This window comes from Chenopodium quinoa, unplaced genomic scaffold (genome assembly GCF_001683475.1).
Source record: "Chenopodium quinoa cultivar QQ74 unplaced genomic scaffold, ASM168347v1, whole genome shotgun sequence".
Classification (NCBI taxonomy): Eukaryota; Viridiplantae; Streptophyta; class Magnoliopsida; order Caryophyllales; family Amaranthaceae; genus Chenopodium; species Chenopodium quinoa.
This window is the reverse complement of record NW_018743206.1, coordinates 2,208,610-2,280,698: the sequence shown is the minus strand read 5'-3', so window position 1 is coordinate 2,280,698 and position 72,089 is coordinate 2,208,610. Positions and strand designations below refer to the sequence as shown.

General features: G+C 42.0%; 1 protein-coding gene across 2 annotated transcripts; it reads right to left on the bottom strand.

Moving 5' to 3' along the window:
- Nucleotides 1–36,062: 36,062 nt before the first annotated feature.
- LOC110734053 (uncharacterized protein C9orf78 homolog) lies at nt 36,063–45,468 on the bottom strand. Of its 2 annotated transcripts, none has more exons than XM_021914115.1 (7): nt 45,183–45,468; nt 44,845–45,033; nt 44,215–44,412; nt 43,705–43,828; nt 37,015–37,088; nt 36,768–36,925; nt 36,063–36,488 (listed from the first exon to the last, which is right to left on the bottom strand). In XM_021914115.1, the coding sequence occupies exons 2-7, from the start codon at nt 44,919–44,921 to the stop codon at nt 36,325–36,327; spliced, it is 795 nt and encodes a 264-aa protein (XP_021769807.1). In that variant the 5' UTR covers nt 44,922–45,033; nt 45,183–45,468; the 3' UTR covers nt 36,063–36,324. The 2 variants fall into 2 exon arrangements, with proteins under 2 accessions (XP_021769807.1, XP_021769806.1); XM_021914114.1 differs by having other exon boundaries at nt 36,066–36,488; nt 44,845–44,991.
- Between the last annotated feature and the right edge of the window lie 26,621 nt (nt 45,469–72,089).

Genomic DNA, 72,089 nt, shown 5'->3' with positions numbered 1-72,089 from the left:
TCGTCACAACATATGAAATCCTAGACATACATCTAACATTCATATATATAATAATAATATATATAAAGCATAAATTGATGCATTTGGCAACTAGCATGACCCCTTGAAATCTTCAAATCTTCAAGGGTCTTCTTCTTGGCTTGTCTTCATCGAAACGCCGTCTTGAGACATCTTGGCCAAAATAAAATAACTAGCTAGTACGACTAAGATTAATCTAAAGTACAAAAATACTTAACGGTTCGCAGACCGTATTTAGATTTACAAAAATACATAACGGAATGCAGTCTGTATTTTCTATCCTAGTCGGGCCCTACTAATTGCCTTTTTCAATAACCTGTTTTGAAAACAATTTTTCATTCACCCATTCACTATTTGTGAATGGCCCATGCATATTCCGAAATACATAATTAAACCCGCAAAACTAGTAACTACCTTAGGTGGTTAATCCGATTAACGCGCCTAATTAAAACTAGTCAAAGGTTTTTAATCCATTATTTGTAAAATGCAAATTGCTCAAGTAAACAACTAAGCTCCCACTAAACTCCGCATCCATACCTAACGATTAATTAAGTTGGCTTAACCCATAATTTGTCAAAATCAAAAATTTTGTAAAAGCCGGAAAAATCGAGATCTAACCTCCTTAAAATAATTATATAAATTATTTAAAACGGCAAAATTTTCACAAAATTACATAGCTCAAAGTTAAGCAACGTAGCCACAACCAAGCATGGTGCATTGCGCACCATGGCTGCTAGGCAGCAGTGGGCTGGCTGGCTGGGGCTTGCTGCCTCGCTTCCCAGCAGCAGCACAAGCATGCCAGCAGCCTACGCCATACACGCAGCAGCAGCATCAAAGGTCTGTGCTGGCGCTTGGTGCTAGCATGCTGCGCCCAGCACAACACACTACGCTGGCCAGCACCAGCTGCTTGCTGCGCATGCTGGCGCCTGCCAGCAAGTGGGGGGCTGGCTGGTGCTTGCTACCACGCTGCCCAGCAGCATCCCAAGCAACCAGCAGCCAATACCACTGCCCAAGCCCAGCCTTAGCACCCCTCGCCACACAGCCACGCACCATTGATGCTTAGCCCATGCGCGCACCATAGGCAACCTACATGTGGGCTGCTAGGCAGCCCGGCTAGCCTTGGTGACGCTTGCGGTTTTGCATCGATTTGCATGCATTTTACTCGGGATTTTGATCCCGATTTATGTGTGGCATAAACTAATTCTAAATTTTATTTTAGAATCAATTTGAGAAAAAATTAAAATAAAATAAGTCTAACTTAATTAAATTCAATTTTAATGGTGCATAAACCTAAAACATTCAAAAAATTATTTTGAAACAATTTTTAGGTCTTTCTTTATGCTTAAAATTGAATGAGCTATGTCCATAATTAATTTAGCCAATATGCAAATTAATAATGGATTTAACAAATGGGAGTTGGAAAAAATAAATTAACCATCTAATGATAAAAATTTTCCAACTTTGATACTTGTGTAAAATACGAAGATTACATCTTCCAATGTGAAGATTAATCAAAATTTTACTCACAAGTATTTGAACTTCATGGATTTTAATCAACCAAAAAGAAAAAACCAAACTTAGTTCAATTATGGAATATAGGGTTAAAGTTCCAATCATTTAAACTTTTAAAGATTAGATCTTTAACATACTTGGGAAATTAAAAATTACACATACACATCAAATATTCACACATTAATGCAATTTATTTGCATAATTGTGAAAAATCAAGTTTGTGTGACAAATAGCATATATATCAACTCAAGCACTAATTAAAACTCCATAATTATGCTTAAGGATATTTAAAATAGCAGTAGATTAGGGATGCAATAATGCATTTAATCTAACCTTTTAATGCTTGCATTAATCAAGGCTTAAAAAGATTTAAATTTTTCGTTGAAAAACGAAAAAACCCCAAAAACTTGGGTTTCTGGTTCGAATTTGGCTTCTGGACAGCTCTCAAAGAGGGTTGAATCTGTTTTAGAATGTCGATTCCACCCAAAATACACTATTTTTGAGCCAAAATCTGGGTTCGACAGCCAAATCGAGAAAAATACGAGTTTTAAAATTAATTAAAACGAGCATCTAATCTAATTAGAACAGCAAAACCAGAATTTAAATCTTACTTTAAAACACCTTAATTAATAAATAATTGCAAAAATTAAAAGGAGCGTCGCTCTGATACCGCTGTAGGGTTTCGTAATGACCCACACTACGCGGAATGAAACCCGCCAAGACCTGCCCCCACAATAAATGCAATGAACAAGCAAAACATAATTAAAAACACAAGAAAGGATAAAAGAATATACCTTTGACGCGTTCTTCCCTCAACAATGAGCTCTTACTTGAACCCCGAAAATACGAGGCCTCCTACGGGAATCGTACCCTCGAACCCGACCCGAACGTCCTAAGCCTCGAAGGTTAGTCAAGGCCCCGACAAAATACACTAAGAGTTTTACGAATTCAAGGTTTACTCAAATCAAGGGTTGCCTTTTCAATTCTACTCAAGTGTGTCCTTTCCCAAATACCCATGGCTTGGTATTTATAGGGAAATGGACCCTTAATTTCCAATCTCCCACCAATGTGGGAGAGTTGGTGAAATGATAACTATTTAATTCCAAAATAAAATGATTAATCAATTCAATCACAAATCGACACATGGCACAATAATAGAGAGAGTCAAGTGAGGACCAAAGGCTTGGAGGGGACCATTGCCTTGATCCCCAAGCCATTGCTTCAAGCAATGGTCCCCTCATCCAAAACGGCTCATGTGCAAGGCAGTTGTGCTGCTCGCCAGCTAGCACGCCAGCTGGCCCCCTTACTAGCACGCACAGCACGCTCAGCGCTGCTGCTTGCTAGCTAGGCGCTGGTGCTGGCCCCTAGCACGCACTAGCACTCCCAGGCACTCGCACGCCCAGGCCAATGTGCACAGGCACGCATAGCGCACGCATTGGCCCAGCATGCGTGCTTGGCGATGGTTCTAGGCACACACACACGCACACGCACAAGTGTGCTGTGCTTGGTGCGTGGCCTGCGAGGGCGCCTACGCACACGCACATACGCAAGGATGTTGTGTTTGGTGCGTGCCCTGCGATAGTGCCTACGCACACGCACACACGCGAGGATGTTGTGCTTAGTGTGTGGCCTGCGATGGTGCCTACGCACCCATGCACACATGTTGCGGTGCTGTTGTGCCCTGCGAAGGTATGCACACACGCACATGGTGCTGCGACGGGCTGCCTAGTGCCCCTAGTACGCATGGTGCGTCTAGGCTCGCGTTGAGCTAGCCTAGCCTAGCAATCCACATGGCTAGGCTAGTGTGATGCTACGGCTACGCTCATATTTGTCGATTGTGATTTTGCAACGCTCGGTCTCGACGCCCTAGGCTCGATATCAGACGTCTGTGTTCGTAAAACTCCGAAGACTCGTTAAATTCTTTGGATTAATTCGTCGTCTCGGATCGGTTGTTTGATTGGGTTCGACCCAAAGGGTTCAATTAAGATTAAGCTGTAATATTAATTATACTTTATTATTACTGATCGGAAGCGGCCTCCACCTAGGCATTCCGATCACTTGACCTTACTGAAGAATTAGCTCTGTAATAATTCTGAACCCTCTATCAGAATAATACACTTGTTGGAAGGACACTATTCCTTTCAATCTATGGCATACACCCTAAGCGTCTCCTGGCTCATCATCGAAGGAGGCGGATCCTCAGGAACCAAAGGAACGTCAGAGGAGTGCTGACGAGCCACCCTGTCGCCTAGGTACCACACCGCTTGGAAGGTACCCTAGAAGACCCGTCTCTTAGCAGTCATCTGAGAAGCCCATCGAAAATCGCTCAAGCCGAGCCATGGACGGTAGAGGACGTCAGGGCGCTGAAATAAAAGAGAGAGATATGTCAAAAATCATGACGAAACCTAGAGAAATAAGAAGAAAGAAATATCTTCACCTTAAGAATAGCAGCTCTAACAACAGCTGTAGAGAAAACTGGACTATCAAGGCGGTTCTGCCAGCTGGTAGTGTAACACCATAGAAATTCCTTTCCTTTAAATACCAAAATTTGCCCTTTTAAAATACGAAATAGGAAAATTTAAGACATTACTGCCACCGTGAAAACGGCTAAGGAAAATATCAAAGACACACACACCGGAAGACTATCTTTAAAAACCATTTAAAACAAGTCAACTTAAAAGTCAAACTAAACGAAAGTAAAGTCAAACTAAGTCAAACAAAGTCAACCTACAACTTGGAACCATTGTAGGTCCTGAAAACCAAACAATATCAAAAACCTTTGCGTTAGTCTCATGAGCATAATGAAATAAATAATATTCAAAGCAAATGAAACACATCATATTCCTATGGAAATTAAGCATGATTCGCTCTTCACTCATGCCCATCATGAAAAATGTTTCATCACCTGAAAAGCTTATCTCTACCTGTCCCCACTACTCGCCATTAGTAATGGGTCGTCGTAGGGCCAAGGTAAAACTAAGGCCCAACAAACATACAAACACACAATCAGCAACGCTGAGTACTGTACATAAGCGTAATAAAACACACTAACATGCTTTTATCCTATCATCACACAACTTACCGTGTTCCAGCTGTTCACAAGCATACAAAACATTTAACACCTAACTAGACAAATACCAATGTTCATTTAGTTTTTTTATTACACATCGAACGGGTTTCCAACCAAATCCCTTCCCCAAATAAATTGAGGTAAACTACACCGGGAGCTAACTGGGTAGGCAAATGTCACATGAAGTGACTGGACGTCCTGTGCATAAAATAAATAAAGAGGAAAATACAACGTCATGTACTCCCAGTAGAAGTTATGGTTAAATATAAAGCCCCATAACTCCCCCCACATGTTCATACTCAAGGTTTATACGTTAGAAATACCTTAAGTGCACATAGGCACCGCAATATAATTTATTCCTATGTACTAAGACACTTAAATAGCTCAATTCCCATGCTTAAAGTATCAATAAAAATTATATGAACCATAATAAAATTCCCTTTTCATATTCCCAACCGAATTAAACATTTAATTTAATCAAACATGCTCTCTATCATGCCAATAATAAAAGTGTGGTTCATAATCAACATGCCAACATAATTAATTCCAATCACCAATTCCTCACAAATAATTCATACATCACAAATCATTTACCAACATCAATCCAATCAACAAATTCCAACCAACACTTATCATGATACTACTTGGAATTAATTAAACAAAGCCTAGCATGCTTCTACATATTCAAATAACTACCAAGTATGCGAACATACCTTGAATATGATCTCAAAATCGCCACGACTAAATTAAATCACTTACTTGGAAGTCTCCTACAAACTAAAATTACAAAGAAGTATTAATACCTCTTCCACACAAATTTCCTGCAATATATACCCTCTTTAAATCACTCATACACCCTCTAAAATAAGCTGAAATTTAATTTTAGAACCCTTACTTTTATTCCTAATTAATGGGTAATATAAAATCCTTTCAAGAAACATAATTATAGCTTATATATAAAAATTCTGGCAATATTAAAACTTATAAACTTGCTGTAATTTAGTTTAAAACATTAATTTCAATAGTTTTAATCAACCATAATCAAATTCCATCAATAAAAATTAATTTAGAAACCTAGGGTTTTCAATTCGGGGCTTTTTAATTCAAAAACTAGATCTGAAAATTTATATACAAAATACTTATCATTAAACATCATAAAATCATCACAAAACCTTAAAAAACAATAATTAGATTTAGGCTGGATTGAATTAAAAATCAAAAAGGAAAACTAATTTTTTTATTTTTTATTTTTTTTGTTTTTTGTTGTTCGGACACCACAACACCGACACCAACCGGCTGTTGTCGCGCCTGATGGTGGTGTCGCTGCTGTCGCCGGCGCCTGCTGGTGGCTGCAACGGTGGTCCGGCGGCGTGTGGTGGTCCGGCGTGTGTGAGGTGGTGTGTGTGGGTGGTGATTGAAACTAAAAAAAATAAAGTAAGGGGAAGGGGAAAAATTAAGGGGAAAAGAAAATAAGAGGGGAGAGAGAGAGTTTACTTTTGGGTGCACTCCACCTTAGGCATATGATTAGTATGTATACCCCCTCTCAATAACCCTCCTACTTAAAATTTCTTTACTACCCTTAATGATCCCTTTCCTAGTCAAACTAGTATTTTGACTTTCCTTTTATACCATTGACTTTAAAATTATCATTTTATAAAATAATATGCCCCAATATTTCCAAATCATGAAATAAAATATTTTCAAGATTATTAAATAATTAAAAATAAACTTTTAAATAAAATAATTCTTTTTAAATTAATAAAAACACCATAACTAATTCATTTTGAATTATTTAAATACTTTAAGAAATACTTATTTAAATTAAAATACGTATAAAAATACGGGGTATTACATGTAGCCATCAGGAGTCCTTTGGCTCTAGGTCTCCTCGGAGCCAGTGAGGGAAAGTACTCGTAGAGCCAGACCTACGAAGATTCCAAGAACTATGAGAAATGATAAACATCGAGACATGAGTTGAAATCATAAGTTTGAAAGAAGTTGTACCTCTACGACCTTCCAAAGATCATAGACAGAGATCTCCACTCCGCCATGCTGCTGACGGCATCCCTGCCGTAGACTCAAAAGAAGGTCAGCATAGCCGAGATTTGCCCAGTCAAAAGTACCGACCCGTGCGAGATCGCGCAAGGCGGGCAAATATCTCAGCAAAGCACGACTTCCCCTGTCAGGAGAGATGGTCCCCGACAGGAGGATGAGAACAAAAATGCGAACCCGCTGCTTCAGCGTAGTCGCATCGTCGTCGAAAGCATGAGCTAGCAGTCGAGTACGAACAGACCTCATACTCGAGTTCTTCTCCTTCGCGTCAGCAGCGGCCCTATGTACGATAGGACCCAGAAGAACTGTCGTCTCTGGAGACATCAGTGCTACTGACTCGGTCAAAGGAACCAAAGTCGGGCGGAACTCGAGTCCGTTGATAATAGAAAAGTCGAGTGGGGTAATAGTCATCTCACCCCACGGAAAATGAAAAGAGTCTGTGGTATCCCAGAAGAACTCAAGGGCACCACAAACAATGAAACGGCTCTCTTGGAAAGTCTAGAAGGCCTCAACAACGCGTAGTAAGGAAGTCAGTCCACACGACTCCCAGAGAGCTCTCACCACATTATTCCTGACAATGTGGTTATTGTACAAAGACAAGATAGTATCGCTGCCCGAGCCGTGCCAACGTATATTTTCCTTAGTCAAACCCAGCAAAATTCGTTGGGAAATGTGGTGCGCAAGCTAAAAAGCCAAAGTGTTCTCGTCCTAAGCTGGAAGGGACCACGTCCGGCTAGTAGAGGAATGTCCCTCATCACCTTCCCCCTCTCGAATAGGCTCGACCTCTCGGTGAGAAGAGCGGGAACGTGAACCAGAACCACGACGTCAAGGCATGCTATTTTTGGCAAAAACAATAAATTAATTGTTTTGAAGTATCTAAGTTTTCCTAGCCGCATGATACTGTGTTCGTCAAAAACAGACTACAAAAATGCAAAACTGAGCATGATTTTAATTCTCACAACATTAAAGATTTGAGTACCAAAACAATTTCTTACAAGTCTATGTCAAGATATTGCAACAAATTAAACACAAAGAGCAAGAAAAATCGTGGAGAACAAGCTACATTGTACTTGGGAACTTAGAGTGTTCAACAATGGCAAATTGTTCGTTTCTTCACCAAATCAAGCAATTATAGTCTCAAATTGCTCACAAACTAACATACAAGCATATACAAGAAAATTCATGACAAGAGTATCAACAAAAATTGAGCAAACAAAGGAAACCCATTTCGGATTTTCGAAAAAACCGCGAAGAACATGCTTGAAATCCGCCCAAACTAAGATATGATTGAGGAAAACTTACATAGATCGGTGTACGTGAGTGAAAATGCAACGATATGTGACGAACTTGAGTTGATTTGGTTGCAAAACAAAGGAGAACGAGAAATTTGAAGTTTCGAAATTGCGAGCGAACGAAAGAGCAGCAGCGAAATAAGGAAGAAGAAAGGGTTTAAAACCGGAAAAACGCGATTCCATCGCGGCGCAAAAGAGTCATTGCGGCGCGATACTTCTGTCGTCATGCGATGGACCTAACTTTCCGCAGGTATCGACTAAAAAGGATGATTTAGGATCGCAGAACGTTCTGAGTCATTCTCCGTCCCTTTCAATCTACTTTGACTAGCATTTTCAAAACTTACGTTTCTCCAAACTCAGTTAAAGTGGGGGCCTCTGTAGACACCTGATTGTGTCTCCCCAAAAACCAAATCAAGTGATGAGTACCTTTCACGTCTTTGATTAACGAGTCCTGGTTCAATTATTACTTAGTTAGATGGGGTTTGAAAATAAGATTATTTTGGTCCAGAGTCCTGGTTCAATTATTACTTAGTTATATGGGGTTTGAAAAGAGCTTTCCAATGATACATTATAAGCCCAAATCCGACTTAAAACGAACAAGTTATGGCAATAATACTAAACGAGCCCAAACCGGACTTAGGTCCGTCTTACCTACGACCTAATGACCATGTGGAGGGTCCAAATACCTTAATCCCAATCCTGAAACGATTAGGATTTATTAAGAGCTTCTAGAATCCTCTAGAAGGTTATAATTTATCCTTTCCCCAAAAGATAAAGATTAAAGAATTTGATATTTAATAAAACATCTCTTTTATGACAATCCTAATCCCGGTCAAAATAGAATACATACGGATATTTGATAAACCCTATCCAATTGGAAATCAAACTTCGTACGGATTCTAATATTTAGAAAACCATTGTCAAACGACAGGACCATCGCGTCGCGATGGACCCCATTGCGCCGCAATACTCCTATCGCGCCGCGATGGAACCTGTTTTATTCCGTTCCAAATTATGATTCTTTTCTAATGCTTCGACTCACTTTCTTCCCTATAAATAGAGGTCATATCACCCTGTTTTCAATCACCAACAATCATCATCAATACCTGTTTCGGGGTTTTTGGAGTCCCTCGGGAGAGTTACAATTCCAAGAATGGATGCTGACCGTCTGTACCTGCAAAACCACGGAAACTCCGGTTGGGTGGAGTTCCGCCTCCGACGATCAAGTTAGTATGTGTACGGACGGAATTAAAAGTGCTGAATGTAAAGATTTTCTCTAGGATTTCGAGAGAGAATATCTACAATTAATATTGCTCTGATTTGTGTGGATATTTCTAAATGCCCTCATAAATGAGGATATCTCCCTATTTATAGGGTCTGGGAATCAGCTCCCCTTCTTGGGTTATGAAACCCAAAAAGCTGGTGGGTTGATTCATGGATTGGGCCAAGAAGGCCATATTTTTCCTTTGGACTGGGGGTGCCACGTGTCAACAGAGGATTGGTTCATTTTAAACCCCTTTGAGGGTAACACGTGTCACCACCTAATAGGGCCACGTGGGCCTGTGTATTTTTACCCTAAACATTTTCCCCTCTCAGGTGTGACGTGGCAAGCCACGTGGCACCTGTGACAGGTGTCACGATATGAGAAGGCGACGGTTCGTCTCTTTTTTTTTTTTGAGGCGACGGTTCGCCTTCTTGGGGGAGACTCGTCTATAAGTAAGACCTTCCCCCCTTTCCTTCTCCTCATTTACATCATTGAAAAAATTTCAGAGAGAGAGAGAAAAGTGAGCTCTAAGACCGGCTGCTATTATTTACGTAACCGTTTGCTTCTTCTTGACTCAACCGGTTACCGCCTAGGTACTCATCACTCAAGGCTCATCAGGACCATCTAAGCATACTTCATCTGATTTCACTGCATTCAACCCACCTACAGCCGGTCAACCGTCTGGGGTATCTTCAAACAAAGCTTCAGAGAGACGTCTGGGCTCTTTAACCTTTCTTGCTTTCCAAGAGGGTACATCCGGGCAACCGTCTGGGTATCTAACAAGCAACTGATAGATTTCCGACTGCTGATTCAGCTAGTCAACCTTCTCCACTTTTTAAGCATCTTCAAGGTACCATATCTACCCTTTGCAACTCTTTTGAGCTTTTTCGGTTGTATACTTTGTAAAGAATAATGGACACACCCAACACACACAGGCACGACCTAGGACAGTTTTCAGCCGGTCTCCTGAAACGGCTGAGTCTAGGACTGGGGATGTCGTATGAGGGTGTTTGGACCACCCTTTATGTTCCACAAATCCGACCATCTCTGTACATGTGTAAGACAGGATGGCTCAGACGAAGCGGACGGCTGTTGACCCCGACTACAGATCAGACGGCTCAGCTGAAGCGCCAGCTGACATAGAACATTATGATCCTCTGGGTGCACCCAGCACACCTGATGAGTGGCATATATGCCACCATTTCACCCTTTTTCACTAGAGGATTTCCCCGATTTGTCACTTGTTTGCACCTCTTCTTACCGTTTTTACTCCTATTTTAGTTACTTTAGCTCCCTCTCGTGTTTTCCCCTTTCCTTTTATCTTTTCTCTACTTTTTACCTTCTATTTGTGTGTTTTGATAGCTCCTAGCACTCGTGGGCGAATTTTGGATTGCTAGACGGAGTGGATTTGCTAAGGAAGCTTGTCAAAGGAAGAGGAGATGCTGCCCTAGAGAGGACACGGCAACTCTAGCCGCGGGCACGGCATCCACAACCGCGGGCGCGGACAGTCAAAACCCACGGGCGCGGCACTACAACCCGCAGGCGCGGCCTGTTGCTCTTCAGGAAGTTTCAGAAACTGGAGATGTCAGGGAAAGGGCGCGGCCTCCTTACCCGCGGGCGCGACCCTTAGACCCACGTGCGCGGACAGAAAAACCCGCGGGCGCAGCCCTTTGACCCGTGGGCACGTCCTTGTAGGTCTGCGAACTTTAAGCTATTTTCCTCAGCATTTCCGAAACACTTTCTTACCCCAAAACTGATTTTCGCCCCTTCTCACTCTCTAAACCTCCACTCTTCTTCAAATCCTAACTCCTTCTACCTTAAATTCTCATCATAAATCATCAAAATCCATCAAATTTCTTCATATTCCTTCAAGTTTTCTCACAAAAATCTGAAATTTCACCATTCAAGCCCCCAAATTTCGGTGTTCTTCTTCGAACGAACCTTGTATTCACCATTGAAGGGATTTTGAAAGTGGCTTGGATTTCTTCTTCAAAGGGCTAGTTGGAGTAGTTTTTGGGTATGTTGGGTTTCGTAGAGACCCACTCTACGCGGAAGGAAACCCACCAAGACCCGCCCCCATAACTAAAGCAATTAAAGCATGCAAAACTTAATTAATACATAATTAAGAGAAAAGGGAGAAAGAATTATACCCTAGACGCGTGCTTCGCTCACCAAAAGAGCTCTTACTTGAACCCCGCAATTGCAAGGTCTCCGACGCCTCGTACCCACGAACCCCAACCCAAGCGATCCAAGTCCCGAAGGTTAGTCGGGACCCGATCAAATAAAAAGGGAGTTTTACGAACATAAGGCTTTCTCAACTATTGGAGATACCTTTTGAGTTCTACTCAAGTTGTATATTCTCAAAATCCCAACCAAGGGGTATTTATAGAGAATGGGGACTTGAATCCCATTTCATGATCAATGTGGGATCATGTGCAATTGCATTAATTTATTTAATTCCAAAATAAATTATAAAGCAAATGCAATCACAAAGCAACAACTGTCAATAGGAGAGAATAGGTTAGGTGAGGACCATATCCCATGGGGGAGACCATTGCAATTCTCCCCAAGGGAAGCCTTGAGGCCTTGGTCCCCACGTCTCCTAAACCGCCACTCACAAGGACTGTTGGGCTGGCAGCCAGCTAGAACGCCAGCACACGCCAGTCAGCACAGCTAGCATGCACTGCACTCACCAGCCAGCACATGTGTGCTGCTAGCGAGCCACGCATGCTGCTAGGTGCTGGGCGCTAAGCTATGCCTCGCAAGCTGCTGGCCCTGGCACTTGCATATGTGCAAAGCACATATACTTGATGGCTGGTGCGTGGCGATAGGCCTAGGCATACACACACGCAAGCGCCTAGCAATGCGATGGTGTTGTGCTGTGCGAAGGCACACACGCACGCACACACGCTAGTGCCTAGCACTGCGATAGTGTTGTGCTGTGCGAAGGCATACACGCACGCACACACGCTAGTGCCTAGCAATGCGATGGTGCTGCCATGTGCGTCTAGCACGCAAGGTGTGCCTAGCAATGCGATGGTTCGTCTAGGCTTGCGCCTAGCCATGCATTGTGCATACTAGCTCGAGCTAGCCTACTGTCCACATGGTTAGGCCACAATGATGCTACGGCTACGCTCGAACTTGTTGCTTGTGATTTCGCGACGCCCGGTTTCGACGCCCTAGGCTCGATATCCGACGTCTGTGTTCGTAAAACTCCGACGACTCATCGAATCCTTCGGATTGATTCGTCGTCTCGGATCGGCTGTTCGATTAGGTTCGAACCGAAGGGTTCAATTAAGATTAAGCTGTAATATTAATTGTACCTTAAAATTACTGATCGGAAGCGGCCTCCACCTAGGCATTCCGATCACTTGACCTTACTGAAGAATTAGCTCTGCAATAATTCTGAACCCTCTATCAGAATAATACACTTGTTGGAAGGACACCATTCCTTTCAGGGTACTCATTGTTGGTATATTTCTTTTCCATTCTAGTTTTCCTTTGAATTTAATGTATTTCCTTTGTTGAGAAAATTTGTTATCTTGTGAACTTCATGTGGGAATTTTTGATGTTTACATGCCTACTTTGTGTTAGTTCATCTTATTGAGCATGGTTAATTGTTAAGTTCTTGTTGTCTTTGTTAGTTGATTGTTGAATTATATTGCTTGGTTTGGGTTGTGCTTGGTGATTCCAAAAGTGTTGGATACTTGAAGTAGGGGAATTGTTGTTGTAATTTATTGTGGTGATTTAATGAGGTGTTTGATTGCAATTTGGTGTTAGTGAAAAATTGTTTTTGGTACAAAGAAGAGAAAGAGTGGGAAGGAACCTCAAGGTTCAACATCCACAAACCCCCAACAAAATGAACAACCCACTCCACCACCTTTACCACCCCTCAAATTCCACAATAAAAACCACAGACCCATCTATGACAATCTCCAAAACCGGAAACTAAGACCCTCAAAACACTACCACCAACCCTCTACGACAAACTCGGCATTGACGACGATTTTCAGTTCCTATTAACAATCTTCGGTTAGGCTCATTTGTAACAAGTGTCTACCGAACCTATAAGGAGCCCACTCTTAAGTTCCTTGCCTCTTTTGAATGTCATGCCGCGGGGGATAAGGACCTCGCCATTTCCTTCCAACGTTTCAACAAAAAAGAAACCTTCACCCTTCGCCAATTTAACCAACTATTGGACCTTAACCCGGAGGTCGATATGTTCTTCCCCAAGCATGAGGTCCCTCATGATTATAATCCCTTTTCATGGTGGAAGGTCATCTCAAGAATGGACGTCTTCAATTCCAAGTATTCCTTGGCCAGCCAAATCATGCACCCAACCATCAGACTTCTACATCAAATTCTCAGGTACATGGTCTTTAATAAACAAGACTTGGGAAAGATCACAGCAGAGGAAATCCGAATTTTGTGGCTAGATACACAGCCAGAGTTGTGGCATAGAGTGAATTTTGGTTTCCTATTCACCAAGTGCATCAAAGGGGTCCTCTCGGGTACAAGGAAAGGGGAAATACATTTTCGGTGGGATGATCACTCGGTTGGCCGAGAAATTGGGTCATATGGACAAGTAAGGTTCTTGCACTCCCGTTGGGAGAAGTGACGAAAGTGAAATCTGGCTCGATCTTGAGCAATTGAAAACAATGAAATTCATTGCAGATACGGGGGATAGAGGGAGGACTTGGAGTTTGTTAGTCTCCCACGAGCATCATTGTTTCCTCCCAAATCCAGAGTTCACTTCTTTCACGAGGGAGGGGGTTAATCACCCTTGGTGGGTAAAGAAGGATTCAGGTGTCCTCCCAAGCGCAAGGATGGAGATGGGTGAAGGATCCGGCAAAGATCTTGGTCATGAGGAAGATGAGAACGAGGTGAGGGTAGTCCCTCTAAGTCAACAACAACAGCAGCACCAATTTCAACAAAGGCAAGGAAGACATCATCAACAACAACAACAACAACAACAACAACAAAATCAACAACAATTTGACTACCAACAAGAAATGGCGGCGATGCGAGCTCAAATGGAAAGCATGCAACTTGGCATGTGACAAGCGCACATTAGGGCGCGCTTTAAGGCATATAAATGGGTGATTTTGGATGTATTTAATCCCGTTTTGGTCGTTTATTGCCTTGTTACACTCGTTTCCTTCATATTACGTGCTTCACGGGTTTCGGTCTGTTTTTGGTGTGTTAACAGGTATAGTTGACCAAGTTATGTCGAGTCCCGAACCATTGGTGCATAATCAGGCTATTATCGATCCTAGTCCACCAAGCTAAGGCTTTGCTGCGGTTCTCAAGGCCTTGAAAGGCAAGTTAAGTAGCAGGCAAGGCACAACAGTTCACAAATATGACACCTGTTCACTATTTTGCTCACAACTTTCGGTATACAAATGATAATGGAGTGATTCTAATTGCATTAGAAAGTAGACTTGAAGATCTTTCCAACGATATATTGCACGCCTCAAACGGAGCTCTGGATAAGAAGTTGTGACTGTTCTAAGAAGACCAAAGTGCCTGCAACCTTCCTGCCTATGCTGCACGGCCGTGCAAGATTCAGCACGGCCGTGCCAGATTCAGCACGGCCGTGCCAGGCATTAGCACGGCCGTGCCAGATTCAGCACGGCCGTGCCAGGCATTAGCACGGCCGTGCCAAGCCAATTTCCATGCCCGTGCCAGTGCCAGATTCGGCACGGCCGTGCCAGATTCAGCACGGCCGTGCCAGGCATTAGCACGGCCGTGCCAGGCATTAGCACGGCCGTGCCAAATTCAGCACGGCCGTGCCATAATTGAAGATATTGCGGATCAGCTACTGCCATGCTTGCACGGCCGTGCCACTTCCAGCACGGCCGTGCCGATTCACGAAGGGCAGCCTGCGATTTACTTTCCGATTTAAAACATATATATATAGCCCGATTGTAAGGGTTAAGAGAGAGTTTTTAGAGATAGTTTTGAGAGCCTTTGTAGAGAGTTATTGGAGAACGTTCTTAGTATTAGAGATTCATTAGTTTTCTTAGAGAATTTCCTAGAGATTTTAGTTTTCTTGGATTGATTTGAAGCAAGATTTGCGAAGGTTCTTTGTATTATTCATTGACGACGGATATCAAAGTTCTGAATTTTTCCATTGGTTCGCATCAATACAATTGGTATTATTCATTCTTGTTTATTAATCAAGCTTTATTATTCCTTAATCAGAATTCATGTTTATATCTATTATGCTTTTGGAATTCATTATTGCTTTGATTATGAATATGTGTGAGTAGTCTCCTAGCTAGGGTTTCGGGATGAAACCCGGCCTAGGTAATCTATGTAATTGAGGATTGATTTTGATAAACGGATTGTGATTAAATTGATTATATGCGATTGCATGTTAATTCATTATAATAGGAGTAGCTAACCTAGAATCTTGAATTTGATTGCATGATATTCTTGATTTGAACAAGAGATTGTGAATTGAGTATTTCATTATTGAATGTGGTTTGATTATGTATCGAGTAATGTTAAGTGCATGAGAAATCCAAGCTTAGTATTGCCCGTTGTCTTCCTATCACATGATATTGATCAGACTTATAGTCTTTGCATATCCCGTTTGTCTCTGTGATTCCTTGTTGCTTAGTTACCAATGGTTAGGCGGATTCCCGTTCTCCCTAGTGTCTTAGTTTATTGATTTATTCCATCTTATTAGTAGTATTTTAGAACACCATTTTCCATTGATTTCGAACTAGCTTAGGTTTAAGATTGATTTGCAATTACTCTCGTTCCTCGTGGACCGAACCTTTATTTGCCATTGTACTTGGTTATAGGGTGTTCGTATAAGTATTGTTTGATTGAGAGTTAGATTGTAGCGACCGATTTAACCCTTGTCAAAATGGCGCCGTTGCCGGGGAACGGTGTTTGTTAATTGCTTTTTGATTTCTTGAGTCTAGTTCATCGTAAAAATCACAAAAAGATTTTTCCCTTTTGGCTACACTTGTAGCCCTGCTATTTAATTGGTTTTGTTAGTGTGTATGCGCAGGTCTAAACAGAGAGAATTAATACCCTTCGATCCAGAAATCGAAAGAACCTTGTAGAGCAATCGTAAATCTCGATTGACGTCATCAAACTCTCAAGGAAAGGAACACAACACACAACAGGTTCCAATGGCAGACATACCGCGCCAACCCAATCGGCCAGCACCACGACCCCTTAAGGAGTTGGGAACTCCTGGGGCGTATAGAGCTTCAAGTGGGATTGCTCCACCCACTACTGAGGCCAATGATTTCGAGATCCGGTCGGCTATGATCACCCTCATCGAGAGAAGGCAGTTTAGTGGTGCCAAGCATGAGAGCCCTTTGGCTCATTTGAACGAATTTGAGAAGTACTGCAATACCATCAAGGTTAATGGGGTGAATCAAGAGTTCGTGAGATTGAAGCTTTTCCCCTTTTCACTTATTGGGAGAGCTCTCGAATGGTTAGAGAAGGAGGTGAAGCCGAACTCTCTACACACTTGGGATGATGTCACGACAGCATTCTTGGGAAGATTTTATTCCCAAAAGAAGACGGCCGATGCTAGAGCTTTGATCCAGGGATTTCGGCAAAGGAGTGGGGAGTCAATATACGAAGCATGGGAAAGGTACAAGGAGTATCAAAGAGAGTGCCCACACCACGGAATCCCAACATATCAAGTTTTACAGATTTTCTATGGAGGATTGAGTCCTCAAGGGAAGACCAGTTTGGATGCGGGAGCAGGTGGCCCCATTATGAATAGAACCGAAGAAGAAGTCATTGATATCATAGAAGATGTGGTACGACACCACATGGATTGGCAAGATGGAGAGCGAGAGGCCATGAGCAAGAGTGGAGGAGCGGTCTATTCGGTAGACCATCTTAATGCAATCGGGAATTTGACATCGCAAATTGTAAATCTAGGTAAGGAAATGTCAATTATCAAAGAGAAGCTCAACGCTCCACCGCATCAAAATCTTCCATCCTATTCTAAGGGAGCAGGTATGCACTCTAACTCTAATAATATGCCTGCTGGATGTATATTCTGTGAAAACTATGGGTCTTATGACCATGATACCTCTGCCTGTAACGTAGATTCCCAATTTCAATCCAACTATAATGATGGTAATGAGTATGATAATGAACAAGTCAATGCCTTGTCTTATGATAATAGACCTAGGAATGACAATAACAGATATTTACCACCTAATCAAAGAGGGAACAATTATAATCAACAGGGTAATAATTCTGACTACCAACAGCAAAACCAGTGGGGAAACAGGAACCAAAGGGACCAAAATCCCCAAGGGTCTTATAATCAACATGGTAATTTTGGTAATCAGAATAATTACCAACAAAATGCAGGTAATCAAGGGCAATACAATCAGAGCATGAATGTCAATAACAGGGGAAATTGGAATAACAATGGTAACAGGAACAACTTCCAAAATCAAAATCCCCAACAGTCTAATGCGCGTGGCTCCCAAGCCTCTAATGACAACTACAATGCTCAAGGACCATCGCAAAGGACTAGTTTGGAGGAGATGATGGAAGCACAGACCAAAATTTTCAACACTTTCATGGCCACCAGTGACAAAAAGTTTAATGAAGTGATGACACATAATAAAATGCTTGAAACCCAGATTACTCAGTTGGCTAGTGCTATAAAGGATGGGGTTGGAGTGTCAAAACTCCCACCTCAAGGTATTGACCCTAAAAACTCTGTAAATGCTATCACCACTAGGAGTGGAAAGACATTGAGGGGGAGCGATGAAGTAGTACCCCCTAGGAGTCAATCTGTGACTACACCTACCACTGATACTGTTATAGAGAGTGAGGAGGAGAGGACCGGAGAGAATGATAAAACTGTAGAGGTCTTAAATGAAAAGGAAGTAAAACAAGTCAAAGAACCCAATCTATTGCAAAAGCTTCCTTACCCCCATAAGTTTGTGAGACATAAGTTGGATGTTCAATTCGGTAAGTTTTTAGATACTTTGAAGCAAGTCCACCTTTCTATACCATTCACTGATGCTATCAAGCAAATGCCTAACTATGCTAGGTTTTTAAAAGATATATTGAGTGGTAGAAGAAACTGTGAAGGGGTAGAAACTGTTAACCTCACTGAACACTGTAGTGCTATAATAATGAACAAAATGCCTCCTAAGTTAGGAGATCCGGGTAGCTTTTCAATCCCTTGTGCTATAAACAAAATGAATATTGATAATGCTTTGTGTGATCTTGGAGCTAGTGTTAGTCTCATGCCATATTCTGTTTATCAACGATTAAATATAGGAGAACTTCTTCCCACTAACATATCCCTTCAATTAGCCGATCGATCGATCAAATTTCCAAAGGGTAAAGTGGAAGATGTTCCCCTAAGGGTGGGGAAGTTTGTCATACCTGTTGACTTTGTGGTCCTAGATATGGATGAGGATGTTCATATACCTATAATTCTAGGACGTCCTTTCCTAGCTACTTCGGGGGCCCTTATTGATGTAAAGGGTGCCAAGATTTCATTGAAAGTAGGAAATGAGGTTTTAGATTTTGATTTAAATAAAACTATGAATTATCCTTGTTCTAATTCTGATAATTGCATGATGGTTGACACTGTTGATTCCATTGTCTCTGATATGCGTAACGAATTATTCTATACTAATCATGATTTTGAGTTGAATGAGAACAAGGAAAACAGGGACATGGAGGAGCAATTTCTAGATGCATTAGATGTGGCCATTGCAAAGGAGGCTAATGAAGCACCAAAGGTAAAGCTTAAACCCCTTCCAACACATCAAGGAAGGGCTTCCCCTGTGTTTGTAGTACCTAAGAAAGGGGCGGTGACTATTGTCAAGAATAAGAATGGTGAGCTTATCTCCACTGCAATGGCAAGTATTGATTATGGGTAACCTGTAATCCATGTGTTGCGTCAAGCTAATGACGTTAAAGAAGCGCTTCCGGGAGGCAACCCGAGACCCAGTCAATGCGGTACTTTTCTCTTCCCCTTTTTGCCTTCTAGGTAGTCTCTCGATGCCTGACATTGAGGACAATGTCTATACTAGCTTGGGGGGGTGAATGGTTTCCTTGTTGATTTTCCCTTGTTTTTCTTCATATTCCTATAAAAAAAAACGAGTTTCTTTTTGTTTCGTTTTGGTTTGTTCCTATCTAACCTGTGCAGATATGAAGACTCATGGAGGTAGCATTAGGAGCTTCGCCGCATCTCATGTTGTCTTAGTGTGTTTTCAAGAAGCATCTGGTGAAATCTTTCCCTTTTTCCTTTAGTTTTTTTTTGTTTTTGTGTGCAATATAGGAAAAGCTTCTGTTATGAGAATGTGTAGTCTAGTTTATATGATTTGCCTCATAGTCTTTTCCTATATTTTTGGATCATGATAAACTTGTCTAATTGCATAAACTTTTGGAATAATGCTCATATTTGGATTCGAAACGTGAATGAATGTGTGTGGAATATCTATTTCTACTTAAGCCAGTGATGAATACACAGTTTGAGTCTATTGTTGATCAATGTAGACGAGTCTAGGCGAAGGTAGTTGGTTAGAACACTTTTGTCATGTGAAACTCTATGCCTTTGGGTTGTGGTAAGATGGAGTCGCTTCCCATTTGTGGATTTGATCCCCTTAATTGGTAGTTGCTTTGTTTTTGAATCCCGTGAGGTTTTATTGTTCTAGCCTTCATCATTCTTCTCCAGTGACATATTTGGATCCTTGATTACGCATGTTTCGATCTTTGTGTTGACTTGTAGCTCCCAAGACCGACTTGACACTTTTAAGGGAGGAAGAGGGCACCTTTTTCATTTTTCTTATTCTTGTTCCTTTTGTTTTGTTACAAATTAATTTTCTTTTTACATCATCTTACTTGCTAACCATGTTGAGCCTTTAATTCCATTCTTGGTTACCCATGTTACAAACCCGATGGCCGATGTTTTACCAACCCTTAGTTGTGAAGCGTTTACCTCGCAAGGTTTGTTTGAGCTTATTGTGTATAAATCAAGAATAATGATCGATAGTTGGTTTGAGCAAGTTTGAAAGTGAGCTTAATTGTAAAGATGTAATATGAAAATTTGTTTTTGAAAAAAAAAAGAAGAAAAAAAAAAGAAAAGAAAATCAAAATAAAAAAAAGGGAGAAAAGCCGTCCGAATTGTGAAAAAGGCGAGGACATATGAATAAAAGCTTTGAAGTTTGAAAAAGGTGATTTGAGTGTGTATAACATAGAGAGTTTGGGATGTGTAAAAGTGTGATCAATGTTTATTGTGGAATGTGAATTGCATCTTTTGAACTATTGTTTTTGAGAATTGTGATTCTTGCGCTTCATTTAGGAATTAACCCCATTTTTTAAATTGTTTTCACCTACCTTACCCATTGCCAATACATTACAACCCTTTAAGACCCTTAGACTTTAGAGGTGTTCGGTTCTCAAACGGTGGAGGGAGATACCTTTCAACCCTATGGAAAGATTATGCGTAATCGAGATGTCGGGATACCTTTGTTATTTCCTCAAAATATCACTTTTTCCGGTTCCTTCGAGGAATCACGAGGGGCCAATTAGGGTGGTGATTTGAAGCAAAAGGGGAGGACGTGGCCGGTTTGGTTGGGTTTAGAGGGAAGCATGACTTCTTTGTTCTCTATGCTTGATTTAGGTTTTGTTTGCATTTTGATCAACGATACCTTGGATTGTGTGTCTCGTTGCTTGTTTGAGTGAGTTTTCATTCCGTGCATGGTTGTTCTAAGTAGGATCCATTGACTTCATTCCGTGCTAAATTGGATTTATATGTAATGGCAATAGTTTATTTGATCATGTGTGTGTGTGTGTATCCCTTAGTTTTGCTCGAGGACTAGCAAAAGTGTAGCTTGGGGGATTTTGACAAGCGCACATTAGGGCGCGCTTTAAGGCATATAAATGGGTGATTTTGGATGTATTTAAGCCCGTTTTGGTCGTTTATTGCCTTGTTACACTCGTTTCCTTCATATTACGTGCTTCACGGGTTTCGGTCTGTTTTTGGTGTGTTAACAGGTATAGTTGACCAAGTTATGTCGAGTCCCGAACCATTGGTGCGTAATCAGGCTATTATCGATCCTAGTCCACCAAGCTAAGGCTTTGCTGCGGTTCTCAAGGCCTTGAAAGGCAAGTTAATTAGCAGGCAAGGCACAACAGTTCACAAATATGACACCTGTTAACTATTTTGCTCACAACTTTCGGTATACAAATGATAATGGAGTGATTCTAATTGCATTAGAAAGTAGACTTGAAGATCTTTCCAACGATATATTGCACGCCTCAAACGGAGCTCTGGATAAGAAGTTGTGACTGTTTTAATAAGACCAAAGTGCCTGCAACCTTCCTGCCTATGCTGCACGGCCGTGCCAGATTCAGCACGGCCGTGCCAGGCATTAGCACGGCCGTGCCAAGCCAATTTCCATGCCCGTGCCAGTGCAAAATTCAGCACGGCCGTGCCAGGCATTAGCACGGCCGTGCCAGATTCAGCACGGCCGTGCCAGGCATTAGCACGGTCGTGCCATAATTGAAGATATTGCGGATCAGCTACTGCCATGCTTGCACGGCCGTCCCACTTCCAGCACGGCCGTGCCGATTCACGAAGGGCAGCCTGCGATTTACTTTCCGATTTAAAACATATATATATAGCCCGATTGTAAGGGTTAAGAGAGAGTTTTTAGAGATAGTTTTGAGAGCCTTTGTAGAGAGTTATTGGAGAACGTTCTTAGTATTAGAGATTCATTAGTTTTCTTAGAGAATTTCCTAGAGATTTTAGTTTTCTTGGATTGATTTGAAGCAAGATTTGCGAAGGTTCTTTGTATTATTCATTGACGACGGATATCAAAGTTCTGAATTTTTCCATTGATTCGCATCAATACAATTGGTATTATTCATTCTTGTTTATTAATCAAGCTTTATTATTCCTTAATCAGAATTCATGTTTATATCTATTATGCTTTTGGAATTCATTATTGCTTTGATTATGAATATGTGTGAGTAGTCTCCTAGCTAGGGTTTCGGGATGAAACCCGGCCTAGGTAATCTATGTAATTGAGGATTAATTTTGATAAACGACTTGTGATTAAATTGATTATATGCGATTGCATGTTAATTCATTATAATAGGAGTAGCTAACCTAGAATCTTGAATTTGATTGCATGATATTCTTGATTTGAACAAGAGATTGTGAATTGAGTATTTCATTATTGAATGTGGTTTGATTATGTATCGAGTAATGTTAAGTGCATGAGAAATCCAAGCTTAGTATTGCCCGTTGTCTTCCTATCACATGATATTGATCGGACTTATAGTCTTTGCATATCCCGTTTGTCTCTGTGATTCCTTGTTGCTTAGTTACCAATGGTTAGGCGGATTCCCGTTCACCCTAGTGTCTTAGTTTATTGATTTATTCCATCTTATTAGTAGTATTTTAGAACACCATTTTCCATTGATTTCGAACTAGCTTAGGTTTAAGATTGATTTGCAATTACTCTCGTTCCTCGTGGACCGAACCTTTATTTGCCATTGTACTTGGTTATAGGGTGTTCGTATAAGTATTGTTTGATTGAGAGTTAGATTGTAGCGACCGATTTAACCCTTGTCAGCATGCAAGGTATGTTCGCCTCCCAACAACACCATTCTTTCCAAACTAATGCTTTATACGATGCTAGTGTAGGTAGAGGGGATATCACTCCCCCAGTTAACTACCCTTATGTGCCGGCCCAACAAGGGCCCATGCCATCTTGGGGGGGTGACAACCAACCTACGTACCCCTATTGGCTGGATCCCTCGGACCCTAATGTGCCAAGACTTGATTTCCCCGACGAGTTCGGTCATTACGACTACCGGGTTTCGGGTGGGAGTGATTATCGAGGTGACCCTAATTACCCCTACATTGATCCCTCTCACCCTTCACCTCTAGTCCAACCCAAGCCATATGACCAGTCCTTACCCCAACTAGACCTTTTCAAGGGTCACTATGGGTGGCCTCCCGGTTACACCGGAGGCTGGGATCCCCATGGCCCCCCCTCGGGTTTCTCCTATGATAGTTGGAATGCGGATGACTGTGGTGCCGGCTCTAGTGGCCAATAGTCCCCCCTCGGTCTGTTTGTTCCCTCCCTATGTGGTCCATCCCTTTCATTGTATGTGCATGTGCAGCATCGGGGACGATGCTTTAATCTAGTGTGGGGGGGTGTTTGAGTCAAAAGGGTGTGTTTTTGGGTAAGTGTGGGGGAAGGCACCTAGGACTCATAAGAATGTTTAGGGGATTTGGGTTTGGGTGTTGTTGGTAAGCTCTTGGTAGCATTGTGTTGTTGGTTGCTGATGATGTCTATTTTTTGATGATGATGATGATGATGTGTTTGGATAGTTGGTTATGCCCAAATATTTGAGTTTATAGATTTTCTCTCTCTTTCTTTTTAACATTTTTCTCTCTATAGTTCTTGTTTTGTTTTTCTCTCTCTTTTTTAGCTTAGAAGAAATTTGGAAGCAACATATGGAGACATGGTAAATTGTAAGGTTGATTTATTTTTCTTCAAGAGACATATGGGTGAGATCTTTCCTCTACTCTCTCTTTTCTTTCTTGTGGTGTATTTAGTTTAGGATTTAGTTCAGGAAGAAGTTGAATGGTTCAAGGGTGTTTGCATATGGTTCCAAGGAAGCTGGGATCGTTGGTGTTGATACCGAACGATCATTTGTATGTCGATTGGGATTTATTTGGATTTATATGCCTCATGTGTGAACCTCTTTGATTTCTTCCTTCTTTCATTCTATTTTCATTTTCTTTTGTGTGACAAACTTGATTATGGTAAGATGATATGGTTGTGTTTTAGAATTTGCTTGTACATTTGGACTCTATCTCCTTGATGATGCGCCTTAGAATGCTTGTCTTTTCTTAACTTTATGATGAGATGCACGTTTTGAGAATGCCTTTGGTTGAATTAGACAAACCTTAGCTAAGGTAGCAAGGGTAAGAACTTGTGAGGGCGTTTGAACCCTTAGTTCATAGGATGTGGTAAGATGGAGTTGCTCCCTGTAGTGGATTTGAAGCCCTCTAGTTGGCATTTGCTTACCTTTCTCATCCCTTGAGAGGTTCATTTTGTTCAAGCCTTCATCAATATGTCGTGCGGCATTTTAGGATCCTCACCTATACGTGTCTTAATCCTTGTGTTGATTGCTAGCTCCCGAGATCATGACCTAGCGCTTTTAGGGGAAGAAAAGGGCACCATTTCTCATTTTAGTTTATGTTCTCTTTTATTTAGTTACAAATTTGATTTTCCATTTTGCATCAACCTGCTTGCCAACCAACTTGAGCCTAATGTTTCCCATTCTTGTCTTAACCGCATTACAAGCCTAACGACCTATGTTTACCAACCCTCTTAACTATTGAATCATTTGGCTTGTGAGGGTAATGTAATGAGCGTTTTGAATATGAGCATAAATTATGTGGAGAGTTGGTTTGGAACAATGATGTGAAATTTAAGCTTGTATATGAACATGCAAGAAAAGCTTGAGAAAGGTGATGCAATCTAAGAGGATCAAATGAAAAAAGAAATAAAAAATGTATATATATATAAATAAGGTTGGTAATGTGTTGAAATCGAAATGATGGATGTTCGTTTGAGTTGTGGTCGTTTCTCGAGTTTTGTCTATGAGAGTTGGCCATTCTCTTGCTTCACTTAGGACTTTCCACCACTATTTCAAATGTTCTCCCTACCTCTACCTTGAGCTGAGTCATTACAGCCCTAGTGAAGACCCTTAGACTTTAGGGGTGCGTGGTCAATAACTGGTGGACGTAGATGGCTTTCAACCCTATGGAGAGAGCATGCATAGTTGAGATGTCGGGATGATCTTTTACCTCCTCAAAATGAATTTTTTTCCTGGTTCCTTCGTGGAATCATGAGGAGCCATCTAGGGGGATGATTTGAAGCTAGTGGGGAGAACGCGGACCGTTCTAGAGGGGACTAGGGCGGAGAATGACTCACTAGTTCTCTATGCTTAGCTTAGGCTTGACTCTTGCAACCATTGGCATCTTGAAGCGTGCTTGCATCATGTAATTGAGAAGGGCTAGTATTCTTTGACGTTTGTTTATCATGGTTGAGTCCGAATAAAGCATTTGTCAACCCTAAAATTTGATATTGCTTTTCTAAGCCTTGCCATGTTGTGTTTGTCTTTGTAGTGTTTGTTTTGTCTTTCTTTTCTTTACTTTGCTTGAGGAAAAGCAAGAGGCAAGTGTTGGGGATTTTGATGAGTGGCATTTATGCCACCATTTCACCCTTTTTCACTAGAGAATTTCCTCGATTTGTCACTTGTTTGCACCTCTTCCTACCGTTTTTACTCCTGTTTTAGTTACTTTAGCTCCCTCTCGTGTTTTCCCCTTTCCTTTTATCTTTTCTTCTACTTTTTACCTTCTATTTGTGTGTTTTGATAGCTCCTAGCACTAGTGGATTTGCTAAGGAAGCTTGTCAAAGGAAGAGGAGATGTTGTAAAGGAGAGGGCGCTCTGCTACATAGAGCCGCGGGCGCGGATAGGGGGGATCCTGAGTCAATGGGCAGTTTCTGGAGATGGCCAGCCGCGGGCGCCGCAGCGAAGACCCGCGGGCGCGGCAATCAGGGCCGCGGGCGCGGCGACCTGGGTCTGGCGAACTTCTTTCCCATGTTGGAGAGGGCGCGGCTGCCTACTTGGAGAGCCCTCTCCCTTGCCCATTTTCCTCATTTTAAGAGGAGACTATAAATAGTCTTAAGCTTGAATCTTCAATCATCTACTATTCCATTGACATAAAAACAACTTGTAGAGGGAGAAAAGGAACATCTTTTAGAGAGAGAAAATATCTAGTGTTCAAGTTTCAATCTTTGTAATCAAATATTCAAGCTTCCTTCTAGATTGTTGCAACTACTTTCACGATTGCGTAATCCTTCAACATATATAATAGTAATCTCTTTTCCCTATTCTTTAATCTTTAGTTTTATTGTTCTTATTTATGTTTTCTTCTATAAATTTTGTTGCTTTATTTGTTTCATTGCTTTCCCTTTGATTTAGAATCATGCTAAGTTGTGTTGGGATTGAATACATGTTTAGTTTAGTTGTTATGGCTATTTCCTTTTCTCTAGCTTAGATTCTTAGCTAGGGAAGGGGATGAAAATCATGTTTACTTGAATTTCTATTGATTATTGATTGGATTTTTCCTTGAGTTGATGATTTGTGCTTAAATATGCTTGGAGTTATTGTGTGCACCTCTAATCCCAATGTTTTAGTCCTAGATTAGATGCATGAGAATGATCTAGTTTAGGTTTAATTGATTTCATCATCAACTTGCTTTGAGTAGTTGCATGAGAATGAATTGCTTCGAGTAGAGTTTGTAATCCTTGGTATAATTCCTTATTGATTTTCATTAGTGTCTTTTTGTTCATGATTGGAATCCCCTCTCCCTAGCGCTTTTTGCCCTTGTTATCTCTATAGTTTTGCCTTTCATCTTCACTTTAGAGTGTCTAGTTTAATCATTCTTATTTTTGGCTTGATTTGGTCTCTTTTGATAGATAGTTCAATCATAAAACTTCTCAAAACAACCCATAATATTCCCTTTGTCACTAGCAATAGATTCTAAATTTCACAGTAATAGTGCATGACCCCCGTTTCTTTGAGATTCGACCCTAACTTGCCACAAACTCACCTAAATTTGATAGAGTTAGGTTAGGAGTAAAAATTGTAGATTTCATCTAGGGTAGTAGTAACGACCTATTATCCCCCAATCAACACCCAGTGCCGACATTTTAGAAGAGTCTGAGGATGTAGACAGCGATGAGACCGTCCAACAATCAGACTCAGAGGAGTCATCTTCATTACAACCGGATGCCCTCCAGGAGGATGAGGAGGCGTACAAATGGCCATCAATCACCAATCCTACTGAGGCGCACATGTCCGCAAGGGACATCGTTACCCAGAATGCCACCTTCCCCGCCTTTATAAAGAAATGCCTGGTTAGGGATAGGTGGGAGGTTCTAGTACCGCCTGCAGAGGCAACTGTCGGCTGGGATGACGACAATGATCACGCCGACAACTATTTATGCTGTTATGAGGCGGCATTTAAAGCCGGCCTCCGGTTCCCTCTCCACAACGCCATCAGAGCAATATTAAGAGGCTATGATTTGGGCGTCTGGCAGTTAACACCCAATTCTTGGGTGAACATATTAGGATATATTGCCGCCTGCGAGATGTAGGACATAGCGCCTAGCTGGGAGGCATTTGCACATATGCATTACCTCAGCCGTGCCCCAAGCGGCTGGAAGGCATGGTATACATTAACCACGCACCCAGAATATATGATTACGCTTGAAAAGCCGTTAAAGTGGAGCAATTGGAAGAGAAAATTTTACTTAGTCTCCTCTCTTTCCCTTCGCCTGAACCGTCAGTTCCGTCATTATAATAAACAGCCAGCTCTCTTAGGGATAAAGTGCGCCCTTCCCCGCGTCCCGGAGGAGGCCTGGACGCAAATAATGGAGGTCGGGTTCTTCAAAAGAACCACCATGCCCTTGGATGATGGGTCCAAAATAATTGAACCCAAGAATTGGGTACCCCATCCGGACTGGCTCAAGGATGAGGCTTTCCTCTCCGCTTGTGGCCTTAGCACCCTTTTTAGCAGAAGGCTTTGGCTAGGCTCCAACCTAGATTACTCGATTAACCGGTTGTGAATTAGCCCTTGGGGTAATCAATCTTTGCTGGTTGCAAAGATAGCAAGCGGCCATTGGCCGGGTGTAGGTGCCATAACCAAGTTATGTTTTAGCTACTAAGGTTTTGACTTAGCTTTATTTTTCAATTGTAACCGTTTGTATTGCTTTTGAACAATGACCGGTTATATCCAACCAAGATATCAATCAACGTTTATGTTGCTTTGGAACAACGAGTGGTTGTATCTAAGTCTCAATTGATTATTCAAACGGTTGTGAGTTATCTTTAATCTACACAGTCGGTTAAAGCCGTTTGAGTTATGATTTATAGAACAATTTACCACCCAAATGGGAGATGCTCTCTTCGACGAATGCCTGCTCATGTTGGAGCAGACGTACAATTTTACATGCCCGTTTGTGCCTTGCACAGACAGTATTTGTACAAAAATAAATATATGAAAATAAAGCATGTTTTCACTGATAAACTATATCTATAAAAAATTTACAAGTCTTAGAAGTAGTACTTTTTCAAGTTATCTACATTCCAGGTTCTGGCTAGCTGCCTGCCGTCTGGAGTTTTCAGACGATAGGTGCCGCCTCTCACTTCTTCATAAATCCGGTAGGGGCCTTCCCAATTTGGAGTTAACTTTCCTTGCTCATTGGCCCTACCGGTTGTCTCCATTTTTCGTAACACAAAGTCCCCCACTTTCAAGGGTCGTTTGTGTACTCTTTTGTTGTAGGCTCTCGTCATTCTCAGATGGTAAATCTCATGACGCAAGGCAGCATTGCCCCTACGCTGTGGGAGTGAATCCAACGCTAGCCGCATGGCCTCCCAATTAGCCTATTCGTCATAGAGCATGATTCGAAGTGTTGGCTCATAGTGCTCAATAGGTAGGACGACTTCTGCACCATATGTCATGTGAAACGGGGTTTCACCGGTTTCCCTTTTTTCAGTTGATTTGATGGCCCATAGGACATGAGGCAACTCATCTGCCCATAGACCACCAGCCCTTTCAATTTTCTTCTTTATGCCGTCTGAGATGAGCTTGTTGAAGGCTTCAACTTGGCTGTTTGCTTGGGGATGGCCGACTGAGGCAAAGCAATGTGAGATCCCTTGATCCCCCAACCAGCTCTTGAGGGTGGGCGTTTCAAACTGAGGGCCATTGTCAAAGACCATGGTCATAGGTATCCCAAACCGGGTGATAATGTTCCTCCAAATGAAGAAGATGACATCCTTTGTCTTTATGCCCTTAACCACCTCTGCCTCTACCCATTTGGTGAAATAATCAACGGCAACTAGAATGTACCTCCGTCCGCCTTTAGCAGGCGTATATGGACCCAAAATGTCCATGCCCCATTTGGCGAATGGCACTTGGCTGTAGATAGTCGTTAAATCAGTAGCCGGACAGTGTATGAGTTTGCCAAATTTTTGACATTTAGCACACTTCCTCACCATTTCCATGGTATCTGCCTTGATAGTGGGCCAAAAGTAGTCTTGCCGCCTGGCCCTTTTTGCTAGAGTCCTGCCGCCTATATGGGATGCACAAAAGCCCGAATGCAGATCCTCTAGAACCTCTTTCCCCCTTTCTGGGGTAACACATTTCAACAGTGGCTGGAGGTAACCCTTCTTAAAGAGTTCTCCATTATGGATCTCAAAACTTGTGGCCTCTTCAATGCAATCGCTTCTGAAAAGGCATTCGGCAAAGTGTCGTCTGCAAGATAAGCCCGGATGCCATCCATCCAGGTCGAACTTCGGTCAAGAACTCCAATGGGATCATGTGCAATCTCTTCCCAAAAGACTGACCTAGGCGTATCACAAGAGGCGGATGACGCCAGTTTAGAGAGTGCATCCACCTGATTGTTTTCTGACCTAGGCACTAGACTTAGGTGAAATTCGTCAAGTATCCTGACCTCGTCTTTGACTGCCTGAAGATATTTGATCATAGCCAGATGGGTGGCCTCGTAGTCACCATGGTATTGGCTAATGATCAATTGTGAATCAGAGCAGGCGTCAACCTTTCTTGCTCCTTCCACCTTACACATGTGGATACCGGCAAGCAGGCTTCATATTTCGCCTCATTATTTGAGGCCTAGAACTTGAACCGTAGTGCATATTCATATTTGTCCCCTTCCGGAGACTGGCATATTATCCTTGCACCACAGCCGTTCATGGTAGAGCTCCCTTCTACATACACTTTCCAAACCTGGTCAAGATTTTCCGGCTCAGCCGGCCTTGTCATTTCGACAATGAAGTCGGCGAACGCCTGACCCATCAATGTCTTCCTAGGTTCGAAAGTGATTTCAAGGCTTTGCATTTCAATAGCCCATTTGAGCATCCTTCCGGATGACTCTAAAGTTGTCATTGGCCGCTTGAGGGATTGATCTGTGTAGACCACCACCGGATGTGCCAAAAAGTAGGGTTTTAACTTTTTGATGGCCATGAAAAGACAAGGCCAAATTTTTCAACCAAGGGGTACCGCGGTTCAGCATTTAGAAGAACATGGCTAATGAAATAGACCGGGAGCTAAATGTCGTCTCTTTCAGCTAGGAGAACGGCACTAAGAGCATGGTATGAGACGGCCAAATACATGTAAAGAACCTCCCCTGCTAGGGGGCTAACCAGCCTTGGCAATGAGTGCAGGTGCTCTTTTAATTTTCGAAATGCCACCTCAGCATTTTCCCCCCATTCGAATCTAGTCTTCTTTTTTATTGCTTGGAAGAAATAGAGGAACTTATCCCCTAACCGGCTGAGGAATCTCCCCAATGCCGCCAGACAACCGGTTAATTTTTGAACTTCTTTGACAGTGCTGGGTGACTTCATGTCAATTACCGCCTGTACCTTTTGCGAATTGGCCTCTATCCCCCTTTGATCAATCAAAAATCCGAGAAACTTCCCAGACTCAACACCAAAGACACACTTCTTGGGATTAAGCATGACCTTGTGCCGCCTGAGGGTGGTGAATGTTTCTCGGAGATCAGCAAGGTGATCCGTCTGTAGCTTAGATTTGACTATCATGTCATCAGAAGACTGTATTAATCATTTATTGGAAAGTAGCAGGCGCATTCTTCAGCCCAAACGGCATCACCGTATAACAGAATAACCCTTGATCAGTGACGAATGTCGTCTTCTCTTGATCTTTTTTCCACAAGGGTATTTGATGAAAGCCTGATTAGGCGTCCATGAAGCTCATCAAGGCATGACCGGATGTAGAGTCGACTAGACGGTCGATCTTTGGAAGTGGATAGCTATCCTTCGGACAGGCCTTGTTCATATCTGTGTAATCAACACACATGCGCCAGGTACCATTTGGCTTTTTCACTAGAACAACATTTGCTACCCAATCCAGGTAGTAACATTACCGAACGAACCCGGCATCCATCAGCTTCTTGACCTCGGCGGCAACCGCCTGAGATCTCTCCTCATCGTGGTTTCTTTTCTTTTGCCTAATAGGCTTCTTTTTTGGATCCACGGCGAGTTTGTGGACAGCGAGATCCGGGCTGACGCCTGGCATCTCATCCACTTCAAAGGCAAAAATGTCTTTGAATTCTTTCAACAGTTGGTGCAAGTCTGCACCAACCTTGCAAAAGCAGTCGTCCCAACCTTAACAGTTCGCTCCGGATGTGCATCGTCTAGAAGGTTGTCAATATGTTCACCAGCCGGCTGGGGACGGAGATCATCTGACCGTTCCCCGATCAGTGATTGCTATTGCTTTTCCTTTTTGACGGCCACCAACTGGTCCGCCTTCCTCTTTTTATCGTCTGCCTTTGGAGCAGGCGCGACTTCCTTGAAGTCCTCAAAGGTCAATGAGCTCTTCACCTTGGCCGGATGCGGCCACTGTAGGCTTGACGTCTGAGAGATAACACTCCCTTGACGTCTTCTGATCCCCATTTAGGGAACCCACTGACCCATCATCCCTCTCAAATTTCAGCAGCATGAGGGATGGGATGATGACTTCCTTGGACTCGTTGAGGGTTGGACGGCCCAAAATCAGATTGTAGGTTGTCAGTTCCTCAACTACTAAGAATTTGAAAACCATATGGCGTCATTCCCCCTTCTCTCCTAGCCGGATGGGTAGGTCAATCCTCCCCACCGGATGCACTACTCCACCCCCAAAACCGACCAAGGGGTGAGAGACTTTGTGCATGTTGCTAGGCTTGTACTTGAGCTTTGCCAAGCACCTGTAGCTGATCAGGTCAAACGAACTCCCAGTATCTATGAGGATCCGGCCCACTCTTTGGTTAGCCACCTTACATTCAATTATTGTGGGGTCATCATGCGGACGCCTGACCTTGCCCTAGTCTTTCTCACTGATGATGACCTCAGGAAAGGTGTCTTTCGACGCCTGACCCTCATCAACTAAGTTGACCTCCAGCCTTTTGATGGTAGGACCCCCTCCAGCAAAACCGCCTGCTATAGTATATATCTGCTCTTCATCAGTATCAGAGCTAATAGCAAGCTGGTCTGATTTTTTGGACGGTTGCCCACTGTTTGTTTTGAGGGTCACCCGGGACTTTAAAATGTAGGACTTCAGTACCCCTTTGTCAGCCAGACGGTCCAACGACCGCTTGAGGCTATAGCAGTTATTGGTGTCATGGCTTATATCCTCATGGAAGTGACAGTATTTTTCTTTGTCCCGACTTTTGATGGAACTTTTCATTGCAGCCGGTTTCTCAATAGTCACCCGGTCTTTAATCTCTATGAGGATGGAGTAACAGTCCTTGTTGAACTCGTACTTAGGAACGTACGGTTTCAACTCTTTCTTCTTCTTCTGGGATGGCTTACCAGAATTGTCCTCCACCCAGACTTCTTTTCTTTTCTTGCTCTCTTCTTTTTTTAGCCGGCTGAGCAGACCGGCTCTCTTTTATGTTGGACTTTTTAGGGTCCGACGACTTCGCAAAGCTCAGTTGCCTGTATATAGGCTTCTGCTTCCATCAACACCTCTTGGAGGGTAGCAACCCTCTTTCTGACGAGGTCAAACTTAAAGGTCGATCCGTCCTTCAGACCCTTAAAGAAGTTTGTGTATGCAACTTCGTCAGACAGCCCTTGAATCTGATTTCTCAAGATTGAACCGCCTGACGTAGGACCTTAGCCCTTCTCTATTTCCCTGGTGTATAGCTCCCAAGTCGAGACTTGTCTTCTAGGCAGGAATGTTCATAGAGAAGTTGGAAGCAAACAAGTACGCAAGCGTCTTGAAGCTATTGATACAACCGGCTGGCAGGTCGCCAAACCATCGTTGGGCTATACCCGTCAATGTTGCCGGGAAGCATCGGCACCAAGTGGCATCATCCAACCCCTGTAAATACATGAGGGTTGTATACGCCATTAGGTGGTCTTCTGGGTTGGTGGTACCATCATAGGTACCTACCAATACATTCTTAACCTTGGCCGGATGTGCCGCCTCGGTTATCTCCTTGGAGAACGCTGATGGCTGTTCCCCAAGTTTTAGCAGTCGGAGCTGCAAGTTCATTGGCTGGACATTCTGCGCCGCCTAACCCCCAAAGATGTCCGGCTGCATGTATGGAGATCCATAGGGCATGTATAGTTTTTGGGGCACATACAGTGCCGGCTGGATAATCTGAGGGCCAGTACGTGCGGACAAGCCGCGTGATTGACTCTCTCGGTTTGTTTGCGAATACCTCATCGAGGTATTTTGGAAACTGTCTTGATAAGTCGACGTTGAAGCCAACGCAGACAATTGTTGACTTTTCTTCTGCTGGATTAACATCAGAAGTGTTAGCTCATAGTGCTCAATAGGCAGGACGGCTTCTGCACCATATGTCATGAGAAACGGGGTTTCACCGGTTGCCCCTTTTTCAATTGTTTTGATGGCCCATAAGACATGAGGCAACTCATCTCCCCACAGACGACGCCAAATGTTTTGGGGTTTTTGAAGACTCTCTAGAGAGTTACAATTCCAAGAATGGATGCTGACCGTCTGTACCTGCAAAACCATGGAAACTCCGGTTGGGTGGAGTTCCGCCTCCGACGATCAAGTTAGTATGTGTACGGACGAAGTTAAAAGTGAGAAATGTAAAGAGTTTCTCTCGGATTCCGAGAGAGAATATCTGCAATTAATATTGCTCTGATTTGTGTGGATATTTCTGAATGCCTTCATAAATGAGGATATCTCCCTATTTATAAGGTCTAGGAATCAGCTCCCCTTCTTGGGTTATGAAACCCAAAAGGCTGGTGGGCTGATTCATGGATTGGGCCAAGAAGGCCATATTTTTCCTTTAGACTGGGGGTGCCACGTGTCAACAGAGGATTGGTTCATTTTGAACCCCTCTAAGGGTGACACGTGTCACCACCTGGTAGGGCCACGTGGACTTGGGTATTTTTACCCTAAACAATACCCTTTCTAATACTCTCTCTCTCTCATGATTTCTCATATTCTTAGCTTAGCCTAAACACATCCTTAATACTCTCCCCAAACAAACACCATACCTCCTTTGCGAGATTCAAATACTCCTAGCCCTCCTCGACGTTGTCTTCGACCTCAACGGGAAAGGTTGATAGTTTTAAGGGTTTTGGTCCCAAATCTATATTTCAATTATTATTTGATTTATTTACTTTGTTGATTTAATCTTTCTTAAAGTTACTAACGTGTTTATTATTTTAATAGCAAGAAGGGAGGAACATCAACGTAAGTAATTCAATTACTTCATCCTTAATTTTGGAGTATAATTCATGCTTACAATATTATTTTAATTCTAGTATCATGTTAGGATGCTCTTTATGATTCCTAGTATCATATTTAGGATGCTTTTTATGATTTCTAGTATCATGTTTAGGATAATGCTTTGATTATAGTGACATGCTAGGATTTGTTATTAATCCGTTTAGTATTATGCCTAGGATCTTACTAATGTTGTTTTGATGATTTTGATTATGATGATGATTGTTGTGTCAACTAATCATATGTTGCTTGATTATTCATGATTGATTGTTATTGTTTGATCACGCCCCTTTTTGCAGGTTTAAAGGAAATTTGTATTTGAAATCACGCTTATTAAGATAATTAATAATTTGAATTTAGGCTAATATGATTTTAATTCAAGTGATCACCAATATTAGATTTGATTGTGCATTAATAATCAACCAACGTAGATTAAACAGGTTTAGGGCTAACTTGATGTATGTATGTTCATAAAAAAGCGCACATGAATATCATAAGAATTAAGTAGAGGCCGATTTAGGGCGGGTTCAATCTCTTTTAGGTTGGATTCGTTCCATCATCCCCGAACATCCAGTCATGGTTCCGGACCACAATGGAGTTAGCGATCTCCGTGATTGTGAATGGGGTGTAACCTTCACACCCGTGGACGGTTTACAAGTTCCTAAAACTTGTTGGCGACTCTTCTAGCTCTAGCTTCCTTCCCTTGGAGCGCCGCCATGCCTAAAAGCATGAACACAGTGGGGCTCAAAAGGTTGAGTTTGAAAAATTCCCTACAATTACTTAATTGTTGCTCCCTCCGTTTTTTTTAAATGCATCAATGGGTGACGCGCGGAGTTTTAGGAGAATAATATATGAGTGGGTGAATAATTTATTATAGTAAAAGTAAGATAGGAATCATAAAAGAGAAAGTATCTGAAAAAGTATTTTTTTATTATTTAAGTGGGGACTATGGGAGAGAGAGAAATGATAAAATAATTTAAGTGGAGTTTAAAATAAGATAGAGAAATGATAAAATATAGTATAAAATTACCAAATATAGAAGTGATACATCTAAAAAAAAACATACCCATAAAATGGAAGTGATGCATTTTAAAAAAAATAAAATAAAATAAAATAAAGGGAGAATATTTTAATTGTATGTAATAAGCTTTTATAAGGATTCATTTGATTGCAATGGGAATTAATTACAATTCATGAGAAATCATTTCCCTCCTCAAATTCCTAGGAAATTGATTTAGTTTGTTTGGTTGGCATTAGGGAAATTACTTTCTAAGAAATTTGAATTACCTAGGGAGAGGTGGGTAAATAAATTCCCACATTGAAATTCTTAGAAATTTCTATTTCCTACATTTTGCAATATTTTGGTTAACCAAACAGCACCATATTTAGTGTATTTCCAAGAATTTTTGAGTGCCTACATAAAATTGGTGCAACTAAACGAGGCGAGTTAAGTGGGATCAATTGACTTCAATGCTTTAAACTTTACCTCAGGAAGATAATTAATAGTTATATATTTATAATTTTAATTAAAAGTTATTAAAGTTCAAAACTTTGCCCCCCACCCCCACCCCCAACCATTTAGTGTGATTTCTTATGGTCTATCATGCTTTTTCATAAAGCTGAAATGGCCATAAAATTACAAACTAGCAAAAAGGTCATATGTTACAAATAATTGGCCAAAAAAGAATGATCAAAGAAAACATGAGATAATTATTACACTACAAGTTACACGACACTCGCCGATCTACTAAATCAACCACTTTGGCCATGCTAGCTAATCTCATCTCCTCATTCCACGTTGTCGTTCTCGTTTCCTGAAGCGTTCAAGCATAAGCTCATCTGTTGCTGCGAGCCTTCTCCCAGTTGGTTCTGCACCATTGTCACTGGGCCTTGAACCCGCTCCACTATCCTCTGTTCCTCTATCCTTGTGCAGCTCCGGATGATCTGCAAAAACTCCAGCCAGTTTAGCTTAGAAAAGGAAGTTCTTTCAAACTAAATAATGACAGCAGTTGTACAAGAACATTTTAAAGGGGTTTTGACTCCTGTCTCAACCAAGGTGGAAAAAAAAAAATTGTTTTTACAAAAGCTCTATTGCTCTTCAACAGAGTTACAGGAAAAAAATAAAACCACTGAATTAATTCTACAGTCTAAAAACCTTACGTCTGAGAAACAGGAAAATAAACCACTGACAGATCATCAATAACAGAAGTGGTGGTGACAAACCTCTCCTAAGTTTTTCAGCATAATCTTTCCCACACTGGAAATAATCAGCATTGTGATTCCAAGAATTGGTTGATTCTTTCTTGGTCTGACCTGTATATCTCTTTTCATGCAGAAGCTTTTTGGCTGCTTCAGTTTCCTCGATATTTTTCAACTTAAATCTGCAATTAGAAGATGAATCACACATAAGATGATGCTGGATTGCTGTTTTCAAGGTGGACAAAGTATTTGGAGAATAGTGTTAACATACTCAATAGGAAGCTGAATTTCTGCAATACCAGTGGTCCACTGAGTAGAGCTTTCTTCCGAATTTCTCTTTTTCACCTAACCAGGCAAAATTGAGATAAATGAAATTGTTACAGATTTCTCATTAATTTTCTCTGTTAAATGACAATGGTTGTCAAAACATATAGAAATCACAATTCCATTCAATCAAACATTTGCAGGAGAACGCATAATACATCTTCTGTTTTCTAAAATGTAACACTTCCCTAGAAGTAAAAGTGTGGAAGCAGATGCAAGTCACGCAATACTTCTAAAATTACCTAATTTAATAGCTGTAGATAACCAAGATTATTCTGCTATAAATACCCTGATGTAGCCATCTAACTAAACATTAAGTTAACGCTTCAATCATAAATATAACCACACGCATTGAATTACCCAACTTATCAAACAATCCTACTGACTTATCAATCCACAACCACTGATTTCTACATCTTCAACCTCCAACCATTTTAATTACCAAAACACCACCACCCATTGCTTCATCATTAACCCATCAGGCCAACACCTGTTTTATTCTCTCTCCCCCCATGGGACTTTCACCAAAAAACCCTAAACACCACCAAAACTGAACATCAAACCACCACCATCATCATCTATATGTTTTCTCCACCGCCACAAGAAACTAACAACACCAACATCAATTTCCAATTGGCCCTTAATTTTCTCTCTCGCTTTCTCACTCCTCTCTTTCTCTCATTCACACACAAAGAAGTGAATCAAGACCTATTCTTATACTTCCTCCGTTCTAAATTAGATGACACGCTTTGACTTTTGACACTATTCACAAACTCTACTTTGACTAACTTTCATGATTTATAGATAAAAAAAAGTATAGTCATGTAAGATCTTGTTGGAATCCTTTTAATGTGTATTTTCATAATATTAACTTTTTATAATTTTTACTTATTGATAATTAGAGATATTTACGATTGAATTTATGCACAGGCAAACATGATAAAAGAAATGAGTCATCTAATTTGGAACGGAGGAGGTATCTATCTTTACTATTTTATTTATGTATTCTCTTGGTTTTGCCTTACTCTTAAAGTGGGGCCAGGGTTTAGGATCATTGCTCCTAAGATCAAACTTAAAAGGCATTGCCTTTGTAGGACTATCCTTCAAATTTCCACCATTAAAACCACTTAAATCCTTCCATCCATTAAAGGGTCATAAAAATTTCATACGTTGAAAATCCAAGCAACCCACAACACTGGTGAACCACCTTAGGTATCCATCGTACACTAGAAGTTTGCTATTATTGTAAATTTCATATTTATGTTTGCTATCATTGTATATTTATGCTAAGTTTGTTTATGTATATTTGTTGTTACTTGTTAAATTACTTGTATCCTATTAGTTGGTTTTTAAATGCAGATGGTGATGTTTACGAGTAAGTGTCTAAGTGAGCCTGATGATAGTGGGAATGGCAGAGGGGGGGGGGGGGGTTGGGGGTAATGCAGGCTAATGAAAGTGGTGTGGCTGTGACCGTAGGGTGGGGTGGTGCTTTTGTGGCAAGGGCAATGGTTAGTTTGGGAAGGGTGTTGGTGGTAGGAGGCCAAGCGGCAGTGGGGTTTTGGTCGTCAAATACTTGATTAAGTAGAGGCCTATTTTAGTGCGGGTTTGACCTCTTTCAAGGTTGAGTTCGTACCATCATCCCCGAACATCCAGTCATGATTCCAAACCACTATGGAGTTAGCAATAATCAATATGTTCCAAAATCAATATTTTAGAACTCTTAGTCAATATGAAATCATATTTCTTTGGCTAAGTTTTAGATATGCTAGTCATCATTGTGGGTCTTTATGCTACAATTGAAACTTATACAACAACTTTGGTTATTTGTCCTCCTTTCCCTTTAATTACATGGGCAATAGAGTAATAAAATTCTCTTTTTTTTTGCATAAATCCCGGCATAATTCCTATATATTTACATGGTGTGGCTGTAACCGTAGGGTGGGGTGGTGCTTTTGTGGCAAGGGCAATGGTTAGTTTGGGAAGGGTGTTGGTGGTAGGAGGCCAAGCGGCAGTGGGGTTTTGGTCGTCAAATACTTGATTAAGTAGAGGCCTATTTTAGTGCGGGTTTGACCTCTTTCAAGGTTGAGTTCGTACCATCATCCCCGAACATCCAGTCATGATTCCAAACCACTATGGAGTTAGCAATAATCAATATGTTCCAAAATCAATATTTTAGAACTCTTAGTCAATATGAAATCATATTTCTTTGGCTAAGTTTTAGATATGCTAGTCATCATTGTGGGTCTTTATGCTACAATTGAAACTTATACAACAACTTAGGTTATCTGTCCTCCTTTCCCTTTAATTACATGGGCAATAGAGTAATAAAATTCTCTTTTTTTTTTTTTGCATAAATCCCGGCATAATTCCTATATATTTCATCTGAAAAAGTGGAGATCTTGATTTTTGACAACGAAAAAAGATAGGCTAACCTTCTAGCAGAATGCAATATTATACTTGAAGATAAAATGAGGTAATCACAGAGAAATAACATAGGGGTACAAGCTACAAGCCTACGATCACCTGTAAATTTTATCAACATTAGCTCCAACTACAACAACCTAAGGAAAGATAAAATAGGTGCTTCTACAATCTCAAATATGTAAGATGGATTAAGTATTCATCAAATTGGAAATTGGATAAACAACAAATTATCATCATTCCATGACTTCCATCATCAGTTAACGTAAGAGACAAACATTAAGAGTCCTTTTGGTTTAACAAAGGGAATCAGAACGAGCATAAGTAAAGGGAACAAGGAGAATGGAAACAAAAACACTTAGATTAACGAAGTTGTTTGTTAAAAACAACCATTTCCTTTCCTTTTAACAACAACACCACTCTAAATCAGAAACCTACCATACAACCACCACTGCCCCATTAATTATTCCGGCGCCTCTCCCTCCTAAAGTCACCGCCTTTTCCGCCACCCCCCACCCCGCTCTCTTGCTGCCGCGGTGTCGCCGACGCCCCACCTTACTTTCCTCACTCTCTCTCTCTCTTTTTCTTTTCTTTTTTTTAAAAAAAAAAAAAAATTCTTCTAGATCTAAGCTAGTTTTAGGTTTGGTGTTGTGGGTTTCAGGTGTTTGGGGTGTGGCTTTCTAGTTGGTTACTGGGTGTAATCGCTGATCGGTAGTGGGGGTGGATTTTTAGGTGGGTCGAGTTAGGTTTATGAGGGCAGGGTTGTGTTTTCGTGGGTGGAATGGGTTTTTGGGTGGTGGGGTTATGTTTTCGGGGGTGGGGTGGGTTTTCCGGTGGTGGGGGTTGTATTTTCGGGTGGTAAGGGTGGGTAAGTGGTGGTTTCGGTGGGTGAGGTGGATATTCTAGGATGGTGGTGGGTTTTGCGGTGGATGGACGGCAAGGCAACGGCGGTGGTTAGGGCACCAAAGGTGGCGAGTGAGGTGGTGGCAATGAGGTATATGCAGTAGGCAGTGGTGCATTGGTGAGGGTGGCAGTAGTTAGGGTGATGTGGTGGCAGCTAAAGAAAGGGAATCCAAATACCTTGGGGGGGTGGGGGGGTCAACTTGGAAGACTAAAAAGTAACTGAGAGGGGAAAAGGAATGACATAAAGAAAGTACAAACATCAGCAAAAGGAATCAACCATTTTGATTCCCTTACCCTTTCCTACATACCCAATACTAAACAGAGTAAACACCCCCTAAGGATTTGATTTTTTTCTGTCCTGAATTTGACTAATATGAGCTTATTGCTGTGGTAAATTTATTTGGAATAGTCCTAAGTGGAGCTTATCTGAACAAACTTATCCCTAAATAGATTTTTTTTTTTTTTTAGTTATGGAAATAAAGCCAAGTAACATGAAAACATCAACTCAAACAGATTTCATCTTAGAGAAACATTACTCATGATATTAGGTTATACGAGGATGAACTTGAAAGTAAAGGTGACAACTACCCAAACTTTAGGATATATATGTTTTGCTGGTAAACAAAAACTAGTTGGTCTAGCCCTACCTTCCTCCCTCCACCAATCATCACTAGACCAGTAGACCTATCTAATTGTCAAAATCATAATCTTTACATAAGACTGAGGATTAATTACTAACCAGAATTTGCCACTTTGAATGCTTATTAAAACCAATGAAATGACGGTCTTCCAAACAAAAAAAAAAAAAAAAACAAAAAAAAAATAAAAAAAAAACCAATGACATGAACACTAAGAAAAAGTGCAATTGAAAGATGATTGATTCATCATACACTATAAAATTGATTAATTCAGCAGGCACTAGGCATGAAATAGTGAAATATTGTGCTATTGGTTGTGTGAGACTTTATTAATTGGTCGCTGATTTAAGGAAGGAGGGAAGGAGGATGATTGGATGAGGGAGCCATGAACAAGTGGTTAATGGGTAGGGTAAAGCTTCTACTTTAACCCCTCCTCCTCCTCCTCCCCCCAAATGGAGCAAGAAAGAGTAATGTATAGTTCGGAGCAGTGTTTGAAAAAGCGCGCCTAGGCGCAAGGCGATCAGGGGTGAGCGCTTAATTAGGTCTGGGCGAGGCGCTCTGGGTTAGGCGCACTTGAGGCAAACTTCAGCCATAATTTTTTAACTGCCCATATACTGCGCCTCACTTCAAAGAGGCATATTGAGGCGCGCCTTAGGCGCACCTAGGCGCAACAGAACCCCTCCCGCTTCAGTGCGCCTTGAGCTTTTTTATACAATGGTTCGGAGTAGCAACCAAAAGGAAAATGAAGAAAACGTAAAATGTAGTTCAAAGGGCAATTGTTGTTAATTATTTTATTCCTTCCTACTCCGCATATTCTTTCCTCTCTTTCTTTTACGGCCACAAACAAAGTAATCAGTGGGCTATGTTACAAGGACTCGCCTAGGAGTCTCAAGTATGGGAAGGATCCGAGTGTCTGGTATGGCAATTTCAAAAATTTAGGACACGAGACTCTGCCCGAGATTTGGACTCGGGTACGGAGACACAGAATTAATATATGTGTGTGTGTGTGTGTGTGTGTGTGTGTGTGTGTGTTTGTGTGTGTGTGTGTGTGTTCCTTACAAAAACAAAAAACCAAATACTAGTAATTTTATGTAGGGAAGCTGGGAAGTAGGTAAGAGAAAAAAAAAAAAAGACAAAAAAAGAGCGAAAATAAGGTCAACAATAATTAAATGTAGATGGTGCAAAAAAGAAAAAAAGTTAGCCTTCACACAGGAGAGTAATAGGTACTTCCTCTCTTTTTTTATACTCGCAACAGTTTTGACTTTTACACTATTTATTTGCTTCACTTTAACTAGCATTGATGATTTATAGCAAAGAAAAAATATAGTTATGTAGGATATTGTTAGATTCATCTTGATTTATAGTATTATAATATCAAATGTTTATAATTTTTACACATGGTAAATAAATATAATATTGATTGAAATAATGCATCAGCAAGTGAGAAAAGAAAAGAGTTGAAAGTTAAAAAATAACAAAGGAAGTAATATTTTATTAGCTGGCAACAATTATCTCAGCTAATACACGTATATTCCCAAATGCTTCTTCTTCCTATTTTCGTTCTCTTCTCACACTACAACCTACAACACAACTAGACCACCACTAGAATCATCTAGGCGATCAATATCTATGGCTGGTGATTACATCAATCGACTCGCATGACTTAGGCGAGAAAAAACCCTTTATTTTTGGGCTTCGTACATGTCTCATAATTCTCCAATTGCAGACCTAGGGTTTATGTTTTATGTGCTGCCGTGTTTGAGTGCACAGCAAAAGGTCGGACTCAGATTTCATACCCATGTCTACATCTCGACACAGCTATGGCCAAAAAATAGGCAAGTCCATGTAACAGAGTCTGTGAGATAAACAACGGTAATAAATTCTCACTCTTGTTCTTACTTGACTCAACCACAAGAACAAAAGGCTCGAGATCTCAAGTAAAACGTTACATATTTTTTCCTCAATTACTAGATCCAGGGTTTACTACATACTATGCAAACACGATGGTATAAAGAAAAGTACACACTTACACAGTTAATCTCCTCTCTCTTGATGGTTACTATCTTAAACCTTGTTGTATAGGTGGGAGATGATAGCTACCTTCTATTTAATATCCAGATTGGTGTCAGGTCATTTTCGGGTTGCTGGGCAAAATGACGTGCCTAAGTAAGATAAATTGTTGAAACACCCTCCTAACCTCGTTTACTCACCCTCTCCCCTATCTTGATCTATAGTTCATTGTGGCATGAAGTGTCCAATTGAAAGGTCAAGTGTCAAGTATGGATTCACAGTCAAAATTTCATGTGCTTATCACAAATTGTCAGGGTTTGTATAGCAAAAAAAAAACATCCACATCAGAGTAACAAAGAACACAATAGGATAGACCACTTTTATTGTGCTTCTAAGCAAGAAAATTCAATGTCTTACAAGTTATAACAAAGAGAAGATATATGTAAATAGAAAAAAGAACAAGAAGGTAAATGAAACCAATTGCAAAGATACAACAAGACTACAAGCTGCAACAACCAGTTGATAAATCCTAAACAGACAAAATATGATAGCAGATGATGCAATAAGAAACAAGCAATATAGTGATTTAAAAAAATGCCTAGGGAGTGCCACCAAAATTTTTTATTAGCCACAACTCAGAGAATACAGATAAGAAGTTCACATACTTTTAAATGATCCGGAATCTTGTATAACCCTTCTTCAGCAAGAGTCAATTCACTCTCAGATTGTTCTATCGCAGTAATTTCCTTGCCCCTTTTCTTGGCTAATTCTTGGTCGATATACTTTAACCTGTTGTTTGACAGTAGGCAAGGCTGAGAATGTGTCTTTTAAAAATAAATCTAGACTATTGAGAGCCTGGGAGGCATGATCCCCATAAAGACAAGCATTAAATCTTGGTTGTATAACTTTTATCAAGGCTAAAGATTTTTGTTTTATCAAGGTTTTATAACTTTTATAAGAAAATTCATAATTGCAAAACTAATAACAATCAAAAATTGAAACACAAAACAAATGAAGGCAAGGATGTTAAAAAAATAAAAAACAAAGATGTCAAAAACTCAAAGTACATATTTACATGAAAAGGAACACCAACTCTAATGTGTGCTTGCATGCTCAAATCTAAAAAGCAATCTAATTTAAATGGAGTGAGAAAAGAGACGAGACAGGTAACATACATATTGGGGTCTTCAATCATGACAGCAGTTTCTTGTGCAAACGTATCCTGCAAAACTAACTCTTCTTTATCTCCATCAGCCTCGACTTTTTCGCCTATCTTTGTTGCTACATCAGATGACTGTGGTATTGAATTAGCAGGGATTCCAGATCTCCTCTCCCTCTGCTTTTGAAGCAATTTCACCTCCTCTAATGCCAACCTGCTCAAATCAACACTTGCAAGTCAAACCATCGAATTGAGAAACGGCAACATGCTTGAAGAGAAATACTCCCTCCGGGCCATAGTGATTGATTATAGCAATACGGAATAACATATAAATACTACCCAAGAAAGGTAGTACAAATAGTAATTAACATTGTTTACATTCTTACAATTCTAAACATCTAATTTCCCACCCAAACCAACAATGTTAATGCTTATGCAGTACTTAATAACACAAAAATGAAAACCATCCGAAATGTTCGGGACAATCATAAGATAAAATTAACACTGCACTTATTCCTACAAATACAATCATCTTCTAATTTTTAACCTAACTGGCATTCACATATAATGTTTCAAAATGTCCAAACATACAAAGCAATTAACCAACAAATGCACGCACATGATATGAAATGATGAATACTATCACCTTCTATCCTCCTCGTCGTCTGAAACATTGTCTGCCGCTTCATCCTCAACTTTCCTTTTCCGGAAATTCTTTGGCATGTTAATTAATCACAACTACTTTACACCAGGAATTCTTGCGAAAACTAGCGCTTGATCACCGATTTCAACACTGAAACAAAAAATTGAGATGAACTTGTCTTGAAGTATTGATCTGAAAGCAGTGAAAAATCTAAAATCACTCTAATACTTGAATTGAAGTGAACAAACAATTAAAAATACAAAGCTAAGAATTGGAACATAGAAAACCCTAATTTGGATCTGAAATTTACAGGAAAAAGAGAAAATGAGAGAGGAGAATACCTAATTTACAGACGGAGAAAGAGAATGCAGCAGAGGAGGAAGATGAAGTTGTCGCAGAAACAGAGAAGGCAATTGATGGCAGGGAAGATTGAGAGCGTAGGAATTGAATGCAATAGGAAGGAACCAATGGTAGATTTATCGCTGACAGGAGTGCTGTGCTTACTGATGAAATTGCTGGGTGTGCGCCGTTAGCAAGAAGAGGCTGCGCGAGACTCATCAAGAGTCGGGAACTCGGGATAGATGCTGCGGGAGTTAGGCGTTAGTCGGCAAAACCGCAAAATAACGATAGCCAGTGGCTTTTAGCTAGCTCTAAGGACTTGACCCTTTTTTTTCACCTCTTCTTCAATGGTGAGAACTCAATTTTAAGTATTAAAATACAAAATGAGTTGTTTTTCACAACTGACAGTAATACCCAACACATTTCTCAATTTAGCAATTTATGTAATATATAATTTTCCAATGGTGAGACTCTTACGTATACTAATGTTATTTTCCAATATCAACCAATATCTAATTAGATAAACAATTTTAGTTTTTTTTCAAAAATATTAAAAGTTAAATAAATAAATAAACCAATATAAAATTGATAAGGGCCCACTTTTTTGTCAATTTAGACTCAAAATTGAGTATCTAAACTTAGCAATTTTCTTTTAGAGTATCTAAATTTAGATACCAACTTATTGATATCCTTTACAAAAAATACTCTCTCTCCTTAAAAAAAAAAAAAAAAAAAAAAAAAAAAAAAAAAAAAACTCCAATGAGTCTCACCATTGAAAATGATCTAACACCGTGGTTAACTTTCCAACCATTTAACTCAACTTTAACTTACGGGGGTAAAGTAAAAAGCTTAGGACTCTAAAAATTTGAAAGTCTAACATCATTAAAGTAATTCTTCACCACCCATCCATTGGTGAGATGACCTTCACCTTCACATATTCCTTCACCCAAAATATATCTTCCCTCCCAATTTGTATTTCTCTCTCTACTTTTCTTCTATTTTCTTTCTCTATCCTCAACTTCTTTTTTCTCTAAATTCAACGTCATTGATGTGCTTTCTCGAAACCTATAATGCAATAGAAGTTAGGATTTCTTCCATTGATAAACCTCACAAAAAGCTTCGTGTACATATATGGTTTAATATTTGTCTGAGAAACCCTTTGGCACTGCTGCTTCGTGTACGCTTCGAGTTGAATTTCGTCACTTTGAGCTTGGTAATTATGAGTTATGGCAAACTATGATGACCAACTACAAATTATGTTTTATTTAATTGAAAGACCAATAATACAAAAATTACTTGATTGTAATTACATAGAGAGTGAAGGATAACTCACCTTGTGGCTCTCTAAACACCAAAAAAAAACATAATGATAGTGTTTCGGGGTTTTTTGTGTCCCTCGGGAGAGTTACAACTCCAAGACTGGAATCCAGACGTGGGGGAGTTCCGCCTCCAACGATCAAGTTAGAACCGGAATGGAGTCTGTAATAAATGCAAAAGTAAATGATTTCGAATTACGAGTTTGGGAGTAAATGATCTGCACTTTAATGTGCTCGGTTGGTTTGTATTAATTGTGAATGGTTTCCAATGGGGAAACATCTCCCTATTTATAGGGTCGAGAAGCATGTGCCACGTGTCCAGAAGAGATTGGCTCTTATGAACCACTTTGAGAGTGACACGTGTCACGCTTTGATTGGACCACGTGGCATAGGGTATTTTTACCCTAAACATTTTCCCTTCACAGATGTGACGTGACAAGCCACGTGGCATTTGGGACACTTGTCACTCAATCATTGGCTAACGGCAATAATCGTTCGCCTTCTAGGGAAATTTTCCTTGGTGACCCTTCGCATTACCCTCCTTTATATAGCCGCTCACCCACCTCATTTTGTCATTTTTCAAAGTTCAGAAAGAGAGAGAGTCAGCCGGCTTCCAGGGAGAATTAGAGTGAAAAACCCGCCTGCTCCTTCAACCACATTCGGTCATACGTCTGTGATTCGTCAGACGGCACAACTTCTTAAAAAACCGCCTGAGGGGTTTGCAAGCAATCTCTTCTTATTCCCAAAAGCACATACGGGCATACTGACTGTGCATCAATTAGCTTAAACCTCATAAACCGCTTGAGTACTGCCCAGCAAATATAACTGTTTCGGGGTTTTCTGATGTCCTGCGGGAGAGTTACAATTCTGAGACTGGAACCGGACGCCTGTACCTGCAAAACAAACGGATACTCCGAGTGATTGGAGATCCGCCTCCAACGATCAAGTTAGTACTTGTGTAGGGAGTAATTAATGCGGAATACTGTAATTTAGTCTCTCTAGGTGAGAGTGTTTAATGTGTGTAATCCCGCTTAATGAGGATTAATGAAGGTATATATAACCTTGGGAAGCGTGCCACTCTCTAGGTTTAAGTTTAATCTAGGGCTGACTGGGCCTCCCTAAGAGTTGGGCCTTGTTGGCCAGCTATCCCATGTGTCATGGGAAAGGACATGTGGCGTGTCACAATTGATCCACGGTGGACAGATCACTGACTGACACGTGGCAGGCTCCAATTGGCCTACATGGAGGACACGTGGCGGAACCTTATTGGTCCACTTGTCGAATGATGATTGGTGGGTAAAAATCCCCTAATCATTTGCCCCTCACAGGTGGCACGTGACTGGTCACGTGTTACCTGTGACAGGTGTCGGATCGTAACAGGCGACGGCCTGCTACAGGTGTCACTTGGTGAAAGGCCGAGAGTTTTCCCGCTCAAATTTTGAATTTGAAGGTGACCCTTCGCCTTCTCATTTTGTCTATATAAGGGCGTGTTGACCTCAGTTATTTTCACACTTGAGAACTTTTTAAGAGAACATTCGGACCCCTGAACCTGCTCTGACATTCCGAACACTTCCTGCCTACCGCCTGCTCTAACAAGTCGGCTGTTTACTCAGAATTTTCAGAACTTCGTCAACTTCTCGCTCGTTCAGGTAACCGTCGGTTCTTTCATTCTTTTTACTTTTCTTTATTTTTTCCTTTTTGAAATGGCACCACGGAAGCATACGACACGACCTAGGTTAGTGATCAGCCGGTCACCGGGGACGGCTGAGTCTAGGACTAGGAGTGCCGCCTGCCCTTTTCCAAACCAATCTTTGCCCTTTATACAAAGTCCGACTGTCTCTGTGTCTATGCAGAACATAATGGCCAAAACAAAAGGAACTGCTAGGATCACAAACTCGGACGGCTCCTCCTACTAGGTGCCGATTAGTGAGACATCTAACCAGGTGCCAGATATTGAAGTGAACCAAGGCGGCTTGGCCGCCGACAGCTCTAAGGGAAGGATCAAGGTGGTCCCCTCCCATTTTACCGTAGACATGTCTACCTTTTCTCCTGCTCCTATTGAAGGAGAGGAGGCGGGCCCCTCTAGGAGAGGAGAGGAGTCGTCCTCTTCGGACTCTTCAGAGGACGAGTCCGATTCTAGCTCATCTGGTCATGCTTCTCTAGACACAGAGGAGAAAAACAACCGCCTACAAGAGGCGAGACTTTCTCATGCAGTAGAGAAAGGGGACAATTGGGCGGAGCCATCCGCCTCCTATAGAGAGCAAAACACCCCCTACTACTGCACGGTTCCAAAAGGCCGGATCAAGGCCATGCAAGAAAAAGTGGGGAGCTTTATTGCGAACCATGTGATGGGCCCTGGCTTCTTAGTTTTTGTGCCGGATCCGGAAGACACAGTCGTCTGCCCGGGTGGTACTAGTTATGATAGCGCCTGCTTTGGCTGCTATGAGGCTGCCATCAGAGTTGGGCTGCGCTTCACCCTACATCCGGTCGTTCAGCGGATCCTGGACGGATATGAGTTGGGGTTATGGCAGTTAGCCCCAAATTCCTGGTTCAACGTCCTCGGCTATGTAGCCGGGTGCGAGATGTATGGGGTGGAGCCAAGCTTCGAGGCTTTCGCCCACATGAACTATCTCAGCCGGACTCCTAAGGCAGGCGGTACCGGCTGGTACCAATTGACGAGCCACAGGGGCTACCTCATGACGAGAGGTAAAGAGAACAAATGGAAGGATTGGAGAAGCACCTTCCTTATCATTGAGAGTTCAGACAAGGAGCTGAACCAACGCTTCAACAGGTGGAACCGAGACCCGCCTCTTCTTGCAGGCGGTCGCAGCATGCCGCCTGTTCCCCCAAAAGCTAAAAAAGAGATCCTAGACAAAGGACTCTTTAAAGTAGAGACAAGGGTCGACTCTACTACAGGGATACGAGAGCAAGTACCCCTGCACTGCGTCCCGAGCTTCAAATGGCTCTATGACGAGTACTTCCTGGCCGCCTGTGGCCTCAGCAGTCGGTTCTCAAGAGGTAGCCGACCTGACGAATACTTTCTTTTGCAGAAATTATTTCTATGAACCTTTGCTAACTTGAGCATTTATTCATGCAGCGGAAGCCATGAGAAAAATTACCGCCTCCTAGACTGCAGCGGCTATGTTGCGTGCCTCCATCATGCAACAAACTTCAGCTGACTCTCCTAACAAGGAGACGCCCTTAGTAAGCTCCTAGCTTTCACCTTTTCCCCTTTTATGTTTGAGAGGTTGGGTTTATACATATACTGACCATGTGTTGTTTTTTTTTTTTTTTTTTTTTTTAGACGGGCACACCAAGAACTTCCTCCTCCCAACAGCCGGACTCCAAGGCCCGAAAGACGACTGTTGCGAGCTCTCCTAGTACTGCCAGGAAACATGCAGCGGCTGAGAAACAGCCGGCCACTCCTTCTCAAACTCCTAGCAGGCCGCCTAGGGGTATGAAATTGCCATTCTAGTTTTGGACCTTTCCTTTTGCTTTATCTAACATCCTTGTTTACACTTGATGCAGCCGGCCCTCAGGAACCGGACTTGGTCGAAATGGCCAAGTCCATGATCAAAGCCGTCCCTCCGGCTGAGAGAGAGGCGGTCAAGGGTGTCGGTACCCTTGACCTGGATGGAATAGTAGGGCTCCTTGCTGAGGTATACTTAGCGTATTTTTGCTGTTTTAATTTTAGGACGCCTGTTTTTATTTGAAATCTGATGCCTGTTTTCTTTTGCTCAGTCCCTTCGCAAGACGCTTAATGCGAAGAACAAAGAGGTAAAGGCTGCTAAAGCTATGGCCGCCTCTGACTGTGATAAGGCAATGTTTCAAATTGCCCAAAATGAAATTTTGACAACTGATATTCTTTATTATCAGGCGCAGGCTACTTCTGCTATCCGGGCTCAGTTGGAGGCGGCCCAGAAGAAAAATAATGAGTTGGAGGCGACCATCAACAATCTCAAGGCCGAGCTGAGACCTCTTCGCCTAAAAATGTCCTCATACGACACCTTGGAGAAATCCTTGGAGCGCGTAAAGGAAAGCCTGGCGACCTAGGAGAAGAGTCTTACTGCGGAGCTCTCGGCAAAGGCCGAGCAGGAAAAGAAGGATTTGGTCCGAGAGATGATGGAAGACTCGACCCATATCCAGCGCCTGACCTGGAGCCGCCTCTTCCCAAATGCCTACTTTGCCTCATGGGAGAAAACGTTTCGCCAATGCTCTGAGAGGTATAATCAAGAAATCCTGGCGGCTGCTGAGGATGAGGCACTAGAGGAGGAGGCGGAGGTTCCGATAGTGGCCATAGTGCCAATTGGGGGAGATGCGTCTAAGAAGGATGCAGCTGAGGCCGAGTCCAGCAAGAAGAATGCTGATCAGGCGGCGACTGCTATTGTTGAAGATCTGCCCCCAACTTGAGCTTTTTGTCTTCTTTTTCTTCGGCCTGCGTGCCGTCTGTTTTTGTTTTACCCGACCAGGGGGCCGGGGTCTGAATATTTTGCCGGTCTTTATGGCCGGCTTTTTTATGTATGTCTTTACCCGGCCAAGGGGCCGGGGTCTTGAATATTTATGCCGGTCTTTGTGGCCGGCTGTTAATAGAATTTAGGCGACCATGTTTTTAGGTCGCCTTATTTGTCAAAATTTCGAGTTATGCTTTTGTTTTTACTAAGTGTCAAAACTCTGATATCCAATTGCATGCTATACCTAAGACCCATCGTTGATCGAACCATGTCTAACAAGGTTCGATTCCTCCGTTCAGATACTCCGTTCCATTGAGGAGTTCCAGGAGGCGTCAATTCTGAAAGAATACCATTTTCTTTCAAGTGATCGTCGAATTCATGGCTCAAATATTCGCCACCACGATCCGATCGAAGTGGTTTAATTTTCTTGCCAAGTTGATTATCAAATTCTTTCTGAAATTCTTTGAATTTGTCAAAGGATTCAGATTTATTCGACATTAAGTAGATATAGCCATATCTACTAAAACCGTCGGTGAAGGTGATGAAATATCGGTAACCTTATCTTGCGGGTGTACTCATTGGTCCACATACATCCGTGTGTATTAGACCTAATAAGTCACTTGCCCTTTCTCCCAACTTGGAGAATGGATGTTTTATCATCTTTCCTAATAGACATCCTTCGCAATTTTTAAACGACTCCAAGTCGAATGATTCAAGAACACCTTCTTGTAGAAGTTTCTTGATGCGTTTGATGTTAATATGGCCAAGACAACAATGCCACAAGTAGGTTTGATTCGACTCGATGGTCTTAGCCTTTTTGGCGGTATCATCAATGTTATAGACTTGTTTGTCAAGAGAAAGCACATAAAGACCATTTTCTAAATATGCTTTACCATATAAAACATTATCGAAATAAAATGAACAACTATTGTTCTTAATTCGAAATTCAAAACCTTTAGCGTCCAACGCCGATATTGAAATAATGTTTTTGGTAACTCTAGGAACATGATAACAATTTTCAAGTTCTAAAATAAGCCCAGAGGGCAATGACAAACTGAGAGTTCCAACGGAGACGGCAGACATTCTTGCTCCATTGCCGACCCGAAGCTCGACCTCTCCCTTCTCTAGCCTCCTATTTATCCTTAGTCCAAGAGCATTGGAACAAAGGTGTGAGCCACATCCGGTATCTAATACCCATGATGTTTTGCTAGAGAATTTTAAGTCTATAAAAAAAATACCTGATGAAGAAGCAACGGTGTCGTTCTTCTTATATTCCTTGAATTTGAGGCAGTCCCGTTTCCAATGTCCCTTCTTCTTGCAGTAGAAACATTCGGAATCGGATTTGGAAGAGACTACCTTTTTGTCCTTGCTTCCCTTGGCAGTATTTAACTTAGGCGGAAAATTTCTCTTTTTCCCTTTAAAGCTCTTCTTCTTGCCCGGATGTTTGAATGGCTTGCCCTTCCTCACCATGAGCATGTCATGCTTGCCCTCATCCTTGAGGGTTTGCTCGGCTTGCTTCAACATACCATGAAGCTCGGTGAGGGTTTTCTCCATGCTATGCATATTATAGTTCATCTTGAACTGATCATAGCCTTTGTGAAGCGAGTGGAGAATGATGTCAATTGTCATCTCGGTTGAATACCCAGCATCAAGCTTTTCCATGTTCTCAAATAATCCTATCATTTTGAGGACATGCAGGCTGACTGGCTCTCCTTTCTTGAGCTTGCTCTCAAGGATCTGCCTATGGGTTTCGAACCTTTCAGTTCGGGCCTGCTCTTGAAACATATTCTGAAGTTCAGAAATGATCTCAAAAGTCGTCTCCTTTTCAAAAAAAGTCTTTTAAAGGTCCGGAGACATAGTGGCCAACATGATGCATTTGACATCCCGATTGGCACTTTGCCATCGGTTAAGGGCAGCCTGAGTGACCTCCTCATTGGGAGCGTCGGGCATTTCCTCATCAAGGACGTATTCCTTTTGCTCTTGCATTAGTACAATGCGCAGATTTCTTTGCCAATCAAGAAAGTTTGGCCCGCTCAACTTCTCCTTGTCGAGAATTGAGCATAAAGAGAATTGGTAGTTGTTTGAGTTACTTGCAGACATTGTTCTACAATTGAAAGAATTTGAAATGAAAAACCATTCATAAATCAATAAGCTGAAATTTTTAAGCGTTCGTGCATGATTTCAATCTTATTGAGCAATTAATCCACGCATTAATAATTTGTCCCTTTTGGGCGAGAATAAAATGATTCCGAGATCCTAAAGTTCAAGAAATGGTTAAGCATGCTTTGGCTTGTCTTAATCATTAAATATCTTAAGGGTAAGCAATCTAATTGCTAATAGCTCTAAGCCACTATCGGTTTGATAAAACGTCGCATCTAATGCATTCTTGACATTTTATCTCTTTTGCCACGACATCTAAGGACTCCTTACTGATATCGTTGAGCTTAACCAAGACAACTTGTATACCTAGTATACCTTACGTTCCTAGGGAAGTAGTAATGCTTCGCTTTGGCGTAGCCCATCACATACGCGCATTAGTTCGGTAAGTGTTGTTCTTGGAACGACAAATTTTAGCTGAATATTTTAAGGGACCTAGGGTTTCTATGTTGGTTGATTTAAGTGAACTTAACTAATCATCGCAACATTTGGAATCCTAGATATGCATCTAACATTCAAAATATATATAACAACAATATATATATATATATATAAGGCATAAAAATAGATGCATTTGGCAACTAGCATGACCCCTTGAAATCTTCAAATCTTCAAGGGCCTTCATCTTGGCTCGTCCTCATCGAAACGCAGTCTTGAGACATCTTGGCCAAAATTACATTACTAGCTACTACGACTAAGATAAATCTAAAGTACAAAAATAATTATCGGTTCGCAGACCGTATTTAGATTTACAAAATACGTAACGGAACGCAATCCGTAATTTCTATCCTAGTCGGGTCCCACTAGTTGCCATTTTTCTCAAAACCTGTTTTGAAACAATCTTTCATTCACCCATTCACTATTTGTGAATAGCCCATGCATTTTACGAGATAAAACAAGTAAACACGCAAAACTAGTAACTAACTTAGGTGGTTAATCCGATTAACGCTCCTAATTAAAACTAGTCAAAGTTGTTTAATACTTTATGTATTACTAAGGTGCAATTTGTTCACGTAATTAGCTAAGCTCCCACTAAATTCCACATCCAACTTAATTAATCCAATTAATTAAGCCGGTTAACCCAAATTTGTCAAAATCAAAAAATTTTGCAAGAGCCGAAAAATTGAGGTCTAATCTCGTTAAAATAATTACATAAATATTTTAAAACGGCAAAATTTTCGCAAAAACACATAGCCCGAAATTAAGCCAAAAACGCCCACTCGTATCCTAGTGGGCTGTGCACCATGGCTGCTAGGCAGCCTAGTGTTGCGTGTGGTGCTGGCAGTTAGCAAGCACGCTTAGCGCAGCATGCTCTGCAAGCCAGCACCAGCAGCACGCTACACATGCTAGCTGCTCGCTGGCGCAGGCAGCAGTGGCCTGGCTGGTTGGGGCTTGATGTCTCGCTGCCTAGCAGCACGCACAAGCCTTCAGCAGCCTAAGGCCACGCATCCAGCAATACGGCAGCACGCAACAGCCTCCTCGCCACACATCAACGCAGCATCATGGCATGGCCCCTGTGCGCACCATAGGCAGCCTACATGCGGGCTGCTGGCAGCAGACTAGCCTTGGTGACGCTTTGGGTTTTTGCCTTGATTTGGGTGCATTTTTCTCGGGATTTTAATCTCGATTTGTGTGTGACACAAAATTAATTCCAAATTTATTTTAGAATCAATTTGAGGAAAAATGAAAATAAAATAAGTCCAACTTAATTAAATTCAATTTTAACGGTGCACAAGCCTAATTTTCCAAAATTACTTTGGAATATTTTAGTTCTTTCTTGATGCTTAAAATTGAAAGAGCTATGTCCATAATTAATTTAACCAATATTAAAATTAATAATGGATTTGACAAATAGGGAATTGGAAAAATAAATTAATCATCCAATGATAAAATTTTCCAACTTTTATACTTGTGTAAAATAACAAGATTACATCTTCCAATATGAAGATTAATCAAAATAATCACAAGCATTTGAACTTCAAGGATTTTAATCAACCAAATATGAAAAATCCAAAATTAGTTCAATATGGAATTTAAGGTTAAAGTTCCAATCATTTAAACATTTAAAGATTAGATCTTTAAGATATTAGGAACTTAAAATTACATATTCACAACAAGTATTCACACATTAATGCAACTTATTTGCATAATTGTGAAAAACAAGTTTATGTGAAAAAGAACATATCAACTTAAGCACATATTATAACTCCATAATCATGCTTAAAAGATATTTAAATTGCAGTAGATTAGGGATGCAATAATGCATTTAATCTAACCTTGACATGCTTGCATTAATTAAGGCATAAAAGATTTAAAATTTTCGTTGAAAACGAAAAAAACCCTCAAAAAACTGGGTTTCTGGTTCGAATTTGGCTTCTGGACAATTATCGAAGAGGGTTGAAACTGATTCAGAATGTCGATTCCACCAAAAAAAAACACTATTTTTGAGCCAAAATCTGGGTTCAACAGCCAAAACGAGAAAAAATACGAGTTTTAAAATTAATTAAAACAAGCTTCTAATCCAATTAGAAAAACAAAACCTGAAATAAAATCTTTTGAAAAACACCTTAATTAATAAATAATTGCAATAATTAAAAGGAGCGCGGCTTCGATACTGCTGTAGGGTTTCGTAGTGACCCTCACTACGCAGAAAGAAACCCCCCAAGACCCGCCCCGATAACTAAAGCAATTAAAGCTTGCAAATATAATTAATACATAATTAAGAGAAAGAGTGATTAAGAATTATACCCTAGACGCGTGCTTCGCTCGCTAAAAGAGCTCTTACTTCAACCTCGCAAATGCAAGGCCTCCGACGGTTCGTACCCTCGAACCCGACCCGATCGTCCTAAGTCCCGAAGGTTAGTCGGGACCCGAACAAAATATAAACTTTGGAGTTTTACAAACTTAAGGTATTCTCAATAATTGAGATGCCTTTATAGCTCCAAGTGTTTTCTCAAAATCCCAACCAAGTGGGTATTTATAGAGAATGGGAACTTGAATCCCATTTCATGATCAATGTGGGATCATGTGCAATTGTGATAATTTATTTAATTCTAAATTAAATAATTAATCAAAGCAATCACCATGCAACAAGTGTCAAGGGGAGAGAGAGAGTTAGGTGAGGACCATGACCATGGGGGAGACCATTGCCTTGCTCCCCAAGGCATGCTCCAAGCATTGGTCCCCACCTCTCAAAAAACTGGCACCAAGCAAGGACTGCTGGGCTGGCAACCAGCTAGCATGCTAGCATGCACCAGCCAGCACAGCTAGCCTACACCGCATCACTGCCCAGCACGCAACACGCACCAGGGAGCATGCCTAGCACATGTGTGCTGCTAGCGAGCCACGCATGATGCTAGGTGCTGGGCGCTGGGCGAGGCTAGTGCTGCTGCTGCCTAGCCAACGCACACGCACACGCACTGGGCGAGGCTAGTGATGCTGTGCGAGGCTGCCAGCACGCTGCACGCTGCTCGCTGCTTGGTGCTGCCATGCGAAGGCACGCACGCAAGAAAGCAAGCACAACGTGCTGCTGCTACTGCGATGGCCTACACGCTCACGCACATACGCACTGGCCCAGCCATGCGATAGTGCTGTGCTATGCGTAGGCTTGTGCTAGAGCTTGCGATGGCACCTAGGCACCCATGCACGCATGATGCGGTGGTGCTGTGCCATGCGAAGGCACGCACACACGCAAGCATGCTGCTGCGATGGGCTGCCTTGTGCGCCTAGCATTCATGGCGCGCCTAGCACACACATGGTGCGCCTAGGCTTACGATGAACTAGCCTAGCCTAGCACTCACATGGCTAGGCCAATGTGATGCTACGGCTATGCTCGTACTTGTTGCTTATGATTTTTGCGACGCTCGGTCTCGACGCCCTAGGCTCGATATCCGACGTCTGTGTTTGTAAAACTCCGACGACTCATTGAATCCTTCGGATTAATTCGTCGTCTCGGATCGGTTGTTCGATTGGGTTCGACCCGAAGGGTTCAGTTAAGATTAAGCTGTAATATTAATTATACCTTAATATTATTGATCGGAAGCGGCCTCCACCTAGGCATTCCGATCACTTGAACTTACTGAAGAATTAGCTCTGTAATAATTTTGAACCCTCTATCAGAATAATACACTTGTTGGAAGGACACCATTCCTTTCACATTGGCTCTGCCTGCCCCTGGACGGCTGGTTGCTTAATATTGCCCAAATCTAAGCAGGCAGCCGTCCAAACAAGCATCCGAACGGATAGATAGGCGGTCATTGCCCATATTTAAAGTAGAATTATTCAGTTGGATTAGTAGACGGTGCCGGCTAGAGCCAACCTAGATTATTCTTTTAAGCGACTGCGGGTTACCCTTTGGGTATCTGTCATTGCCGTTTGTTGGGATGCAAGCGGCCAATGGCCGAGCGTATGCATCATAACCAAGTTATGAATTAATTGCAAAGGTTTTGACCTTGCTTAATTTGGGTTTGTAACCGGCTGTAGTTCTTTTGGGCAAAGACCGGTTACATTGGACCAAGATTTTAGTTACCGTCTATGTTGCTTTGAAGCAACAGCCGGTTGTATCTAGGTTTCAATTGATTATTCAAACGGCCGTGAGTTACCTTTAACCTAGATGGTCGGTTAAAGCCGCTTGAGCTATGATTTATAGAACAATATACCACCCAAATGGGAGATGCTCTCTCCGATGAATTCACCCAAATGGGCGTCACCGGTTGCCTGCCCATGTTGGAGCAGGCGGTTTGAAAACTATCCGACCATTGGCCTTATAAATAGCTGCTAAGTTTAATACTTAGCCTATGTCTACTCAGTTTAGAGCAGACGGTTGCCCGGTTGTGCATTGCACAGATGGAACTTTGTACAAAAGACAATGAAAATAAAGCATTTTTTCATTAATATACTCTATTTACAAAGGTTTACAACTCTTTAGAAGTAGTGTTTTTTCAAGTTATCTACATTCCAAGTTCTGGCTAGCTGCCTACCATCTGGAGTTTCCAGGCGGTAGGTGCCGCCTCTAACTTCTTCAAAAATCCGGTAGGGGCCATCCCAATTACGGGTTAACTTCCCTTGCTCATTAGCTTTACCGGTGTAGGGTTTCGTAGTGACCTGACACTACGCGGAAGGAAACCCACCAAGACCCGCCCCTTAATTAAAGCAATTAACAAGCATAATAAACTTAATCAAACAAGATTAAGAACAAGAATTATACCTTTGACGCGTGCTTCGCTCCCAAAGAGCTCTTACTTCAAAATCCCGAAAAGACGAGATCTCCGACGGATCGTACCCTCGACCCGACCCGAGCGTCCTAAGTCTTGAAGGTTAGTCAAGACCTGGACAAAATAACTATGAGTTTTACGAATCAAAGGTTTACTCTTTCTTAGAGTTGCCTTTTTAATTCCACTCAAGGTTGTTCATTTCCCAATAGGGAAATGAACCCTTGTATTTCATTCCCCAACCAATGTGGGAGAATGTTTAATTTTCTAATTAATTTATTTCTAAAATAAATTAATAAATAAATGCAATCACAATTTGACAAGTGTCAAAGGGAGAGAGAGCATTAGGTGAGGACCATGGAGAGGTGGGGGGGACCAATGCCTTGCTCCCCAAGGCTTTCCCAAAGCCTTGGTCCCCACCCTCACAAAACCGCATCACCCACGGCTGCTGGCCAATTGCCAGCTAGCCCAACATGCTAGCACAAACCCAGCAGCAGTGCTGGTGCTTGCTCGTGCTGTCGTTGGTGCTTGCTGGTGCGTGCTGGCGCTGGTGCCAGCATCCCACGCATCATCGCTGCACCATATGCTCGCATGGCCTAGCATGCATGCTGCTAGCGAGCCACGCATGCTGGCCTCTTGCTTCGCCAGCCAGACGCATCACACTCGCACACCATGCGCGCCACGCATCAGTCCCTCTCGCACGCAATGCCTAGCATGCGTGCTGCTAGCAAGCCACGCATGCTTGGCTTGACGCTGCTAGCTTGCTAGCTCCCCTCGCACACCTTGCACAACCACGTGCATCAGCCTCAGCCATGCACCATGCACTATGCACGCACATGCCTCGGCCAAGCACCACGCATGCGCCAGTGCCTAGCACTAGCTGTGCTTGGTGCGTGTGGTCCTGCCATGCGCCCAGCATTGTGCTAGGGTCGCGACGGCACCTGGCCATCCTAGGGCACGCATGGTGTGCCTAGTGATGCTGCCTGGGCTGCGATGGAGCCCAGCCATCCTAGGGCACGCATGGTGCGCCAAGTGATGCTCATTGGTTTGCGATGGGCTGTGATGGTGTGCTATGGTGCGCATAGCACTTTCGATGGGCTGCCTAGCACACCTAGAGTGCTTGGGCTTGCGCCTAGCCATGCTAGGTGCATGCTAGCCTGAACTAGCCTAGCATCCACATGGCTAGGCCAGTGTGGTGCTAGGGCTATGTTCGTACTTGTCGCTTTGTGATTTTGCGACGCTTGGTTTCGACGCCCTAGGCTCGATTTCCGACGTCTGTATTCGTAAAACTCTGTCGACTCATTAAATCCTTTCGGATTAATTCGTCTTCTCGGATCGGTGATTCGATTGGGTTCGACCCGAAGGGTTCAGTTAAGATCAAGCTGTAATATCAATTGTACCTCGATATTACTGATCGGAAGCGGCCTCCATCTAGGCATTCCGATTACTTGACCTTATTGAAGAATTAGCTCCGTAATAATTCTGAACCCTCTATCGGAATAATACACTTGTTGGAAGGACACCATTCCTTTCAACCAGTTGCCTCCATTTTTCGTAACACAAAGTCCCCCACTTTTAGGGGCCGTTTGTGTACTCTTCTGTTGTAGGCCCTCGTCATTCTCAGATGGTATATCTCATGACGCAAGGTGGCATTGCCCCTGCGCTCCGTGAGTGAATCCAATGCTAGACGCATGGCCTCCCAATTAGCCTCTTCATCATAGAGCATGATTCGAAATGTTGGCTCATAAAGTTCAATAGGCAGGACGGCTTCAGTGCCGTATGTCATAAGAAACGGGGTTTCATCGGTTGCCCCTTTTTCAGTTGTTCTGATGGCCCATAGGACATGAGGCAACTCATCTGCCCATAGACCGCCAACCCTTTCAATTTTCTTCTTAATGTCGTCTGAGATGAGCTTGTTGAAGGCTTCTACTTGGCAGTTTGCTTGGGGACGGCCGACTGATGCAAAACAATGTGAGATCCCTTGATCTCCCAACCAGCTCTTAAGGGTAGGCGTTTCAAACTGAAGGTCATTGTCAAAGACCATATACATAGGTACCCCAAACCGGGTGATGATGTTTCTCCAGATGAAAGAGATGACATCCTATATCTTAATGCTCTTGACCGCCTCTGCTTCAACCTATTTGGTGAAGTAATCTACAGCCACCAAGATATGCCTCTGTCCACCTGTAGCAGGCGTATATGGACCCAGGATGTCCATGCCCTATTTTGCAAATGGAACCGGGCTGTAGATAGCCGTCAAATCAGTAGCCGGACGGTGTATTAGCCGGCCAAATCTTTGACACTTATCGCACTTCTTCACCATTTCCATGGCGTCTGCCTCAAGAGTGGGCCAAAAGTAGCCTTGCCGCCTGGCCCTTTTTGCTAGAGTTCTGCCGCCTATATGTGATGCACAAAAGCCCGAGTGCAGATCCTCTAGCAGGCGTATATGGACCCAAGATGTCCATGCCCCATTTTGCAAATGGAACCGGGCTGAAGATAGCCGTCAAATCAGTAGCCGGACGGTGTATGAGCCGGCCAAATCTTTAACACTTATCGCACTTCTTCACCATTTCCATGGCGTCTGCCTCAAGAGTGGGCCAAAAGTAGCCTTGCCGCCTGGCCCTTTTTGCTAGAGTTCTACCGCCTATATGTGATGCACAAAAGCCCGAGTGCAGATCCTCTAGAACTACTTTCCCCCTTTCTAGGGTAACACATTTGAGCAGCGGCTGGAGGTAACCCTTCCTGAAGAGTTCTCCCTTATAGATCTCAAAACTTGTGGCTCGCTTCTTCAATGCAGCCGCTTCTGCAGGGGTATCCGGCAAAGTTTCGTCTGTCAGGTAAGCCCGGATGGCATCCATCCAGGTAGAGCTTCGGTCAAGAATTCCAATGGGATCATGTTCAATGCTTCCTTTCCCATGACTTCCCAAAAGACTGACCTAGGCGCATCACAAGAGGCAGATGATGCCAACTTAGACAGTGCATCAGCCTGGTTATTTTATAACCTGGGCACCAGACTTAGATGGAATTCATCAAGTGTCCCAGCCTCATCCTAGACCGCCTACATATATTTGATCATAGCCGGATAGGTGGCCTCGTAGTCACCATGGTATTGGCTAACGATCAATTGAGAATCTAAGCAGGCGTCAACTTTTCTTGCCCCAAGCCGCCTTACACATGCGGATACCGGCTAGCAGAGCCTCATACTCCGCCTCATTATTCATACTTGAACCGTTGTGCGTATTTATACTTGTCCCCTTCCGGAGACTTGCAAATTACGCCTGCACCACAACCGTTCATAATAGAGCTCCCGTCTACATAAACCTTCCAGAACTGATCAACATTGTCTGGCTGAGCCGGCCTTGTCATTTCCACAATGAAGTCGGCAAACGCCTGACCCTTCACTGCCTTTCTTGGTTCGAAGGTGATTTCCAAACTTTGCATTTCAATAGCCCACTTGAACATTCTGCCGGATGACTCCAAGGTTGTTATTGGCCGCTTGAGGGGTTGGTGTGTGTAGACAACTGTTGGGTTTTGTAGCGTCCAACGCTACGCGGAAGAGAAACCCGCCCAAGACCCGCCCCAATAATTAAAGCAATAAAGCATGCATAAACATAATTAAACAATAATTAAGAGAAGGGAGAAAGAAGTAATACCCTTGAAGCGTGCTTCGCTCGTAAACCGAGCTCTTACTTCGAAGCTTAAAGCCTCACAAACGTGACGGCCTCCAACGGCTCGTACCCACGACCCGACCCGAACGATCTTCGTCTCGAGGGTTAGTCGAGACTTGACCTAATATAAAACTAGAGTTTTACGAACTTAAAGGTTTTCTCAATAATAAGAGTGCCTTTTTGAGTTCCACTCAAGTTGATTTCCAAATGCCAAATCATGGGGTATTTATAGGGAAATGCAACTTGCACTCCCATTCATGATCAATGTGGGATAGTTTGCATTTCTAACTAATTTATTTAAATCAAAAATAAATTAAAACATAATGCAATCAACAATCAACAAGTGGCACATGGAGAATTAGTGATTTGGTGAGGACTATCACCAAGGGGGGAACCATTGCCTTGCTCCCCAAGGGATGCCACCAAGCTTTGGTCCCCACCACTCCAAATCGGCTTCATGACATGGGCAAGCTGGCAGCCTGCCTTGGCTGCCAAGGATGCCAGCTAGCGCCTGGCACCAAGGCTAGGCAGCCTGCCCTCCTAGCTAGCCAGCCAGCATAGCACGCATAGCCCAGCCAGCGCATGCGTGCTACTAGTGAGCCACGCATGCTGCTGCTGCTAGGAGAGGCCTAGTACGTTGTGCTTAGCGCTGCCATGCGAAGGCACACACACACGCATATAGTGCTAGCATGCATAACGTGCTGCTACGCTAGTCAAGCACGCACAACACGTTGCTACGGCTGGTGCTGCTTGGCTAGCACGCACGCAAGCATAGGCATGCTGCTGCGATGGTGTTGTGCTAGCGATGCACGCACGCATGCACACGCATGGTGCTGCGATGGTGCTGTGCTAGCGGTGCACGCACACACGCACACCCATGGTTCTGCGATGGTGTTGTGCTAGCGATGCACGCACACACGTACACCCATGGTGCTGCTATGGTGCTGTGCTAGCGATGCACGCACACACGAACACCCATGGTGCTGCGATGATGTTGTGCTATCGATGCACGCATAGGGCACGCACACACATGGTGCTGCGATGGTGCTGTGCTAGCTTGAGCTATCCTAGCAACCACATGGCTAGGCTAATGTGATGCTACGGCTTTGCTCGAACTTGTTGCTAGTTGATTTTGCGACGCTCGGTCTCGACGCCCTAGGCTCGATATCCAACGTCTGTGTTCGTAATACTCTAGTGACTCATTAAATCCTTCGGATTGATTCGTCGATTCGGATCGGTAGTTCGTTTGGGTTCGACCCGAAGGGTTCAGTCAAGACAAAGCAGTAATATTAATTGTTCACTAATATTACAGATCGGAAGCGGCCTCCACCCATGCATTCCGATCACTTGATCTCACTGAAGAATTAGCTTCCTGATAATTCTGAACCCTCTATCAGAATAATACACTTGTTGGAAGGACACTATTCCTTTCAATCTCCCACTTGTCCTTCCGGATAAGTGTGCATATAGTGTATAGCCCATTTCCTATGCCGCTTAATGTCTCTTCATGAACTATAAGGTAAGAATCTTTGTCATACTTATTACGTCCAGAAGTGTTTCTCGATCTTTTAGTTCGACTGTCAATAAGCAGATGATTTCTAAAATCCATCTGAGCACGGCCATGCATTTTCACAGTCTCGCTCTTCGAGCGGCCTTGTAAATAACAAAGACATATTCCCTATTATCAATAGGGGGACATTCCCAGTCTTGTACAGTAAGCCTCTCTTACTAAGAGGACCTTATCTCCCAAGTGTTCCCGTTATAGTCCCCAGTTACGGAAGATGTTTGACAACATCAAAGAGACTAGTACTCAAACAAGAGAACTTCACAATACTCATGGTCGAGGAAATAGGTTCCGATAGTTATAATGAAAAATGTACTTATGACGATTTTGAATCTCTTAAAGTACTCTCATAGGTCAATCCGGTGTAGTTCCAAACTAGCACCTGTGCAAATGATTTATGACTACTATGTCCTTGCAGCACAAGAAACGGTGCTGTAAATCATACTACACACTAATCTCTAGTGGTCATTGATCGTCTATCAGTTAAATGACCTCGATTAGGGATAATTTTTCGATTTAGATATTCAATGTTCACTTAACAGGTGTTTCTTATCCAAGACATGGTCTTGATACCCTGTTTTGAATATTCTTAAGAATCGAATGGACTCATTATTTAATTCTAAACCATAATTAAATAGCAATGGAGTGAATAGTAATTTTGCATAAAAATTGATTACTCTAAAAATGAATGGTTTCTACATATTGTTTTACATTAAGACATCTAGTTTAATTAAAACACATGTATAGGGAATTCAAAGCCAATCTCCAACGTGCTTGATTCACATTGCCTCGACGTGTTTGTTGTGCTTCACTTGAGGCAGAGGTTTAGTCAAAGGATCGGCCACATTGACATCCGCCCCGATCTTACAAATTCTGATTTCACCTTCGGATTTCCCTTCCCTTATCATGTAAAATCGCCTTTGGACATGTTTGACCTTCTGGTGCTCTCTTGGCTCTCTGGCCTGAGCAATAGCTCCATTGTTGTCACAATACAGATCTATTGGGCCCTTGATAGGGGGTACAACACCAAGTTCACTGACGAACTTGCGAATCCAAACTACCTCCTTAGCTGCTTCCGAAGCTGCCAAGTATTCGGCTTCAGTTGTAGAGTCTGCATGGTGCTTTGCTTGGCACTCTTCCAACTAAACGCTCCTCCAATTAGGCAAAATATGTACCCTGACTGTGACTTGAAGTTGTCTCTGTCAGTCTGGAAGCTAGCGTCGGTGTAACCTTCAACAATCAAATCTTCATGCCCACCATAGACCAGGAATTTATCCTTATTCCTTTTCAGGTACTTTAGGATATTCTTGGCCGCAGTCCAATGCACCTCTCCTGGGTCTAATTGGTATCGGCTCGTAGCACTTAAGGCGTATGATACATCAGGCCTTGTACATATCATGGCATACATGATCGATCCAATTAGCGAAGCATATGGAGTCTGATTCATTCTCTCCTACTCAACAGGTGTATGTGGACACTGTTTCTTACTGAGAGTTACACCATGGGACATGGGTAAGTGCCCTCTCTTGCCATTCTCCATGCTGAATCGGGCCAGCACTTTATAAATGTAAGTGCTCTAGCTCAATCCAATCATCCTCTTAGATCTATCCCTATAGATCTTGATGCCTAATATGTACTGTGCCTCTCCTAGGTCCTTCATTGAAAAGCACTTTCCCAGCCAGCCCTTTAAGGACTCTAATAATTTTGTATTGTTTCCAATGAGCAATATGTCATCGACATATAGGACTAGGAATGCGATGTCACTCCCACTGATCTTATTGTAAACACAAGACTCATCTGGATTCTAGATAAAACCAAACTTACTAATGGCTTCATCAAATCGCAGACTCCAACTTCTGCTTGCCTACTTCAGTCCATAAATGGACTTCTTAAGCTTGCATACCTTTCCAGCATTGCTTGGATCAACAAAACCTTCCAGCTGTGTCATATACACAGTTTCTTCCAAATTCCCATTAAGGAAGGCGGTTTTGACGTCCATTTGCCATATTTCGTAATCGTAATATGCAGCAATCGTTAGGATGATTCGGATGGATTTAAGCATTGCGACTGGCGAAAAGGTTTCATCATAATCAATCCCGTGGATTTGCCTGTAACCTTTTGCCACCAGTCTAGCTTTGTATATTGATACATTTCCATTTTTGTCTGTTTTCAATTTGGAAATCCATTTGCAAACGATGGGTGTGTAACCTTCGGGCAAATTTACCGAGTCCTAGACTTGATTTTCAGACATGGAGTCCATCTCAGATTTCATGGCCTCTTGCCATTTAGCCGAGTCGGGGCTCGTCATAGCTTGTTTGTATGTCGCTGGCTCGTCTCCATCCATGACTAGGATGTCCTGATCTTTGGTTAAGACAATACCAAGGTATCTGTCTGGTTGAGATCTTGGCCGTTGCGACCTACAAAGGGTAAAAGGTTGAGCATTTACATTGTCTGTTTGATTCTGACCAATCTTATCAACTACTTCTAAAGCATTTTGATTGTTAGTTTTATCAGGTTGACATTGTTGCTCGTCCTCTCAAACTTCGTCGAGTTCGATTTTTCTCCCACTTGTCATTTTGGAAAGGTGTTCCTTCTCCAAAAAGACACCATCACGAGCAACAATCACTTTGTTCTCAGATTTGTTGTAGAAGTAATACCCCTTGGTTTCTTTTGGGTAGCCCACAAAGAAACACTTGTCTGATTTCGGGTGGAAAGCTTGTCACATATGCTTCGCAACCCCAGATCTTAAGAAAAGACAACCTTGGAGGTTTCTTAGTCCATAATTCATATGGAGTCTTTTCGACAGCTTTTGACGGAGCACGGTTCAGTGTTAGTGGCGCAGTTAGTAGCGCGTGTCCCCAGAAAGAGATATGAAGTTCACTAAGACCCATCATTGATCGAACCATGTCTAACAAGGTTCTATTTCTCCTTTCGGATACTCTGTTCCATTCACGAGTTCCAGGAGGTGTCAGCTCTGAAAGAATACCATTTTCTTTCAAGTGATCGTCGAATTCATGGCTCAAATATTCGCCACCTCGATCCGATCGAATTTCTTTAATCTTCTTGCCAAGTTGATCCTCAACTTCTTTCTGAAACTCTTTGGATTTCTCAAAAGATTCAGATTTGTTCGACATAAGGTAGACATAGCCATATCTACTATAGTCGTCGGTAAAGGTGATGAAATATCGATAACCTTGCCTTGCAGGTGTACTCATTGGTCCACATACGTCCGTACGTATTAGACCCAATAAGTCACTTGCCCTTTCTCCCAACTTGGAGAATGACTGCTTTATAATCTTGCCTAGTAGACATCCTTCGCAATTTTCAAACGACTCCTAGTCGAATGAGTCAAGAACTACTTATTGTAGAAGTTTCTTGATGCGTTTGACATTAATGTGGCCAAGACGACAGTGCCACAAGTAGGTTTGATTCGAATCGATGGTCTTAGCCCTTTTGGTGGTATCATTAATGTTATAAAGTTGTTAGTCTGGAAAAAGCACATAAAGACCATTTTCTGAATATGCCTTACCATATAAAACATTATCGAAATAAAATGAACAACTATTGTTCTTAATTTGAAATTCAGAACCCTTGGTGTCCAACGCCGAAATTGAAATAATGTTTTTGGTTACTCTAGGAACATGATAGCAATTGTCAAGTTCTAAAATAAGCCTAGAGGGAAAAGACAAACTGAGAGTTCCAACGGATATGGCAAACATATTGGCTCCATTGCCGACCCGAAGCTCGACCTCTCCCTTCTCTAGCCTCCTATTTATCCTTAGTCCCTGAGCATTAGAACAAAGGTGTGAGCCACAATCGGTATCTAATACCCATGATGTTTTGCTAGCGAAGTTTAAGTCTATAACAAAAATACCTGATGAAGAAGCAACGGTGCCGTTCTTCTTATCTTCCTTGAATTTGAGGCAGTCCTATTTCCAATGTCCGTTCTTCTTGCAGTAGAAACATTCGGAGTCGGATTTGGAAGAGGCTACCTTTTTGTCCTTGCTGCTCTTGGGAGTGTTTGACTTAGGCGGAAAATTCTTCTTTTTCCCTTTAAAGCTCTTCTTCTTGCCCGAGCGCTTAAATAGCTTGCCTTTTCTCACCATGAGCATATCATGCTTTCCCTCATCTTTGAGGGTTTGCTCGGCCTGCTTCAACATACCATGAAGCTCGGTGAGAGTTTTCTCCATGTTGTGCATATTATAGTTCATTTTGAACTGATCATAGCCTTTGTGAAGCGAGTGGAGAATGATGGCAATTGCCATCTCGGTTGAATACCCAGCATCGAGCCTTTCCATGTTCTCAAACAATCCAATCATTTTAAGAACATGCGGGCTTACCGGCTCTCCTTTCTTGAGCTTGCTCTTAAGGATCTGCCTATGGATTTTGAACCTTTCAGTTCGAGCCTGCTCTTGAAACATATTCTGAAGCTCAGAAATGATCTCAAAAGTCGTCTCCTTTTCAAAGAAAGTCTTTTGAAGGTCTGGAGACATAGTGGCCAGCATAATGCATTTGACATCCCGATGGGCACTTTGCCATCGGTTAAGGGTAGCCTGGGTGACCTCCTCATTTGGAGTGTCAGGCATTTCCTCATCAAGGACGTATTCCTTTTGCTCTTGAATGAGAACAATACACGAATTCCTTTGCCAATCAAGAAAATTTGGCCCACTCAATTTCTCCTTGTCGAGAATTAAGCGTAATGAAAACTGGTTGTTTGAGTTACTTGCAGACATGTTTCTACAATTGAAAGAATTTGAAATGAAAAACCATTCATATAATCAATAATTTTGAATTTTGAAACGCATATGCAAACATTCAATCTTATTGAGCATTTTATCCACGCATTAACAATTTGTCCCTTTTAGCGAGAATAAAATGATTTCGAGATCCTAAAGATCAAGAAATGATTAAGCATGCTTTAGCTTGTCTTAACATTTAATATCTTAAGGTAAGCAATCCAATTGCTAATAACTCTAAGCTACTCTCGGTTTGATAAAACGTCGCATCTAATGCATTCTTGACATTTTATCTCTTTTGCCACGACATCTAAGGACTCCTTACTGATATCGTTGAGCTTGACCAAGATCAACTCGTATACCTAGTATACCTTACGTTCCTAGGGAGGTAGTGATGCCTCGCTTTGGCGTAGCCCATCACGTACGCGCATTAGTTCGATAAGTGTTGTTCTTGGAACGACAAATTTTAAGCTCAATATTATAGGGACCTAGGGTTTCTATGTTGGTTGATTTAAGTGAACTTAATTAATCATCGCAACATTTGAAATCCTAAACATGCACCTAACATATCATTCAAATATATAAGAACAATTATATATAGAAAACATGAAATAAGATGCATTTGGCAACTAGCATGACCCCTTGAATCTTCAAATCTTCAAGGGTCTTCATCTTGGCTCGTCTTCATGGAAACGCCGTCTTGAGACATCTTCGCCAAAATAAAATTACTAGCTACTACGACTAGGATTAATCTAAATATTAAGGTACAAAAATACTCAACGGTACGCAAACCGTATTTAAATTTACAAAAATACATAACGAATCGCAGTCCGTATTTACTATCCTAATCGGGCCCCACTAGTTGCCATTTCCACGAAACCTGTGAAACAATATATTTTCCATTCATCCATTCACTACATGTGAATGGCCCATGCATTTTATGACGAAAAACAAGTAACAATGCACAACAAGCGAAAACTAGTAACTAACTTAGGTTGTTAATCCGATTAACATGCCTAATTAAAACTAGTCAAAGTTGCTTAATATATTATGTATATTAAGGTGCAATTCGTTCACGAAAATTCCTAGGATCCCACTAAATTCCGCATCCAACTTAATCAATCTAGTTAATTAAGCCGGTTTAACCCATAATTTTGTCAAAATATTTTGCAAGTGCCGGAGCTACCGAGGCCTAGCCTCATTTAAAATTAACTAATTAAATAATTAAAACGGCAAAATTTTTGCAAAAATCATAGCCCAAAATTCCGCATCCAACTTAATCAATCTAATTAATTAAGCCGGTTTAACCCATAATGCAGCCACTTGTGTTGCGCCTGCTATGCTGGGTGCTAACATCCTCGCCCAGCGTAGCACGCTATGCTAGCCAGCACCAGCAACACGCAACGCATGCTGCGCATGCTAGCATACTTGCTGGCGCCTGGCTGCGTATGGCAGGCTTGCTGGGGCTTGCTGCCATGCTGCCGAGCACCTTGCCCAAGAAACTCCAGCAGCCTAGCCACGCACCTAGCACTAGGCAACACGCAACAGCCTCGCCACACAACACAGCAGCATTACCAGGCTAGGCACCATGCGCATACCTAAGGCAGCCACACCACGCAGCCTGGCTGGCCTTGGTGGCGCTTGGGTTACCTCGATTTGCGTGCCATTCCTTGGGATTTTAATCCCGATTTATGTGTGACATAAAATTAATTCTAAATTTATTTTAGAATTAACTTAAGGCAAAAATGAAATAAACAAGTCCAACTTAATTAAATTCAATTTTAATGGTGCACAAGCCTAAATCATCCAAAATTGCCTTTGAACAATTTAGGTCTTTCTTGATGCTTAAAATTGAAAAAGGGCTATACCCATAATTAGTTTAACCAACATGCAAATTAATAATGAGTTTTGACAAAGTAGGGAGTTGGAAAAAAAAAAAACCAATCATCCAATGAAAAAAAATTTCAACTTTAAACTTGTGTAAAGTAACAAAATTACATCTTCCAATATGAAGATTAATCAAGATTTAATCACAAGTACTTGAACTTTAAGGATTTGAATCAACTAAAATGACTAAATCCTTCATTAGTTCAACATGGAATTTAGAATCAAAGTTCCAACCATTTAAACACTTAAAGATTGGATCTTTAATATATTTGGAACTTTGAAATTTCTTATTCACAATAAACATTCACACTTTAATGCAATTGATTTGCATGATTGTGAAATAACAAGTTTATGTGAAAAATTGAACATACCAACTTAAGCACACATTATGACTTCATAACCATGCTGAAAAGGGTTTAAAATTGTTGTAGATTAGGGATGCAACAATGCATTTAATCTACCCTTGACATGCATTAATAAATCAAGGCATAAAGATTTAAAAAAATTTCGTCAAAAACGAAAAACCCCTCGAAAAACATATTTCTGGGAGGATTTTGGCTTCTGGACAACCCTAAACACTATTTTTGAGTCGAAATCTAGGTTCGTCAGCCAAAATTAAAAAAAATACGAGTTCTAAAATAATTAAAACGAGCTTCTAATCCAATTAGAAAGCACAACCAGAAAATTAAATCTATTTTAAATCACCTTAATTAATTATTAATTGCAATAATTAAAAGGAGCGCGGCTCTGATACCACTGTTGGGTTTCGTAGCATCCAACACTACGCGAAAGAGAAACCCGCCCAAGACCCGCCCCAATAATTAAAGAAATAAAGCATGCATAAACATAATTAAACAATAATTAAGATAAGGGAGAAAGAAAAAATACCCTTGAAGCGTGCTTCGCTCGTAAACCGAGCTCTTACTTCGAAGCTTAAAGCCTCACAAGCGTGACGGCCTCCAACGTCTCGTACCCACGACCCGACCCGAACGATCTTCGTCTCGAGGGTTAGTCGAGACTTGACCAAATATAAAACTAGAGTTTTACGAACTTAAAGGTTTTCTCAATAATAAGAGATGCCTTTTTAAGTTCCACTCAAGTTGATTTCCAAATGCCCAATCATGGGGTACTTATTGGGAAATGCAACTTGCACTCCCATTCATGATTAATGTGGGGTTGTTTGCATTTCTAACTAATTTATTTAAATAAAAAATAAATTAAAAGATAATGCAATCAACAATCAACAAGTGGCACATGGAGAATTAGTGATTAGGTGAGGACCATCACCAGGGGGGACCATTGCCTTGCTCCCCAAGGGATGCCTCCAAGCTTTGGTCCCCACCACTCCAAACTGGCTTCATGGCATGGGCCAGCTGGCAGCCTGCCTTGGCTGCCAAGGCTGCCAGCTGGCGCCTGGCACCAAGGCAAGGCAGCCTGCCTTGCTAGCCAGCAAGCCAGCATAGCACGCATAGCCCAGCCAGCGCATGCGTGCTGCTAGCGAGCCACGCATGCTGCTGCTGCTAGGCGAGGCCTAGTGCGCTGTTCTTAGCGCTGCCATGCGAAGGCACACACACACACATATAGTGCTAGCACGCACAGCGTGCTGCTATGCTAGTCAAGCACGCACAACACGTTGCTACGGCTGGTTCTGCTTGGCTAGCACGCACGCAAGCATAGGCATGCTGCTGCGATGATGCTGTGCTAGCGATGGACGCACACACGCACACGCATGGTGCTGCGATGGTGCTGTGCTAGCGATGCACGCACACACGCACACCCATGGTGTTGCGATGGTGCTGTGCTAGCGACGCACGAACACACGCACACCCATGGTGCTGCAATGGTGTTGTGCTAGCGATGCACGCACACACATGGTGCTGCGATGGTGTTGTGCTAGCTTGAGCTAGCCTAGCAACCACA

Bases quoted from the DNA above. Each gene is read 5' to 3' on its own strand.
- LOC110734053 (XM_021914115.1), bottom strand. From the start codon at position 44,921: ATGCCAAAGAATTTCCGGAAAAGGAAAGTTGAGGATGAAGCGGCAGAC. The intron at 44,413-44,844 runs GTGATAGTATTC...TGATTTGAGCAG, and splicing joins GACGACGAGGAGGATAGAAG to GTTGGCATTAGAGGAGGTGA. The intron at 36,489-36,767 runs GTTTGTCACCAC...GAGTTTTTGCAG, and splicing joins TGCTGAAAAACTTAGGAGAG to ATCATCCGGAGCTGCACAAG.